The 71,216-nt window shown below is 48.8% G+C and overlaps 1 long non-coding RNA gene across 1 annotated transcript; it reads left to right on the top strand.

The window, feature by feature from the left end:
- Positions 1–36,993: 36,993 nt before the first annotated feature.
- LOC139361296 (uncharacterized) lies at positions 36,994–66,442 on the top strand. The gene is made up of 3 exons (XR_011618841.1): positions 36,994–38,843; positions 62,006–62,123; positions 65,774–66,442. It is a non-coding gene; the product is annotated as an uncharacterized lncRNA (long non-coding RNA).
- The last annotated feature ends 4,774 nt before the right edge of the window (positions 66,443–71,216 follow it).

The raw sequence follows: 71,216 nt of genomic DNA, 5'->3' as shown, positions 1-71,216 counted from the left end.
TGAACTTTCTTATAAAAATTGGTGTGAATGTTTCCCACTTATTGGAAATCACATGACTAGTTTAAGCCAAAACGTGGAATATTAATTAATTCTGTTTTCAGATCACTTTTGCATATTTATGATTGATCTGTTCTGCTGTTCTGGAAGCTCTGAAAACCACTCTGTCTTACTCTAGCTGGTGCCACGGTTGTGAGAATTCAGGGAAACAAGGTGTTTGCCAGTTTAAGTATTTTAGATCTCAAACTGCCTCTTTTCTGCATCATAAACCAGTCTTAAAGAAAGACATAGTGTGACTTGTAGTGGATTATGTCAGTTTTATTTTCTGTGGCTGAATCATCACTCTACATTGTGAATTAATGTTATTTTTCAGATCGTCTTTATAACACAGGGAGGTTTTCCAGTGTTGAGTGCAGGTTCAGTGAAAGTACTAACACTGTTACTACGGACTTAAACAGACTTGTTTTCTGAGGTGATAACCTTGGAGTCAGGCATTCAGTGTCCGCCCATCTCTTGGTTCCGAGTTCTCGGTCCCCTCCCGCTCTCCTCTCCCTGTACCCTTACTACTGTCTTACCTTCTTTTTGACTCCTAGGCCCTCGGAAGATGGTGTGTTGGGGGCAGGTGCCTGCTGTGAATCTTTGATAACTTTGGGAGAGAACTTTTTCTTTGGAGCAAGACCCCTCTCAATAAACTTTCAGTAGCCTGAGTATCATCTGTTGTGTGAACTATTTGTGGAAAATGTTCAGCATTTTTCCTTGGATTTTGACTGATCTTTCTCCACCTGCCAGTTTCTTCTCAGTTTGCCATGTCTGTACCCTCACCAACCCGTTCCAGCCTGGTTACGTGTAAAGTATTTGAAGCAGAGCTCTGCAGATGAGAGAGTGTGTGTCACCCCCCGAGTTCCCTTCCTGGCCTCTGAGTGTCGGTTGTGTTTTGTTCCGAGGGACGACTCTGAGGCTCCTGGCCCCTGTTTTGGAGTACCCCACACTAAAGTGGGTGTAAAATGAAAAATGGGTTTATGCTGTATTATTATAATTCATAGAGTAGATGATAAAAATGCTTGAATCTGAACAGCAACTGAAAATGAGGACATGGTACCAGTTTGGATGTTGGACGACTTTCTTGAAAAAAGTTTTCATCAAATTTAGAAACTGTGCGTGTGCTGTTTTCTATTTCATACTTAGAATCTGTATAGTGTGTGTTGTATGAATGTGTTGTATGAGTGTGTTGTGTTGTATGTGAGTTGCATGGGTTGTATGTGTGTTGTATGTGCATATTGTGTTGAGTTGCACTTATTGTACGTTTGAGTGTTGTGTGTTGTATGAGTGTGTTGTGCGTGTATTTGTGAGTTGCATGCTTTGTATGTTGTATGAGTGTTGTGTGTTGTATGTGTGTATGTGTATGTCGTATATGAGTTGCATGTATTGTGTGTGATGTATGAGTGTTTTGTGTTGTATGAGTGTGTTCTACATGTGTTTATGGGTTGCATGTGTTGTGTGTTGTATGAGTGTTGTGTGTTGTGAGTGAATTGTACATGTATTTGTGTTGAGTTGCGTGTGTTGTGTGCATGTTGTATGTGTTATATGTTGTATGAGTGTGTTGTACGTGCATGCTGTGTTACGCGTGAGTTGCATGTGTTGTATGAGTGTATTGTATGTGTATGTTGTGTTGTGAGTTGCATGTATTGTGTGTACGTTGTATGAGTGTTGTGTTGTATGAGTGTGTTGTACGTGAATGTTGTGTTGAGTTGCGTGTGTTGTGTGTGTTGTACGTGCATGTTGTGTTGAACGTGAGTTGCATGTGTTGTACATGAGCTGTATGAGTGTGTTGTGTGTGTATGTTGTGAGTTGCATGTATTGTATGTATGTTGTATGAGTGTTGTGTGTGCATGTTGTGTTGTGAGTTACGTGTGTTGTGTGTTGTATGAGTGTTGTGTGTTGTATGAGTGTGTTGCATGTGCGTGTTGTATGTGAGTTGTGTGTTGTGTGTGCTGTATGAGTGCATTGTACGTGCGTGTTGTGTTGTATGTAAGTTACGTGTGCTGTATGTGTGTATGAGTGTGTTGTACGCACATGTTGTGTTGTGAGTTGCATGTATTGGTTATGTGTCGTATGAGTGTGTTATAAATGCACATTGTGTTGTGAGTCACATGTATTGGGTATGTGTTGTATAGGTTGTGTGTGATTGTGTGCAGTGTGTGTTGTCAGTGTTGTATAAGCCCATTGTACATGCGTGTTGTGTTGTGTTGCATGTGAGTTGCATGTCAGTGTGTGCCATGTGAGAGGCGTGGCATCCACATGACTGCTCCTCAGTGAGTCCTGCCTTGCAGCCCCTTCAAGCTTGTATCTTCCCGAGCAGCCTAGAAGCAGCAGCCTGTTTGCCTCTGCCCCTCCCCAGTGGGCCTCAGCCAGATCCTGTGCTCAGCCCCCGGCTGGGCAGTCTGCCTCTCTTGTCTCTCTCTCTTCTCTCTCATCGTCCTCCTGCGCCTCCTCCTTCTCGGGACCTGCATCCTTCCTCTGTGCTTCCTGGAAAGCCACACCTGGGACGTTGGAGTTCAGGCTGTCCTCCAAACCGTTTGCTCCTCTCTGAAGAGTGCCCCCCTTGACTGGCCGTGAGCAGCTGGAGTGGATTGCAGGGAAGGGAGGTGGGTGTTCCTGTAGAGACGCCAGGGTCTTACCTGGGGAGAAGGGAGCCTGCACTGGGCAGGCCGCCCTCCTGAGGAAGGGGATGGGGTGGGAGGAGGCTCTCGTGGACAAGGGGCCCACCTCCTGCCCTCCTTCCCTCTATCCCAGTCTGTTGTGAGGGAGGGCGGGACCCTAGGTGATTTCTATGCAGATCTTCAATTATCCACGCTGTGAAACAAATACTTCTGTTTTTAAGATCAGAGGAAATCTCCTTTGTTTGTCTGCCTTTTATTTTATTTTATTTTATTTTATTTTATTTTATTTTATTTGAGAAGGTGTTGCCCAGGCTAGAGTGCAGTGGCGTGATCTCGGCTCACTGCAACCTCCACCTCCCAGGTTCAAGCAATTCTCCTGCTTCAGCCTCCTAAGTAGCTGGGATTACAGGTGCCCGCCACCACATCCGGGTAATTTTTGCATTTTTAGTAGAGATGGGGTTTCACCATGTTGACCAGGCTGGTCTCAAACTCGTGACCTCAAGTGATCCACCCGCCTTGGCCTTCCAAGGGGTTGGGATTACAGGCGTGAGCCACCGTGCCCGGTCTGTCTGCCTCTTAGTTAGAACCTGTGTATTTTATGTTTTATATTTCACTTTTCTGGGTCAGAACAGTAGTGTTTCTTTTTCGTAGTGTTGCTATGAATGTCCTTTACGATTAGGAGACTGGGTTGGCTGCCCACTGGAGAGTGGTATCACTGGGTCAAGGTCACCATCTGCCGCAGCAGCGTCCAGAGTGTTTAGAGTCTTTCCTGGACGTAGACACCCTTTTGTCTGACATTCAGATAAAACCAATCACCACATTCAGATAAAGAGGTCAGAGCTGGGAACCGTTAGTGCACATCCACCTCTCCCGAGAGTGTTCACGCCTCTTCCACGCGGGGCTAGGCTGCTGCTGAGCATGGTTCTGCTGGCTGTGGCTGTGGCCTCTTTCCTCAACCACAGCCATCGCAGGCCTGCCACAGTTTTTATTCTTCTAGAAGAGAATAGGCAACACAAGAGAAGCAAGGTATGTTAGATATGAAACCGTTAAAAATTATTTCCTCAAACATTGTATATATTTTTTGCCCATACCTAATTTGATAGCAATTTTAAAAAGATTAAAATGAAAAAAAAAATTCCCCTATATTAAGTCTTTGAAAGGCATCCAACTTAGTTTTCATACAATTATTCTCTCTTTGGAGTCATACTTTATTGGTTTCAGTAATGTGTAACAAATGCACCAGCATAAACAGATTTAGGAGCAAACAGCAGCTTCGTAATTATAGTTCAGCTCGCGGGGCCCAGCTGTGGGGGTGCAGCCTGCGCCTGCCTGTGCGCCAATAGGGCTGGTCACCTTGAGCATCTGGGAGTGTCTGGGTAAGTGAGGTCTGGGCAAGGCAGCATCCACACACCTGCGTAGTTCTCACTTTGTCCACGTTATCCGGCAATGCCACAAAATTATCAAGTAAGTGTTCTCCAAGCGCATATTCAGTTAGTGTTTGGAAAGTGCATAGGTACCTCATACAGCACCTTTAAGAGGAACTAGGAGCCCAGGAATGAGAGCGGGTGTGAGGCCTGTACTCTCTTTGCATAGATAAAATATGCATGTGCATATCTGACGCCAGAAAGTTAGATTGGGGCCAGAATGTGGAAGTCCTTACCTGTGCGATACTAGGGAACCACTGAGGGTTTCGGAGAGAATCGTGTCTCTGATGTGCGGCATGCCGTGGAGCCGGGGGGTGACAGGGCAGGCTCATGCAGGGCACTCGCCGTGGCCGGAGGAGGAGAGAAGGCAGCCAGTGAGCTGAGCAATTCGGTGCCTGGGTCAGGAGGGGAAGAGGGAGTACAGGAAGGCGGATGAAGCTGCGAGTCTGCACCCCGAGGTCGCCGTTGCGCTTTGCCGGAAATCAGGAGAAGCAAGTGTGGACCTGACTCAGAGATACTTAGAGACACCACTGCAAGCTGCAAGTTTGGAAATACAGGAGGAGGCTTGGGGAAAATCTGGAGCAGGGAGCATTTGGGAGCCTCTTAGGTAGAAGTGCAGGTCAAGTAGCCAGAGTGTGAGGCGTGCATGTCTGGAGAGAGGAGGCCAAAGGAAAGCCCACATTTGGAAATGGAGGAAGGGTTGGAAGACCCAGAGAAGGCCCTGCTTAGAGTCCAGAGAAGAGCTGGATGGCGCAGTTCACTAAAGCCCAGAGCTGAGAGTTTCCAGGAGAAAGTCCCAAGTGTTGCTGAAAACCAGGGGGCAGGACTCCAGTTGGAGCCTGTGAGGGGAGCCTGGCGGCCCTGATCCCTGAGAGCAGCCAGAGCCTGGGTGTCATGGTGGAAGTGGGTGGGAAGTGCAGGAAGCAGGTGGAGATGGTCCTTCAAGGCCTGGTGCTTCACACAGGTAGCCAGCTGTGGACCGAGACACAACTGGAGAGGGGCCTGAACCCAGAGCATCTCCAGGTGGAGGAGGGAGCCAGGAAGGGCAAAGGTATCCGGAAGAAAGGGGGCAGGCATGGAGCCAGGTCCCCAGGGAGGCTGCAGTCTTCTTTCTCTGTTCATGGACTGGTTGTTAGTTATTTTGAGTTCTCAAAGTCGTCCACTCGGTGCGGTCCAGAGAAAGTTCCCAGGGGTCTCACGCCGGAGCAGGCCTTGTGCTTTTCTGAACACTGTGCGTGTTGACTCAGGGTTACCGTCAATGGCTAATTCTAGCGTGTCTTTTGTTGAAGTCTGCAGAAGAGCCTCAACCAGCACCAGCTTTTGAAGAACTTAGAAAACTTGTGTTCTTCTGATTCTGGGATTTTTGCCTGAAATGCCTCGTATATTTTTGGCTAGGTGTTGTTAGCACTTGTGTTACAGCATTTGGAGCTCTGTATTTTTGTGATGTGCTAGCTGTGAGGATGTTTAAAATTAGATTCCTAGAAATCAGGTTATAGGAGCTCTCGGCCATGCTTCATGGGTTATGTTTTGACCCCTCATAGTGGACCCCGTTGCAGTGGCTATTCTTAGTATTTGTGGAACACCTGACTGGTGATGCTAGGAGAATGTGATTTGTTTTCTTTGTAAGTCTAAAGTCTAACGACCTTGTAGAGTCTTTATACCTATCTCTTATAAATCAGCTTTAATATACTTGAAAATGTCCTCATTGTGCCCTTGAAAAGCAGGCTCACATTTTAAAAGTCATCCTTTTAAAATCCTTTTCTGCAGCCTGTGCCCTTTGTCTGTTTTGTTACCTTCACTGCAACATCATGAAACAGGGACAAGGGCTAGAATCTATTTCATACACAGAGCTTGAAACAGGGACAAGGACTAGAATCTCTGTTTCATACACAGAGCTGAACTGTGCTGAGCGACCTGCTATGCTGACGTCTGTTTCTGTCATGAGAGGGAACCCAGGCCTCTTGACTTTTCCTTTTGTACATTTTCAAAAAGAATACTTTTTCCTCTCTTGGGTCCATTCCATTGTGGGATTCTCTCCTAAGGCTGTTTCTTTGCGTTCCATTTTGACAATTATGATTTATTTCTGAGATGACGAAAGGGCAGTGAAAAGGCCTGGGAAAGAGAAAGCGGGAAGAGAAGGAATTGTCTCATGATTTTAGTCAGAAGGAAATCACTCAGACAGAAACGCTATTCCAAATGGGTCAGATCCCAGGAAGTGGGATTGAATAAGTGACATGATATCGCACAACTGTTTTACATTCTTGCTGTTGCCAGGGGTAACGAAAAGAACGAGTATATTCATTCCGAGGTCAAATATATATCTTTGCTGACTCTGACTATAACTAGCAGAATTCGTTCAGTTCAAGTTTGAGAATACCTTTACAGAAGAGGGTCTTCGTGCACGTGTGCCTATTTCTATTTATATGTTCACACGTATTGGAGTATAAATGTGTGTGTGCTGTGTGTGAGACCTCATTATTTGAAACAAGAAATGTGCAGTAGAGCTTCTTAATTACGGGAAGGTACATTTGGGGGATAAACCACTTTGTTTAGAATTGAATAATGGGGTCTTTGAGGGATGTATATATGTATGTGTGTTTGCATTTATGTGTATGAAAGTGTGTATTGCATGTATATGTGTTGTGCATGTATGTGTGCCTTTGTGTGTAATGTACATGTGCATGCATGTGTATATGTGTGCATGTGTATTTGTGTTGCATGTATGTGTGTGCATGTGTTACATGTTTAGGCACGACTGCACATATGTGCAAGTAGGCATGCATGGATGCTCATGTGTATATAGTTATACATGTATATTTGTGCATGTTATGTCTACGCACTTACGTATGTATGTGTGTCAGAATGTGTATGTATATGCATGTGTGTTTGAGTGTTGTGTGTATGCTTGTGCGTGTGTGTTTGAGTGTTGTATGTTTGTGTGCGTGTGTTTGAGTGTTGTGTGTATGTGTACGCATCTGTTATGTGGTGGTATTATGTGATTATGTGAACGTGTGTGCATGTGTGAATGTATGTATTGCATATAGGTGTGCGTGTCCATGTGTGTGTGTGTGTGTGTGTGTGATATGTGTCTGTGCATGCATGCATGTGCACATTTGATTTGTGAATCCTCTCTGGGAGGGGCATGTTCCTGGAGACAGTGCATGGGATCCTCCGCTGTCCTCTCAGGGAGAGAGACATTGTGAAAGTTCGAGCCATTAGGTAAACATGCCTGATGTTCTATAAAATATATATTTAAATATACCACTGGGGTTAAATATATGTTAAATGGGTGCAAAGCTGTTATATTGCATTAAAAGTCATGTTAGTACTTCCTGGTTAAAGGCTTTGTGAATGATTTCCTGTACATGGGACATAATACACCACCCAGAATTACAGCGGGTCAATGGTATTTGCCAGGAGGTCTGGCTTATGATTGGTATTTCTAGTTGCAGACATGCAGGTTGAGCTTTGCTGGACTTAGAGGAGGGTCATTGACTCTGCCCACTGAATGATACCAGCGTCTCTGCTGCTTCCTTTTTCTGCCGGCTTCATCCAGAGCTGGGACAGCTGCTCTCAGACGCATTGTACTTTTTTCTACATAAAAATCTGCAGCATTTGTTAGCAGTCCAGTAGCAGACCGAGTGGCAGGTCCAGGGGCAGGTCCAGCGTCAGGTCCAGCATCAGGTCCAGCGGCAGGTCCAGCATCAGGTCCAGGAACAGGTCCAGCAGCAGGTCCAGCGACAGGTCCAGGGGCAGGTCCAGCAGCAGGTCCAGTGTCAGGTCCAGCGGCAGGTCCAGCCAACTTTCCACATGGCCCATGTGAAAATGTACCCTCTCCCTTCCATTTTTTAAAGCAGTATCATTAGTAGAGCCTACTGCCATTTCTCCTTGAGCTCCTCACAGTGGATGGTAAGCATTTGCTTTATTAAAGCAAAGTTCCGTGCTCTTTGTGCTAAGTCCCCTCTGCCTTTCTGTGAGAGGCTAGAATTGGGATCGACCCTCAGCTGTGCCAGAGCCTTGGTACATGTCTCAGTTCTGGAATCTACTCTGTGCTTGTTGCCTTCCATCCACCGACAGCCGTCTGTCTTCCTGTCACTCCTTCAACATGGAGTCCAGCAGTGTGCACACAGGTGAGCCTGTGTGAATGCTGGTTTTGTAGGATCTTATCGGGACCTTAGTCATCTTTTCACTAGGAAACCAGACACTGCAAAGGACTTAAAGAAAAGCCCAAAGAAGCCGTATCAGTAGAATCATAGAGACAGAATTCTACAACCATAGGAAATGGCATTGATTATCATGAAATGTGCATTTATGTGAGGCATAGTAAAACATCACATTTCTTACTGGGTAAGAGCTTGGAAAAGATTATGAAAGTATAACTGACTCTACTCTTGTATCGTAGAACATGGTAAAATGATGCAAGGTATTGTATAGAATGGAACAAACAGAATATAATTATATAGAGTAGCGCAGAATAGAACAAATAGCATAATGTTATATAGGGTAGCATAGAATAGAAGAAACAGTGTAACATTATGTAGTGTAGTATACAATAGGAAAAATCGTATTACATGGTCTAGAATAGAACAAGTGGGATAGTATTGTAGAGTATTCAGTTGAACTAATGACGTAGTATTGCATAGCATAATACAATCTAGATTAGAACACACAGCATAGTATTAATATTACGTAGTGTGGTGTGGAATAGTAGAGTCGCATGGCACAGAACAGAGAGGATAGTGTTCTGTAGCACTGATGCAGGAGTTTTGCTCTTTAGCTCAGCTGGGTCCAGGTTCTTGTCTCATGACCAGGAAGAAACAGGCACGGGGACATCGAAGAGTGAGTGCAGTGGAACTCGTTAAGCTAAAAGTTAAGCTCTCAGCGAAAAGAGGGGTCCTGAGAGCAGGTTGCTGGTCGCCCCCTTCCCAGTTGACTACAAGGGCTTTTATATAGAAGCTGATGGGGCTGGTCTCGCTGTCTAAGGAGCAAATATCTGGTGGTTCCACCCCATTCCCTCGTGTGCGTGGGGACCTTTAGTCTGCTGTGAGCATGTTTAGGAGGGCCCCCCCGTGCAAGTCCCCCTATCTGCACAAAACATGGGCTGGAGGCTCTCTGGGACCCTTCCCTTACTGTCTGCCTAAAGCAAGCTGGCTAACTCCTTTCTGTATAGAAGAAAATAGAATAGAATAGAACAGATAGTACAGCATTTTATAGTATGGAGTGAAGCTGTAGTATTCTATCATAGAGAATGGAATAGTATAGAATAGAACAAACAGATCGTACTAGTGTAGTATAGAATAGTAGCCTCAGGCAGCACGGAGCAGGGTTGTGCTCCCTATGTACAGAGTGTAACCACCAGGAGAGCGTTCTTCAGTGGGGCGTCACTGGCCCTTCATATTTCTTTGGTTCTGCGGAAATGAGGAGAGGAAGTTAATAGAGGGGGAGGAGGTTGGCTTTCTTACTTTTAAGGCGCTCATTACTTCTTGGGGATCATTTGATGGTCCCCTTTGGTAGTATTCTGTGAAGCAGTCTCTGTACTCTGTGTAGGGTGAAATGTGGGGCAGTCTGTGGACTCTGTGTAGGGTGAAATGTGGGGCAGTCTGTGGACTCTGTGTAGGGTGAAACATGAAGCAGTTGAGAAAGGATGAAGTCAGAAGTAGCTCAGCAGAGATGCACCAACTCTTACCTGGGAGACTGTGGAGCAGTCTGTGGACTCTGTGTAGGGTGAAATGAGGTGTTTTGTGTGAATTGTTGTCTCATGCCTGGCACATGGCAGAGCCTCCGTGGATCTTGCCGTCGTGAACCCTCTGATAACTTCTCTACAGTGCCGTCCACACTATAAATACCACACATTGTGGGAAGTCCAGGCCTTTTCAAAGGCTGGGTTTCATTTTAACAAAATTGTTATGCCCTGCTCATTTGGAATGGCCAGATCATCCTGCACTTCTGACTTCACCTGTCCAGCTGGGTACACCTCCCTGCGTGCTGCCAAGGTTTACGGCGGAATTCCCTGACGCCACTACCCTCACTGCCTGCACCTGAATCTGCTGTGGGGTGATTTCCTTATTGGACTTGTCTGGGGACCTCCTGAGGGGTGGATGGGTGAGGACTGGGTTATCTGGGGAAGGTGTTCATGGCATTCCTGGTTGCAGTCTGTGTCTCTGTTGGAAGAGATGCTTTTAGCACATCCGTTAATCCAGACGTGATTAGCAAGGAGTGTCTCTCCCAGGTAAGAGTTGGTGCATCTCTGCTGAGCTACTTCTGACTTCATCCTTTTTCAAGTCTGTTACAAAGAGAACTTTGGTTTCTCAAGGTTTAAGAATTGATGTCAAAGAGCAATTTAGTGTTCTTTTTGAGTCACCAGCCTTGCTGTGGATGATTCATGAGTCTTTGGTGGTTAGGGCCACAGCACAATCGGTGGGCCGTCTGTTCCCCACCCTGGTGGATACTTTCTCACCCAAAGAAATGTATTCTGTTAACATGTCTCAGTTAGAATATTTTAGTAGGAGACAGAGTTATGGCTCTTGTTTTAATTTGTAATAGATGATTACTGTAGCAGGGTCAAGGTTGAGACTTGCAGTGTAGCTCATGGAAAACATTGATTAGAAACACCCAAAATATATCACCAGCTTTGTTGCTGCAGCTCCAAGGGACTAGGAATGCATATATATTTTTTCTTTTGTTATTATTTATTGTTTTTATTTTTGAGACAGAGTCTTGCTCTGTCACCCAGGCTGGATTGCAGTGGCATAATCTCAGCTCACTGTAACCTCTGCTTCCAGGGTTCAAGAGAATCTTGTGTCTCAGCCTCCCAAGTAGCTGGGATTACATGTGCCTGCCACCATGCCCAGCTAATTTTTGTATTTTTAGTAGAGACAGGGGTCTCACCGTGTTGGCCAGGCTGGTCTTGAACTCCTGACCTCAAGGGATCTGCCAACCTTGGCCTCCCAAAGTGCTTACATTACACACATGAGCCACTGTGCCTGGCCACCATGATCATTTTAAATGTGGCACTCAATATCTGCCTTTTTTTTTTTTTTTTAAGAAGTGCAAATGTTACCTCTCACACCTCTATTCTGTTGCTGGCCTGGGCTGGCCAGCAGGGTTCCCAGGCTCGAGGCCATGTCTGAAGTGTTGTTGGACAGTGTGGATCTGTGACCCCTTGGTCTTTGGGGACGTGGGGCACCCCGAGACACCCACAGTCTTGCGAGGGCTTACGGCTCTGTGTGTGGCTGCTGTGAGGCAGCCTTCGGTGGGGAGGAAGGAGAGCAGAGCCCATCTGTCCTGGTGCGGAAAATGCCCAAGAAACCAAAGAAATGGTACAAAAAAACATCATCTGCCCTGGTGCCATTTCTGTAAAAAAAAAAAAAAAAAAAAAAAAAAAAAAAAAAAAAATTCACTCTGAATGTGGTTCTGTGCTTGAGGAGGATAGAAAATACCTGGAAAGGCACAGAAAGTGTTCTTATGGGGTCAGCGCCGGGAAGTGGGATGGGAGGCTTGGGAGTGTGTGCAAAGGAGGAAGTGGCATATTTTATTCTAGTTTATTTGGTAGAGCAAGTGATGAAAGTGAAGCTTGAGTGATCAGAGCAGCTCGGCCTGGCCATGGGTAGATCCCAGCGTGTCCCGCCTCCCGCCTGCAGCTGCAGCTCTGTTTCTCAGTCACAAATGAGACAAGTGGCCTGAGGTTGTGGGCCGAGGAGGGGCAGCTCGGTGTCCCCAGCACCTGACTGTCCAGGCTGCTCTTGGGCCAGCCTGAGGGAAGGGGCGGAGGAGAGCTGGGAGGGTGCACAGTGCGTCCTCCTCCCCCGCCCTGGGACTGAGGTAAGCCCAGGCTGCTGTCAGGATGGAGGAAGATGCCCTCAGGACGGAGGAAGAGGCCGATGGAGTTTGGTCAGCAGCCAGTGTGGTCTTTCCCACAGGGGATTCGCAGTGCCCCAACTAGCAGGAAAAAACTCTGCTTTAGTTTTTAAATTTTGCTCATTCTCTTTATCGTGCTGGTCATGGTAAGATTTGGATATTGTTGGTAGGAATCAGTGTCAATTGCGTACAGTTGACTCTTGTCCAACACAAGCTTGAGCTTTGCGGGTCAACTTATAGGTGGATTTTTTCAACCAAACTCAGGGAGAAAATACAGTGTTCTGCCACGTGAAACGCATGTCGGAGGGCTGATTCTTTGTACACGCAGAAAATACAGTGTTCCTGCCATGTGAAACGCGTGTCGGAGGGCCGACTCTTTGTACACGCAGGTTCGGCAGGTCCACCTGTGGGGCTTGAATGTGCCTGGATTTGGTGTCCATGGGGTCCTGGAACCGACTCCCTGAGTCCAGTGAGGCTGGCCCCGGGATCGACTCCTTGAGGACAGCGAGGCTGGCCCCGGGACCGGCTCCCTGAGGACAGCGAGGCTGTTTCTAGTAGCAGGTGGTTTATTTTGTGTTTTCCCCCTGGCTCCACACCCCGTTCTCAAAGACACGGCTGTCACAGGGGGACCAGCTGGGGCAGGGGAAGAGTGGAGGGCACCTGGTAGAAGTGGCCGTGGACTCTCTTAGGAACGATAACCGTGACACCTACCGTAGACGAAGATGTTGTTGGTCTGCACTCTTCTCGTGTTGGTCTGGGGCATACAGTGGCCGTGGGCTGGTGTGGTCCACAGCCCCGGTCTGGGGCATGCAGTGGCTTTGGGCTGGTGTGGTCCACAGCCCTGGGCTCCGTGGTCCCTGACCCTGAAATCCCATCCGGTCCTGTGTCACCTTGGGCCAGCTGTCTCCTGAGGGGAAGGGAACAGGGAACAGCCCTCCCCGCATGGCCTCCCCAGCACCACCCACCCCCAGGACCTCCAGTGTTGACCCTGCTGGGGGCTCCTCTCTCCTGGGGGGACCTTGTCCCAACAAGAGGACTCCATGGGCTGCAGGAGGTGTCGAGCTATTTTCTCTCCTGGAACTGGGTTGCTGGCAGCTCCCAGATGCAGGAGGAAAGGCTCAGAAGTGCCTTCATAATAAGGAGTTGTTGACGTGAACTTTGGACAGCAAACACTGCTTACATTTCCTTTTCCATTTTGATGCGTTAATGGTGTGCGGCAACACCGTGACACACGGGGATGCAGGTGATGGGTGACCCCCCCGCAAGGGGGCCATGCACCTGTTTGATAAGAAGGCATGCTTCTCTTACTGCAAATAAAAACTTTTAATGGTTTTCTGCCAGAAAGACCCTGTCCTTTATGTAGGATACATAGAGGATCATTTGGCCAGGGATTGGGGATTTGGGGTTAAACTAAAAACAAATTAATTTCATTTTGTAGCACTCTGAACCCATTTGAGTTAATTATTCATTGAGAATTTGAATAGCACACATTGTTCTGACTTCCAATTTCCCCCTAATGAACGGCATTTGCTGTAACATGACAAAACCTTTGGTCTTAGAATTACTGGGTAATGTGGAAAAAGTCAAAGTTGGTTCTCTGTTGTTTTGCTTTAAGGAAATTATATTACTTTGCAGCCACTTAGTTTTCTCCTTTCCAGTAAGAAAAATTGCTTTCTTACTACCTGAAAATTCGTGAAGGTCAAGGGGACACAGGCTGCAGTGCATTAAAAGCCACCATCAAATGTGGACGTGGACCGAGTTTTCCCCTGTTCTCTCCCACCATCAAATGTGGATGTGGACTCAGTTTCCCCCTGGTCTCGCCCATCATCAAATGTGGACTTTGACCCAGTTTCCCCGTGTTCTCGCCCATCATCAAACGTGGACGTGGACCCAGTTTCCCCCGTTCTTTCCCACCATCAAATGTGGACGTGGACCCAGCTTCCCCCTGTTCTTGCTAACCATCAAATGTGGACTTGGACACACTTTCCCTCTGTTCTTGCCCACCATCAAATGTGGACACGGATTCAGTTTCCCTCTGTTCTTGCCCACCATCAAATATAGATGTGGACCTAGTTACCTTCTGTTCTCACCCACCATCAAATGTGGGTATGGACCCAATTTCCTTCTGTTCTTGCCCACCATCAAATGTGGGCATGGACTCAGTTTCCCTCGGTTCGTGCCTACCTTGCCACCATGGCTCATTTCACAATCACTCAGGAAAGGAAGAAACATTATTTTTAATAGGCATGAAGGCAGTTGTTTTTAACCTAAGGAACAGGACATAATTCCAGCAATGGGAATGACCAGCCGAGTGGGTCTGTGTGAGGTTTGGAAGAAAAAAAGGATTTTAACTTCCCCTCTCTGTGTGTGCCCACCTCCCCCAGTTGAGAGTCACAGATTTAATTACTTTAATTTTGAGCTTAAAATAATTTGACAACCTAACAAAAACTACTACAGTCCTATAAAATTCTGCTGTGTGTTTGGTTTTTCAGTTGCTTTTCTGAATATGGTAAATGAATGCATTATGAGTTGTTATTTTAGTAATTGCTGTAAAAATTAATGTATGTTATAACCAAGTGTTATAAAGTTAATTTAGCACCAAAGTAAAGCTAAAGCTGCATTGATTTCCCAGTGTAGTTGTGCATAACAACGGCTCCATGAGGCAGGGGCTGTGACCCTGCAGTCTGGTGGAAGCAGGTGCCACCTGGCTGGTGCGTTCGCTGCCCGTCCCCTCTTGCTGCCAGGCAGCTTTGCAGTTTCCAGGCTATGCGGGAATTGAGGCCGGTGGTCAGTAAGAGACGGTGGGGAGTTGGGTGGTGCAGGTTGGCGTGGGGTGGAAGGAGGCGTGGAGAGCCTGGGGAAGCCTGGACAGCAGCTCCGGTACCTGCACAGGGGGGCAGGGTGCAGCGGCACGGGACAGTGAGTAGCTCCTGGAAACAGCCGTTGGGGTTTTTATAGATGAGTCTGTCTTCAGCTCTGCATCCCTTTCCTGCTGAGTCCGGGTGGAGGGTGGAGGCGTCGAGCGCTTGTTTCTCCAGGTGAGGGCCCATCGGACACAGCCAGTGTTTCCTGGAGTCCCCTCACCTGGGAACGTGCCCCTGCTCTTTTCAGAACAAAACAAATCTTAGTTAAACTTGACACATCACCTTTCCAGAAGGTGTTTAAGTCTGTATGCCTGTTAAGTCACCTAACTTTAAAGAGTAATGATACAATATGCTTCTTTTTTGGGGAGAAAACCGAGCTGATTTAAAAGATAAAATCAGAGGTTGGGGTCGCAGCATTTTGGAGGAGACTTGGTTTATGTCCTAGTGGGCAGCAGTGTTTCCTCAACTGTGGTGTTTGCTCTATTATTACATTACAGAGGTGACACTTCAAGCATAGGGAAATGGAAGGCAAAACAGCGCCCCCATTCAGAGATAAACGTTATCAACATATTCATGCACTTCCTTCTGCTGTTTTTGCTCTTCACTTTTTGTTTTAAGACCACGTTCGTAGGATGGATATATAATTGTTTATGGTGACTTTAAAAGCACCTTTCTTGCTAAAAAGAGTATTTTTTCAGTCTGGAAAATTTAGACAACATGTTTTGTTTAAAAATTAATTATAATACCACCGTGAAGTCATCAATGTTTTTATACATTTTCTTGGTCTCTTTATGGACTTAATAGATACAATTTAACAAATTGGAAATAACGTAATATTATGCATAAAATGTTTCTTGGCATTAGAGATGGAGCAGAGAGGAGGCACAGGGCTTCCCGCTGGCTGAGGTCCTCCCAGGGTGTGACCAGCAGCCTCCCAAGTTTAGGGTCTGCACGGAGTAAGATTTCTAAATTGCCTTACACCACAACCCCTGCAGCCACGCGTCCCTTTGATAAGGGGGTGTACTCTGATAGATTTTTCAAGACAAGAGTTTGCTGGATCTGAGGCTGTTTCAGCTGCTTCTGGAGACGGCAGCTCTGGGACGTTTGTGCCAGCTCTCCCTCAAGACCCCACGGATGCCACATCCTCATCTTTTGGAACCCAGTGTTGTAGAGGAGAAATCTGAAGCCAGTTTGATTTTTGCTTCTTGGTAGGAAACTGATGTTTTCAGGCTTTTCCCCTTTATTTCCATAATGAAGATGATGTCCCACCTCATCCAGAGGTGTGTTTGTTACCTTGTCGGGAATGTCCAGCCCTTATGTCCCCCTTCAGGCCCTCAGTCCCTTTCTCAACTTCCTCGCAATCCTCCCCATCTCATCCATCTTCACTGTAATTCTGTTATTTTTTTCATTTTTGTGCTCACTTTCCCATGCGACTTTTGTTCTTGTTTCACAGATGCCCGTGCCAAACTTTATGTCTGGGGCTCGAGGGCCGTGTTTTATTCTGTCTGCCTCTGCATGTACTTTTGAGAAGTGGGGTTGGAGGTTGCCCCCCAGGTGCTGTTTCAGCTGGGCCTGCCCAGACTCTGTGAATTGGGGACGTCGGGCAAATCCCATGTGGCTCTATGGTGGGCCGTGCCGCTGAACCGTACGTCTGAGGTTTGGGGGCCGTGTTTCATTCTGTCTGCCTCTGCATGTACTTTTGAGAAGTGAGTGTGGGGGTTGCCCCCTGGGTGTTTCAGCTGCACCTGCCCAGACTCCCTGAAGTGGGAACGTCGGGCAGAACCCGTGTGGCACTACAGTGGGCTCTGGTGCTGACAGAGCAAGAAGCCGCACTCCCAGGACGTGCTTGCAGCTGTGGGCAGGACTGGGATTGTGACAGGATCATTTCCTTCTCTAAAATACATCTCAACAGTTATCCAGAGGGTTGGCTGTAGGCTTTCAACAGCTTCACTCTTCTTAGTTACCAGGAGACAATTCACTAAACAGAGTTGCTGTCAGGGTTTAATTAGGAATTTCTGCGAGAGGCTGGTGGTACAGCTCCCTCTGCAAGCCTCCTGCAGCCTACCCGTCCCCACTCTTGGGCCCAGCCACCTGCATTGGTCTGTGGAGACTGCACATTCTCTGTTCTCCTAAGGGGCTCCTGGACTTCGGGACAGCCTTGGTAAGTTGATGTGTAACTCCCAGTCTCTTCTCTCTTTAAGTAAGTACGTTCATGGAATCCTGATCTTCGAAATTGTTTCATCTTTGTAAAACAGCCATAGTTTCCTAAGCCACCTTGTGTCTGAGTGTGAATCACTTGTTATTTTTCACTGCAGAATGAACAGAACTGGAATCATAAGATTTAGAGGGTGATGAAAAGACAGAGGTTAGCATATTCCATTTTCTCACCTTTTCCTTACACTTTTTCCTTAAATGCACCCCTCGTATGTCTGTGAAGTTCTTCCCAATTCTGTAACGTCACTCCATCCGCAAGTGGAACATTTGTGAACAGTAACAAGTATTGATGTATACACCTCTGCAACCCCGCTGGAATTAATGCTTTTTATTTATGAATGGATGGTCATCAGATGGCCAGAGGGATTCCCTGTGAATTGCGGGGATCCTCATGCCTGCTTGTGAGTGACATGCACATGGCGAGGGCTAGGGAATCTGAGTCTCTGTGATTCGAGTAGTGACATCGTTTACGCAAGGCAGGTGGATGACTCTTTGAGCTTGGCATGCTCCTGGGTGGCACAGCACAGCTGACATGGAGTGGGGCAAGGGCTTGTTCCACGAGTTTCTGTGTTTTTGTTGTTGTTGTTGTTGTTGTTGTTATTTTTTTTGAGATGGAGTCTCTCTCTGTCACTCAGGCTGGAGTGCAGTGGCGCGATCCAGGCTCACTGAAAGCTCCACCTCCCGTGTTCACACCATTCTCCTGCCTCAGCCTCCCGAGTAGCTGGGACTACAGGTGCCCACACCACGCCCTGCTAAATTTTTTGTATTTTTAGTAGAGACGAGGTTTCACAGTGTTAACCAGGATGGTCTCGATCTCCTGACATTGTGATCCACCCGCCTTGGCCTCCTGAAGTGCTGGGATTGCAGGCGTGAGCCACCGTGCCTGGCCTGTTTTTGTTTTTTTGAGACGGAGTCTTGCTCTGTCATCCAGATTGAAGTGCAGTGTCATGATCTAGGCTCACCGCAACCTCCACTCACTGCAACCTCTGCCTTTCAGTTCGAGCAATTCTCTTGCCTCAGCCCCCCTAGTAGCTGGGATTACAGGCATGTGCCACCATGCCTGGCTGATTTTTGTATTTTTAGTAGAGACAGGATTTTGCCATGTTGGTCGGCTGGTCTTAAACTGTTGGCCCCATGTGATCCACCCGCCTTGGCCTCCCAAAGTGCTGAGATTACAGGCATGGGCCACTGCACCCGGCCCTGTGTTTGACTCTTAAATCTTCTTTTTCTTTTTAATATTTCTGTTTCTGGACGGCCACTCAGTGGATATGGAGGAAGAGTTCACAGATGTCCGTATTACATTTCTTACTTAAATTAGCCTCCCTTGAACACTGCTATAGGGTACAGATGCATGAAGGGCTGAAAGGGTGGTTGCGTCCCAGTAAGTGTGAGCGTGGAGCTGGTCTGTGAGACCCCGGTGCCAGTGAAGGCACCCGTGTGAGATGGCCTGGGATGGGGGTGTTCAGAGCCCTGACCGTGGCACACACCCTTCAGCTTTGATGTTTCAGGCCATTGCTCTGGTCATCAGTGAGCAGAAGGTCTAACAGCAGTGATATTTATCACTAGCTGTGTTGGCCAATGTGTTAGGAGGGTGAACCTGTTTGACTTAAGCTGTTTGACGGGTTTGCATTTAAATAGACAACTGGTGACCTGGTGCCTGGACGCTTGCTCTGTGACTTGCCCTACGTGGCTTCTCCCTCTGGTATGCGTTAGATGAGATGGGCGTGTTTAGGGTGGTGTGGCCCTAGACTAGAAATGCAAACCCTGCCTCACCCCAGATCTGCCCCACCCCAGTGTCTTTTGGAGGTGGAGGCCCAGCATCCTTCACCTGCCCTCCAGGGTGATGCTGAGGATGCTGAGGTTTCAGAGCGCTGCTTTGTTGGCACTCCAGCAAGTCCTGCTTAAAGAGGCCAGGATCTGAAATGGCAGGTTACCAAATTGTATAGCAGAAAAATAGAAACGTTTCCTTAGAATGGGCGTAGGAAGAAAAATGATTTCCTTCACCATATCTGGAAAAGATTTCAAATTAGCAGGCACTATTTGGAATTATTAGTGGTCTCCTGTATTTCTTATCCTTTTTTTTGTTTTTTCTTTTTTCTTTATTTTGATACAGGGTCTCATCCTGATGCCCAGGCTGGAGTGCAGTGGTGCAATCTTGGCTCCCTGCAACCTCTGCCTCCTGGACTCAGGTGATCGTCTCACCTCAGCCCCCTGAGTATCTGGGACCACAGGCACGATACCATACCTGGCTATTTTTTTTTTTTTTTTTTTTGTAGAGACGAGTCTTGCTATGTTGCCCAGGGTGGTCTCAAATTCAAGCATTTGTCCTGCCTCAGTCTCCCAAAATGCTTCTGTACCCCTGACCCAACAAGGAAGGACAAGAGGCGTGAGCCACACTCCTGGCCTCCTGTCTTTCCTTGTTGGAGCAGGGATGTAGAAGCACTTGCCGCAGCTGACTTGAGTATATCTCGTTTTGCTTTGTTTTCGTCACGGGTAACCTGGCAGTGCTGTGCACCAGTGCTGCTGGCCAGTTGTTTTTTCGATGGACTGGCAGAAAATCAAACTGAGACCCGGGTTCCTTTCTCCCCGGGTACTGACCAGGTGGGAGAGGAAGGACGTTATCTGAGTATCAACTTCATGAGGGCTGGTGGGGAAACGTCAACTTTAAGGTGCCTGGGATCTAAGGCATGGAACCCAGAGTGCAGCGGAACATAGGGGATGTAGCCTTGGGAGCAGAGACGTGCGGGCCAGTGCCCTCGTTCCTGGCAGGTTCTGAGTGCAAGAAAAGGTTAGTGACCCAGCCGAAGTCACGGAGCAACCTGCCAAGACCTGCCTGGATGTGTGGCTGGCATCTGTGCTGGCCCCAAAACTGCCCATTTGGGGATTCCTTGCAGTTTCAGACCCATCTAGGGGTCCGGAGAGGGTCCCAACCATGACCTCAAAGAACGAGGTGTTGCCTTGAGATCCTCCAAGGTGAGGGTAGGAATTTTTTTTTTTTTTTCAATTAGCAATAATTTGTTGTGAATGATCTTGGACCTATTTTCCACTTCTTTGTATAGGAAGAGAGACAGAATAAAAAGTCTCAATGTGCCAGATGCCATGTAATGAAGTCGTGGGGTTAACATTGTTGATTATTATGTAACATCACGTTAAGTGGAACATATTCACACGTGTCCACAGCGTGTGCGTGTGCCCAGTCCGATGAGCACGTTGGGTTGGGGTCGCTGCTGGTTCATGCAGCCCCTCTGGGTGGTGCTTTCTCTGTGACTTGCCCAACACCGTTGCTGCTGCCTCTGTTGGAGTTCAGCCTTGACCGGCCTTGCTGCCACCAGGTTCTCGGGGCCTGTGCACCCTCTTCCCCGCGCGCACCCTCTACCCCGCGTGCACCTTCTTCCTGGGGCACACCCTCGTCTCCGCGAGCACCCTCGTCCTCCGTCCTGCCCACCCGGGGTCTGCTGTGTGTTTCTACTCAGCCCATGCCTGCCTCTTGCTGTGAGCTCAGTTTATTGAGGTGCGGTGAGAAACCAACAGAGGGGAGCAGTGTCCCAGCTTGTCAGGGCAGGAGGGAGCCTTGGGCATCTCTTCCCCAACTCTGGCGACCCACCCTTCGCGATATAGTGCTGGGGAGAGAGGTGAGTTCTAAAGGTAAGACGGCCGTGATTTCCTGAGTCTTAATTACCTAACACTGGGTCATCTGCCATGTCGCCTCATCGAACGGCACCTCTAGAGACAAAGCAAAGCCTCTGGTGGCCGTGGGCGGGGTGGCCATGCCTGTCTGTGGGTTCTGTAGAACCTACCCAAAGCCCCTCCAGCCGTGGGGATGTTCAGGCACTTGCCGCCTGTAGGAAGTGTGCGTTAGCCACGTGGTAGATGCGGACGCCTGGAGGGATAGGCACAGGCCCACAGGCGTGGTGAGTGTGGGAGATTTAGCCACGTGGGGACGTGTGGCGGGATAGGCACAGGACCACAGGCGTGGCGGGTGTGAGAGAAAGTGCACAGAGTGCCCAGCAGATGGCGTGTGGTCAGCGGAAGCCGTGAACACAGGCCGGGCTCGGGAGACACATTTGGAAATACACTTTAAGCAACATCAATGGATAATGCTGCGATTTGGTTTCCTCCCGTGGTCCAAAACATGTTCTAGAGATGCCGCTGCTTTGTGTGTACCTGAGACAAGGGTCTAAATGTATTAGGGCCTTGATGTAATCTGTAAGACAGGTACAAAATGCCTATTTCAACGAGGCACTGAACAAGAAAGCGTGCTCTATTCAGTGCAATGAGAATGCTTCATTGTCATAAGCAAAGTAAAATGCCTCCAAGGCGAGCTTGCCATGTGTTTAATGACCTTGGACACGAGCCTCCTCAACCTGCCAGAAAGTGCTTCCAGCGTGGCTTCATGCAGTGGTTTCATGCAGTGGCTTCAGTGGAGAATGCATATGTGGCTGATACTGAGAGCTGCGCAGCACCCTCCTGACCTGACGCATGCCCATGTGTGGACCGTGAGCCGGGCAGCACCCTCCCGACCTGATGCATCCCCACGTGTGGGCCATGAGCCGGGCATCCTGACCTGACAGGTCCGCATGTGTGGACCATGAGCCGGGCAGCACCCTCTTGACCTGACGGGTCTCCTTGTGCCCATTGTGGGACCTCCGTCAGTCAAACAAGTGACACATGTCAAACTGAATGCAGGGAAGAGGGTCCAGGATTGCACGCAGGCTCCATGTCTCATCCTTCTGAGGCCTTCTGGGAAGCCAGGAGGGCAGTGGGGTCTTTTGCGTGTTTCCTCCTGGTGGCTATGAATTTGTACCAATGGCTTTTTGCAAAAGGGCCCGGAGGCGGAATCAGACCCTGTCTTAGAAAGGATGACGTCTTCACGGGCACCTCTTTCCGCCACTCTAGTGCTCCTGTGATTTTTCAATATGTGCACCCTGCAGACTTCAGCCTGTTGGTGTCTTGGGGGAATAGATACCAGGATTGTTCCAATGTGTGCAAACCTGAAACAGGAATTTCTCTGCATTAAGTTGGTCACCAAAATGGGAGGTAAGGGGAGAGGGGAAGGAACTTCTTGGCCTCATCAGCCCTTTTCTTGAAACTCACAGTCAAACTTTGTCAAATTCTAGATGATGGTGCTTTAGTCGATGCATTTATGTATGTTATGTCTTGTTTTCTGAGTATGGTGCTTCGAGAATTTAAATATTAAGGTGAAATTGCCATGCACGGTTGAATTGGCACCATAATCTGACTCTCTGTAAAGCCTTTTGGTTTTCTGTTAGAGTGACTTACCATTTTTTGAGTTAACTGAAACAAACTCTGCTGTCAGCACGAAGGAACCACTGTATAGTTAGGACATCCAATTAAATAGAATTCTCCTAAATAGAGCGTGCTCTTTTCATAAATTTTAAAAATTCATCTATTCATCAAACACATATTGAGTACTTATCACCCTGGTTGCTAGTCACTGTTCATATACATTTTTAAGGAATTACTTCCACCTAGCTCTGAAATAACATTGTATTTAGAATTTAGCCCAGAGGTGATTAAGCATGAACTTTTCTCAGCAGTCTTGTTTTCATTTTTACTTGATAACATGTTCTCAGACTCGGTGCCCAGCTGACGTTACTGTGCATTGCCCCAGGCACACACCTGGCCGGCGCTGTGTCTCTGGGGCTTTAGAGCAGGAAGGAAGGGCTGCCAGGTGTCTGGCCCTTCCATGTTTCCCTGGGGGAAGGATTAGGCCTTGGGCAGGAGTCTTGGCTTGTCTTACTGGATTAGCTGGTGTCATTCAGTCAGCTCTGCCTTGGTGTTAAGCTCTGGACTGACTCTGACCTCTGAATGGCAGAGGAGAGGATGGCGTTTTAGAATCAGTCATGCAGACCGGGGCACCCAGCAGGTCTCGGATAAAAAGTGGTGGCAATTGATCACTTCCCTTTTTGGGAGAACTGTGTGGATTGACTCAGACCTCTTTCTTTTGATTTTATCTTGAGACTTTGCAGAAGCAAAAATGCCTTTAAAAAAAATTAAATGATGGGCTTTTGTAATGTTTGTGTCTCCCCAAGATTCACAAGTTGGAATCCTCACCCGCGAGGAGATAGTGCTAGGAGGGGGAGCTTTGGGCGGTGAGGAGGTCGTGAGGGTCTCATAAATGGGATTTGTGCCCTCAAAAAAGGGACTACAGAGAGCTCCCTCGCTCCTTCCATGGTGTGCGGACCCAGTGAGAAGCGCCGTCTATGAACCAGGAAGCCCTCACCAGGCAAACCTGTCAGGCCTTGACTATGGACTTCCCAGCCTGAGACTGAGACTGAGAGCTGTGAGAAATGAACTTGTGTCATTTGCCAGCCCCTGCCCAGCCTGTGGTGTGTTGTTAGAGCAGCCTGGGTGAACGAAGGCAGGTCGTGAATTTTCTGTCATGCTTTCTGGCTTCAGATACTTGCTAGGGAGATGTCACCATCTTACCCAGGTGGAAGTGTCTGGAATCAGACGTTCCGTTATGATTTGACCTTGTTCTTGCCCCACGCCTGTGCCGTTCACACCTCCAGGTGTCTCGGCTGCCCGCGGCCCCTCCAGACGTTTCTGATTCGGGGTGTGGTGCTGGTCGCGGCCGTGCCGTCAGTGACCAGGAGTAGGAGCTCGCGCCCCTCGTGAAGCAGCAGCCTCACCCGGAAGCTGCCGAGAAGCATTTGACAGAAGGTGATCGCGCCTCGAGACTGAAACTTCCTGTTTACAGGGAATGGAGGTGCATAGTAGGGAATTTAATGATGGCCCTAGAAACAGATGCCTCTGGGGTAGGGGATATTCTGCAGGACAATGCAATGATCTTCTCGAAAAGTGAAGATCACAGATAAAAGGGGTGCGAGGCTGTCCCTGACTAAGACGGGGAAGGAGAGTCACTCAGCACAGTGTGTGGCCCGGATAGAAAAGACGTTTTCGGAACGATTGTGCTACCTGAACATAACCTGGACAACGATGCTCTGAAATCATTCTTGTCTGCCGATGATGGTACTGCGGCTGCAGAGGGGCCTTTATTCCTAGGGAACGTGTGCCTGAGGACTCGGTGAGGCAGCAGGAACCTCTCACCTTCAAGTGGCTCCAGAGAAGAAACAAATCTGTCTCTCTGTCTGATCTACAGAGAGAGTGAGAAAGCAAATCTAACGAAATGTTAGCAGTTGTTGGAGCTCCACGTGGAGAAAACTTGACCACTCGTTGTACTGTTCTTCCACTTTTTAAATATGTTTGAACATTTTCATAATGAAAATGTGGGAAAGTAAAAATAAATCTGGAAATTAGAACGGAAGTGAGCCCAGCCAAGTGCTCTTGGGTTCAGCCGGGAAGAGCCAACGGTCCGTTGGTGTTCTCTCGACTCGTCGTGGGGATTTCCTCCTCCTGGGTTCACCACCTAGTTTTCCTTGTGATAGTTATTTTATACATAGCTATGAGCATAGGTGATACTGAAAACACACGTTTAGTGTGGTTTGTCATTAAGAATTTGGAGAACTGGCTAAATAAACCACTTGTACAGAGTTGAGATGAGCACTACCTGCCTCAGCGTCTGTGGCAACAGCTTCATTTGGGTGCAGAGCTTGGCAGAGGTTTGAGTGACTCTGTCTCGATGGTCCTCTGTCAGAGGACAAGGTTAAGCATCACCACCGAGGGCCCTGTTGAGCCTCTGGGCTGGAAGTAACCTCCCCCGGGCTGGTGAGGCAGCCTCTGAGGGCCTTTCCTGACAAAGCCCTTCACTGAGCTGCAGTTTGGCCATCTCTGCCCTCACCTCCCCGACTGCAGGGCCTCGAGGTCTCACCACCTCCAGCCTGAGCACCCAGAGCCCAGGGGCAATTTCCCACCTTCCCTGGGGGCTCAGGATTCTGGCTCCCGGGGCAGTGCCCGCAGCTGGGCCCCTCCTCCTGGGCTGGGGGTAAGGCTGGTCATGGCCTCCTGCTATGTCCCACTGACCACTTCACCGCAGCTGCAGCCCTCACTGGGTGGCCCCTCCTGCTTCTGTTGGATGAGGAGATGCAGGCCTTCACCGAGGCTTCCTGGCCTCGCCCCTGCTGGCCCCAAGGCTGTGCCGCTTCCCCGTTCCCAGCCCCTGGTCTCTGTACAGTGTCTGTCCAGGATGTCTGTCCATCTGTCCTTGACATTCTGTCCAGAAGCAGCCACTGTCATCTTAGTTTGTGAGGGGCGAGCAGAGCCCAGGTGCGGTCGATGTGGAGATGCTCATGCACTTCAGTGTGCAGGGAAGTGAGTTCCTTCATATCTACAGCCTCTGCACAGCCAGCTGGGAGCTCACCCCATTCACAGGTGGATGTGCCTTGTTTTTTGGCCCAATCACCGGCATTAACTCAGAAGAATCACAGTTCCCTGCTTTTCTGTCTTTCGTGACCGTCCACCTCCCTCCTCTGCCTGGGGCTGAATGGTGGGGTCTGTCGTGGGTTCGTGGGACCCTCTGTTCTTGTGCGGCCACCAGGAACTGTTATCCGGGCTGATTCCACAGGAGGAGTTTGGGGTGAGCTCCTGAGCGAGAGTTGGGAAGACTGACGTCTGTGTAAACCTTGCTTGTTCATGGTTATTCCTCTCAGTCTTCTAAAATTGTGAAAAATTGGGGACCATTTTGAAATATGGATTTAGGTATGGATTGGTGAGGAGAGAACGTTGATCTAATTGGGTTTACGTTGTGTGTGATAATTTTACACTATCCTTGGGAAAAACTGAAGATGTTGACAGGGTCATGAGAATCGTTTCTTTCTTTCTTTCTTTCTTTTCTTTTTTTTTTTTTTTTTTTTTTTTGAGATGGAGTCTCACTCTTGTTGCCCAGGCTGGAGTGCAATGGTGCAATCTCGGCTCACTGCAAACTCTGCCTCCTGGGTTCAAACAATTCTCCTGCCTCAGTCCCCCAGTAGCTGAGATTATGGCGCTCACCACCACGTCCAGCTAATTTTTTGTATTTTTGGCAGAGATGGGGTTTTGCTCTTAAGGGCATTGTTCATTAAGTATTAATTGGTGGCCTGCCGTTGAACTAATGTTAGTGTAGTGCTGACATCATCAGCCATGGCAGAAACTTACTTGGCATCCCTGGAAAAGAGGGCAGGGAAGCATAGTGCCCTGACACCACCTCATTCTCCAGTGCTACTTCCAACTCTGAGCTGATGGTCATTATGAGTGGATCTGTCCTGGACAATTAGTTTAGTGCAGCTGCCTTGGACAGTCAGGTTAAAAGTAACAAACCGCCACAAAACTCAGCTAATAAAATGTGAGGAGAGACATGGGGCACCAGGAAGGGGTGAGGCCTGTCTCCCTGTGTGCCATCTGTGTGGAGCCTCAGTACCTAGGGGACAGCGTTTACACAGAGCCCCAGGTTTTTATTAGCATTTCCCTGAATAAAATGTCACTGGTGAGCTGCGGACTGGGAGGCTTCTTCTGATGATTAGGTTTCGTAATGTGGGATCATCAGTAGGCAAGGTGGGCCTGAGGGCCATAGGATCTGGAGACTGTCCAGGGCTGCTTTCTGGGGATGACAGGCTTGTCCCTTCAGCAGTCAAGACACCAAAGAGAGTCTTTCTGAGAATAAAAGAGAGAAGCTTTTAAGGAAAAAAGCAGTTTCTCTCTCTGTTTGGGAGTTGAGTGCATTTTCCTACATTTACTCGGAGATGTTCCTTGGTTCCCACCATGTGCCATCGCCCCGCTATGGGGTAGGGTCACCCCACCTCGTACCTAACCCAGGAAAACTCCTTTGTAGTTATTTCAGAGGCTGTGTGCATTTCTCTTGCCTCAACGGGTAGAGTGAGTTTTTCTTCCTACTGTTTTTAGTCAGTTTTCTTAATCTAGCCTGTTACTGGGATAAGTTCCAGAGACGAGCAGTTTTAAAAACAATCTTTGTACGTTGCGTAGAGAGCAGTCCACCTGTAACCAGTTTGTTCCTGGAGGTACCGCAGCGGCCTTGGTTACGCGAGGGCCCCGTGGCTCAGGATGGGCCGAGGAAGGAGTGCGTGAGCAGTGGGCACTGGCCGGAGGCAGGGGAGGCGTGGCCACCTGTGGCTCGAACTCCCCCCATCCACTCTACCGCACCGCTGGGACGTGAACATTCTCGCCCTGGACGTTTTGTCTGAATGTTCAGTGCCCAGGCTCTTGGGTACACAGGCGGCCCCGGGTTTTATTTCAAAAGGGTGTCACGAACAGTGAAGTAACCCACGTGCCTAAGCTTTGATTGACATGAAGGAATGTAGAGGCTGCTGAAATCCTGGTCATTTTAGAACAAAGTATTTTATTAACAGTTTTCTAAAAGAAAGAAATCATTAAAAAATTGATCCCTGTTGAGGTAGAAGGATCTCGTCCTCATGCTCCTCGGTTCCTTCCAGAATCAGCTTCCAGTTCAGCTGCAGAACAGGTTCTGGTGGTGGCTGGAGCAGCCCAGGCACGTGCCGTCCGGTCTAAGTTCACACTGGTGTCCGTGTGGTCTCCAGTTATGGTGCGGGCCGTGGGGTCTGAGTTCACACCATTGCCCATGTGGTCTCCAGTTACGGTGCTGGCCATGGAGTCTGAGTTCACACTGGTGCCTGCGTGGTCTTCAGTTACAGTGCTGGCCATTTGTGCCTTTCTGGGAAGTTAGAAGGAGGATCATTTCATCACGTCTCTGTCCTCCCACACCTGATCTATGCTGGGCCACCGTGAATTCTTCCTTTTAACTGTTTCTCTCATCACGGGCAACACTGGTGTTCTGTGGTCAATGTTTGCCATTTCTGAAAACGGATTCTGTGTTTCTTTATATAATCACCTGGTCTCTTTTACGAATTTCGCTTTTCTTTAAGAAAATCATCGTGCTTTTATCTCTTCAATGTCAACTCTGTTCCCTGACACAGGCTCTTACCAGCTCGAAAATTAAAAGTAATCTTTGATTATACTTAATACTTTCTAAAGTTTTCAAAAGTTTATCAGCATGTGGGTTACTGAACATTGACTGTTTATTTAATGGAAAATTAGATTCTAAGTAGAGTATTAGAGTGAAAATGATCTTTTGATTTTATTAAAATATTCAGGTAAAAATATTAAAATGCCTTCGCCAAACTTCATGCCTGTGTAGCGTGAAAACATTAAGCTGCTCTCTGCTCCCGGGAATGCATGAGTAGAGTATGTGTTTGAAAGCGTCATTCCAGTCTTAAGTTTTAGGTATTCTTAAAGGGGTTGGCTGGAGAAGTGACATTTAGCATTGAGTGAACGTTTGACAAAGATTTGTCTCGATATAAAAATAGTTAAAAACAATCTTTAGTGTTTCCTGTCAGGGTTCACCCATTAAAGAATGGTCTTGTAAAAAACTCATCGAGAGTGTCGGCGCCCAGAGGTGCTACCTTGCCCACAGTTGTGTCATCTGCTGTCACCAGGCGACACGCCCAGCGTTTAGCTGCACGTCAGATGTGGCCACGGGGCCACAGGACATCCCTGCGGACGGATGTTCTTATGCAGATTAATGAGGATGGAGACCGCTGCAGAACTGTAAGCCCCCCAGGGGCTGACGGAAGCCTGGGAATACCCGAGACACCAGAGTCGCTGCTGCCCTGGGTGGAAGGAAACCTGCCCTGGAAGATGGGAAATGCAATAAGGAGAAAGTACCAAGGTACATGATGCTGTGAAAACGGAGATGTTTTAATTAAATTAACAATTAAAATCATTTTAATTATGTGAATTATTTGAATTCATGTTAGTTCTTTTTAGGAAATTAATACTTAAAGCAAGTTTGTTTTCTGAATTGTTTGATTTAATTGAGTCAGCACAAGGGTTAGCATTGATATCTGACCCTCTTCCAGGGTTGGGGCAGAGGAGACAGGCCTCCCACCCGCTTTCCCCTGGAGCTCAGCCAGAATTTCCCATTGAGGAGCCCTCAGCTCCCTGAGAGCCAGGAGCTCTTGCGGAGAAGCCGCTGTCGGCATGCCACCCGCTTTGATGGCCCTGCTCTGCCATCCCTGCGCTCCAAGGGCCGGACCCTGCCGCTGCCTGTGCCAGACGGGTCTCAGGGAGGTGCCAGCCAGGGGTTATGCATGGCGGGGCCTGGGCATCGCTGTCCAGATTCCGTGGCTGCCGGTTTCATTCTCTCGCTGTTTGTCCCCCTAGCAAGACTCATGAGGTTCCTTGAGGACAAGACCCCCTCCTGCCACCTGGTCTGTTTCATGAACGTTCTCTGCACGAGTACAGCCCCGGGATGCAGCCCTCGGGAATCAGGGTGTCGGCCATAGTAGGGCGGGTCGCTCTGCTGGGCACCATGATGGATGTTAACCGCTGTGCTTCACTTTGGGGACGTGTTTAAGTACAAAAGTAATTTTAAAATTTCACCGTTATTTCAAGACAGCTAAGAGCCTGTTAGCACAGAATCCCTGGTCTGAATGAAATCAAACGGTTCTTATTAATTATTCATGATGCCACGAATATGTAGCCTTATTTTTTATAATTGCCAGTCTGTATAATTAACCTTTCATTTGGTTAAAGTACTTAACACTAAGTAGAGCTGTAATTTCAACTGTTTATAAAGCATATGGAAGAATGTTTAAATGTTTAATTAGAACCACTTTTTTAAGTTTCATAGAGAATTTTTTTTCTTGTCAACAAGGGTCTTTAATTATTTAAACCAAAAGAGAAAAACAGACCAGAAAAGAAAAACAACTAGTAAAGCTCGGAACTGCGAAGGTGGCATCATTCCGTTAGTCTCGGATTTTGCTTCCTGGGTTTGTGACGTGGTCAGAGTCCTTGTCTTTGATTTCCTAACACAAGTTGTTAAAGTTGGAAGTGAGTGTGAAATTGAGTTAGTCTAGCTTTATTCTTTCACGGATGAGAAGTGAATTATCTTCAGCAAGGTGGGTGCAGGCGTGGTCCCCGGGGGTCACTGTGGTGAACAGGCCACCCTTGTGGGGAGCCAAGTTCGTCATCACTGGGGCAGAGCCCAGGACACTTCCCCAGCTGGCCAGCCTCTTCCTAGAACCTCACACATTGCAAAGGATGGAGTCCAGATCTATACCGTGAAGAAACGAGGGTGGTTACAGAAAGCACCACGATCTCAGCTGAGTGGCTCTGAGCACCCCAACGTTGGGGCACCTCAGCATCCTGTGTGGCTCAGGCTGTGCCCAGCAGGGAGGCCGGCCCGATCGAGCTGCGGTCTCCACCCTGAGAGTGAGGGCTCCTTCCCCCAGCGCGAGTTAAAGCATCATGTGTCCACCTGTGCAGTGGCTGGTCCCAGTGGCCCTGGAGGGCTGAAACCCTGGGTCCCGCCACTGGTCCGGGGCATCCGTTTCCCCTTCCTGCAGTTCCTGTGTCTGTGTGTCCAGGGGGCTCCGATCCCTGTCTTAGGACCATGGCTGAGGGGTCAAGTTCACCCGCTTTGGAGCTGGCCCGGATCTTGGTTCTGTGGATCCTCGCTGTGTGGCTCTGGAGCAGTTCTGTCCTCAGGAGATGGATCCTCACAGCCGCCTCTTGGGGCCATGAGGAGAATTAATAGGACGACCCCCGGGTAGCTGCTCAAAGCCCTGTGCGGGGCCAGCCCTGTGTCTCCACCAGTTCCTTTGCTCTGTGCTCCCCCCCACTGTCACATCGCCAGCCTTTGTTTCCTTTTCCTTGGACCCAGACAGCGAATGCTCCGCTGGTCTTGGCAGCCCCTTCTCTAGTCTATCCTCAAATCACTTCCTGACGGACAGCCATGACTAGCCATCGGCGTGACCAAAACCCCACAAAATAGAACCCAACTTTCCTATTAAGCTGTACAGAGCTGTCCCAGCCCCACTTCCCACAGGCTGGCCTCATTCACCATGGGATCCGTGGTTCTCACCTGGGGCTGGGGGTGCCCCTGGCATCTGGTGGGGAGTGTCAGGGATGTCCCTCCAGGCCCAGTACAGTCCCCCAGCCAGTGGCCGGCAGACAGCAGCACCCAACCTGATGTCCCTGTGGCTTCTGGTTCCCCGAGGCTGGCTGTGCTTTGCTGCCTCTACATGCTCTCAGACGTGTGCCCTCTCTCCACCTTCACTGGTTAGCAGTGTTCCATCCATTAGAGCTCAAAGCACTGCCTCCCGGCAATGCAGCCCCTTCTCCTGGCCTACCGTCTGCCTGTGCCCCACGGTCTGTACCGTGTCCTCACGGACCGATCAGAGCGAGGCTCCCAGGGATGGAAAGGTTCCTGCTTGTGTCTGCTTGTGTCTCTGTCCCGCCTTCTCTGGACCCGGCACCGTGGCCTTTGCCGACAGAGGTCTTGGGTTGATTGTCAGCGAAGCAGACAATCTATATGGCTCTAAATGGCTGTGAACATGCTTGATTGGGTTATTTTAAAAATAGTTGTATATGTAAACATTTGAGTGTGACACAGGTGGATTTTTGGGCTAATGGTCTTGTTCTTCAGGGAGTAACCACAGGCCCATGCACAAGGACCATTTCCAGCTGATTTATGGAACGCTGTTCTACCTGGTTAATTTTCAACGTTATCTCAGCCTGAGAGGTAGGTCAGCATGTGACGAAGTTCACTGGTTTGAATCCTAATCTGCTCCTTAGGAGCTGCACCTTCCATGCCTTCGTTTCTTCCTTGGTTAGGTAGGGAAGGTATGAGCTACCTCAGAGTTGTGAGTGAGGCCTGCATCGAGTGACCGCATTAAAGTGACAAGGACTGCACCCGGAGTGTTGATATTTAAAGACCTTTAAACATCGCGATGCTGCATTTTCGTACCCAGGTAAAACAGCAAAGTTCTTTCAGATGCAGACACAGACCCTCGGTGAGGTGGGGGGCTGATGGCAGGAGGTGGACCACCGACCCTGTAACGAGGGCGTGGTCTGTTCGAGGCTGAACGAAGTGCACATCATTGCATGTACCACGGAGGTCCCTCTCGTGAAGTCCTGGAAGGGTCCATGTGGCTAAGCCATGTGGTCTGTCCATGATGTCCGGCAGGAGCAGAGCTTTCGGGTGCAGCCTTGCTCTTGTGCGCACAGCCCTCAACGGTCTCAAAAGTCTGAGGCTTAAAGCAGGCTTGGGGTTTCCTTACACCTCCTGGACATCTAATTTGCCTGGCAAACATGTTTTTCTTGGGTGTAAAGGTGAAGGAGTGGGTGATTCTGGTGAAAGTGTACTAATTACTGCACTTCTGGGTCAGTGGCGCTTGGTTGAAGACACTATCTGCCCTGGATGGACATCTCTGGGATGGTGAGAACCGGTGGCTGGATGTCGCGGGGTTGCCAAGAAGATGCCAATTTTTTCCTTTTTCCTGAGTAACAACACCCTACTTTGTTTAGGGAAGCAGCACACCCAGCTGAAAATCCAATTCTCTTGTACGGCGGAGCGGCTGGTGACACAGGTCCAGATGCTGGGATGCTGATGGGGGGTCCTGGAGTGGGAGGTGTCAGGAGGCTTTCCTGACCCACAGCAGCCCTGGGCCCTTGTCCGGCCTTCTTGCCCGGGGCAGGACACCTGGAGGGAAAGCAGCTTCGGGGGCCCGAGGGCCAGAAGGCAGAGTCCTGGCGTGTGAGGCAGGCCTGGGCCAGGCTCCTCGGAGGATGTCACAGACCTGCTGCCCATGCAGGGACCACCCACCTCTGAGCCCCACGCAGATTTTCCTCCATAGCCGAGTGAAATCCTGATACAGCGAGTGAGGCAGTCAGAGGCACCTTTTGTGGAAGGAGGACAAAGCTGGAGAGAAAGAGGTTTTCCTAAAGGCACAAGGCGCTGATTCTGCGTTAGGGATAATTCCTAGGAGTGTGGTTGCTGGTGGGTGGAAAACTGTAGCCAGAGAATAAGTGGGAATGGCACTTGCTGGTATTTAACTGATTCGTTCACGAATGGTCCGAACCGTTCCAGTGAAAAGAATATTTCGGACACAGAAGTTTTCATCCTGCCTGACAATGAGCATGACCGTGGGCTGTTCCATCCTTCCTGGGCGACAGTGAGAGGGTCTCAGGCCCTTCCGGCCCTGTGCTGGCATTTCCCCAGGGTGTGTGCCCCATCCTGAATAGGCTGGAATGCCTCTGGGTGCAGCTGAGCCTCTTGAAAAGGGAAGAGACATGTGATGTGCTCTGGCTGAACAGGAAAACGAGGGAGGATAGGGAGAGGGGCCTGGAGGTGAGGAGGATGGTGAGCAACACTGGGGACAGAGGAAGTAGGGTAACACCAGGGACAGGGGGACGGAGGGTAACGCCGGGGACAGGGGATGGAGGGTAACACCACTTCTCCAGGTGCCTTTGGGGGATGCTGCCGCCTCTCGCACCCCAGAGTGAAGTCAACAGGATTCTGTCCCGAGGAGCCCCAGAGCCTGGCAGCTGGGATTGTCGCAGTATGAACCACTGTTCACTAGCTCTGCACCCTGGGACAGGCTCCCTGGTGTTTCCACCCTGGTTTCCCATCTGGACAGTGGGACCCTGAGTGTCCCCGTCCCAGCTGCGCCCAGAGCCCTGGACTCCAGCGTGTCGTCGGCACTCATTAGCGTTTCTTTTGTTGTGGTCCGTGGACGAAGTGGCTCTCTCTTTGTGTGTTCACAGCCCTCCTGCTCACTTTACCTTCTGGGAACACTTTTTACATAGCTTCGTATGTGGGGAGGACTCGAGTGATTAATGGAATGTTTCATCAGGTGCAGTTCTTCTGTTTCTCAGTTTTGACACAACATTTGGTGAAATTTCCAGGGACTCCTGTGGTCAGCCTCACGGTTTCACTCTGTCGCTTTCTAATGCAGTATTCTTTGGGAGTCTTTTCAATTAAGCACCATCATTTAAAAATAAGTTTTATAATATGCAGTTTCAGGTTAATTCTTTACCTTTGTGTCTCAGGCAGTAGCTACCTACCTGTGAGTAGTCACAAAGGTTCATGCAGTTTTCTCTAGCTGTCCCTAGCTCGTAGCTCAGCAGGTCCCTTCAGATGAGTCAGCCAGCTGTGTACCTGCATGTTCAGGATACTTGTCAGGGGCCTTCCTCAGAGCAAGACCGACGCTCACCTCATCCTTGGGACTTTGGAGCCCGCCCTGGAGAGACTCCAGCCACGTCCAAAGGGGCCGTCCGGGTGCCACAGGCTGGTGGGAGTGACTTCTGAGCCACTCCAGACCACACTTTGTGTTCCTACACCCCACAAAGCCACTTAAAGTGCCATGTTCTGGTGCTGTGTGCCTCACCAGTGTGCCACACAAGCCTGCACGGGGATCTGAGCGGGCGCTGCCTTCCTCAGGCTATGCTGGAGTTTTGGGGCAACTGGAGCACTCCTGGCTGTGATTCTTGCCACTCTCTGGGCTTCCCTAGAGGGTCTCACCTGCAGCGTGAGGACCACATCGGCAGCCACTGAGGAGTCGTCAGGTGCAGCGTTGGTCCCACTCAGTCCTTCTTGACTTTGGTGAGAGAGTAGACAGCAAAACTTCAGCTGGGAGCCCCAGGCCTTCTCTGCTTGGGGCCCTGGGACTGACATAGCACAGATCCTGCCATCCACGTGCTGGGGGCCCCGCCGTGCGGCTCCCTCCTCTGGTCAGGGGCTGCACCCTTGGGCTGTGCAACTCCTGGTTCTCACACTCAGGGGCCCAGGGAGGGTGGTGGATGAAGAGAGAAGGAGAAGGGTGGCAGTTTGAGCCCAATTGTGTTGGCTTCATCTTCCGCCTCTTGTCCCTAAGTACATTGGCAAACTTTTCCAGGTGAAAACTCAGAAGGGATTTTTAATGACTGGAATCTGTGAATTCCATGGAAGCCACGTCTGTCCACCTCTTTCACCTACCTCATTTCTCCCCGTTGGGGCTGATTTTGGCAGCGTTCATAGGGGCAGGGACGGAAGGGGTGGGGGCCAGCCGTCGGCCCTGTGTCCCTCCCTTCCTCCCCTCAGCGCCACAGCATTTCGGTGTCATCCCCTTCCGTGCACGCGTCCTCATGAAAACCAAGTGCGGCTGGAGGGAGATGCCTGCGCCCACTCCCGTGACCTTCCCGGCCAGCCTGGCTGCAGCGGCCCCTCGGCAGGCATCTTTCTGGTGCTGCCTCCGTGCCCCTCCCATCACCTGATGCTCGTGTTCCTGAATCTTCACGCCTGTGCTCTGTGCAGCCACCTCACGGGCTCCCTGGGAAGGAAGACAGTGTCTCACGCCGGTCAGAATGCTCTTCTCTGTCCACTGAATAGTCCAACACAGAATCATTCCTCTGTGATTATTTGTGCTTTGTTATGTAGAACTGGAATAAAGAAAAAGTGAATTTAGACATTACAGCCATCAGGTTGAAGCTTAGTAATTGCATTAGGGAATTAAATGGAAACATTTGAGCTTCTCGAGTTCTAATTCCACATCTTCGTATCCCCATCACCCCATACCCAGTGTCTAACAGAGCTCTTGGTCTAGGAGTTTCTTGATAAATGCTTACTGAATTGAACTGGACTGAGCTTAACATTCCCACCCAGAGTTAGAAGCCAGTCCCTGAATAAATTGCATTTAGAATATGAGTTTGACGTTACTGTGGTAAGGGGTATCCTACACATCATAATTCCTAGTCAATATCGGGTATTTAGTCAAATAGACTCAAGTATAGAGAAGCATAGGCCCATCTGGCAAAAGGGCAAGGCACGCTGCTTTAGGTCCAGGTCCCCAATATCAACTATGAAAATAAAACGTCAACTCCAATGACAGCCCTGTCCTCAGCTGGTCACTGTTTATGCTAACAATTATAAACAGCTTGAACTTGCTGTCCTGAGAGGCAACACACCCTCCATTCTCTCTGCAGTGTAGCTGCCTTGGTGGATGGAACATGCCCCTCCTCCCTCCCTCTCCCTATCCCTCCCTCCCCCCTCCTCTCTCCCTCCCTCTCCCCTCCTCTCTCCCTCCTTCCCCCCTCCTTCTTCCTATCTTCTCTCACCTTTCTCCCCCCACCTTCTCTCCTGGACAAGGGGCAGAAGAAAGGAGACCTCCGGAATCTTCTGCTTCATCCAAGCAGCTTGGGGGCAGCATCAACAGCTGCAATTTGGCTGCCCCAGCAGGTGCCTCAGGGCAGCCTTTCTAATGGGAATCCTGGAATCATGTCTTTCCTTAATGTGTCCTAAAGGCTGGAGGACATGAAGTGAAACAATGCTCCATGCTCAGTCCTGTGATTTTGTGTAATTATTGGACTTACTTTGAAATTAAACTAAATGATACCCAAGGTAGAGCATGAAAAAAAAGAAAAAACAGGCTATGGTGTTTGAAAAACAAACAAAACCGTTTGGTTTGTTGGTTTGTTCTTAGACCTTCACAGGCTCCTAGGTCACACGTTTCAGTTTCTTAGTAAGTGGCATTCTCTGCAGAAGCTGTGTCAGTCTGTTTGATGATGTCAGCCACAGCAGAAAGAAGCACTCCGTAGGCCCCGTGCTCAGCACCTTGGCGTGAGCTCCTGCCATCTTCTGTTCATGCTCATCACAGCTCTGTGCAGTGGGCATCCTCCTGATCCCTGTGGGAGGATGGAGGATGGAGGCGGAAGGGTGAGTGATGGCAGGATCACATGAGGGGTCTCTCCCGAGGTAGGGAGGGGAACTGGCCCAGGACCTTAGTGCCCATCGCATCCTTCTTCCTCCTCCTCTGCCTCTCTGTGACTGTTTGACTCAGGCTGCAGGGACAGACATGAGTATGTGCAGAACCTGTGTGCATCCCTGGGAATGTGTACTCATATTGGCAGGGAGGGATGTGAGTGTGTACAGAGCGTGTGTGCACACCTTGGCGGTGTATGCCGGCGTTGGCAGGGACAGATGTGAGCGCGTATGGAATGTGTGTGCACACCTTGGGGATGTGTGCTGGCATTGGCAGGGACAGATGTGTACAGAGCGTGTGTGCACACCTCGGGGTGTATGCTGTTGTTGGCATGGACAGACGTGAGCGTGTACAGACCGTGTGTGCACACCTGGGGGTGTGTGCTGGTGTTGATAGGGACAGATGTGTACAGAGCGTGTGTGCACACCTGGGGGTGTGTGCTTATGATGTTTTGTAACCGGCAAATACGTGGCCTGTTGCATCGGGCGGCCCTGCGCCCATGCTGAGCCCGTCATTGGCCCTCGGGTTGGGGTCTCCATCTGCCCAGACAGCACTCGAGTGGCTTGAGGTTTCAGATTCTTCCTCTACGGATACTTGGGCCTCCTCAGGACCAAACATCAGAACCAGCCAACTGCAAACTACAAGAACGTTCAAATGCATCTTCAGTAGGAAAAACAAAAGCAATTGGAAAAATTTTCCAACGTGACCCCGTGGTTAAGCCGTTAGATACTCCAGCCAACAGATTGAGTCACTTTAAAATTCACACCAATTAAAATGGTTGTGAGAGTTGCAGAGCTTTACCGCTAAACCTTGAAATAATTGAAGCATTCTGCTCCACTTGCTTACAAACTAGAGTTGGGGATACCTTTCAGTCCAAAGTAGCAACCTTCTAAATCCAGCTTAGATGCGAGGCTCCCACTGACACAGGAAGAGACAGTGGCCCTTGATTATTCTCCTGTGTTCAGATACTGTGTCATTTCTTTTTTTCTTTTTTTTTTTTTTTTTTTTTTTTTTTGTATCCTGATCATCACTTCTGCTTTTCCAATTCAAACTAAAGGGAGTTTAGTTCTGTTTTGGAGAAGCTGTGGTTAGTGGTTTCTTTTCATGGTTTGCTTAATCTCTTAAGTCTGGTGCTTACATTACCCAAATAGACTTTTCTTTAGTACGACAGTGCCATAACCCAGGGCTTCTCCCTCCATATCTTCTCCCCAGGAGGCTCCCTAGGAATGGGTGCTGGAGATCCAGCCCCTCTCCATGTGCCGTTTTCTTTGAGTCCAAGGTAGCTTTGGCTCAGAGAAGAAAAGAGGCCTCCGGGTTAGGTGCCTCTGACTGCTTGCTTGTGAAATGTTTAATGATAAGGCGACTTCCAAACTAATTTACACATTGATAGTTGTAGCTTGAAGTATCACCGCAGTCATAAGAACAAGAAACACTCCCATAAAGTAGATAAGCAGAAAAAAGCCATAGAAGTTTAATAAAGCGCAAATAAAATGGTGTTGTAAGAATGTCCAGTGGGAAATGCTCTCAGTCCAGCCAGATCCAGCTGTGGCGTCAGTCCAGCTGTGGCGTCCTCCTGTAAAAACATTCAGCCACGTGTGGCCCTGATCGCAATCACTACTCTGAATTGTGATCCAGAATGTTGTTGGGGGCCGATGCCGGGACTGTTCCAGCAGTTGAGTCTGATTGGGCGTCACGGTGGTGATGTGCTTAGCGCGGCCAGCTGGGCTGAGTGGTGGCCACCCGTGCACTCGCCACGTGCAGCCGTTATTCTGGTGATGGGGTTGCATGCGGCGCGGCTTGTCCACCTGGGCAATTAAAGTACTGGGAACCCAACCGCGGGCGGGTGCCTCCCGACATGGGAGCTGTCTTTTTTATCCAGGGCCCTGTGGCGCTGCAGACCCCTGCCGCCAGTCTGAGCTCACAAGGAGGTACCGGAGGGCTCTGCTGGGGCATGGAGGTCCCTGAGCAGGTGGTCACTTATTGCTTGTGGAGTGGTCCATGGCCTGTGAGTTTATTCTCGGGGTTTGTGTGGGCGAGGTTAACCAGTTCACAGCTGGGCACTTACCCCTTACACAGGTGACACTAGTTAAAGTGGAATCTATATTAGCTCACACGGGAGTGTGTGAGGAGCTGGGAGGGTGGGGAGGCTTGGCCCTAGCACTAGATCCCGGTCTCCTGACGTTTCTGCGTCTTCCAGTTGAGGGGCCGTCAGAGCCGCTGTGGGTCCTGAAGACAGGGGGTGCCATATGGACCAGGGGATGCAGAAGCCTCTAGAGGCTGCGGGAGGCAAGGAGACGGTGGCTTCCCCAGAGCCAGCCCTGCCGCCACTTCGACGTTAGATGGTGGGACCTGTTTTGGACTCCAGCTTCCAGAAATGTGAGAAAATAAGTCAGTGTTTAGGGCGCTAAATTTGGGGTGATTTAGTGGAGAAATAGAAAACTAGCCCACAAAGGTGCACGCATTGAAATGTGCTCTGTCCAGGTGTTCACAGTGGTGTGAGGGGGATGGCATCGGGGTTCTGGGAACTCTGCAGTTTTACTGAAGGAAGGGGGCTCGCCACGCCTTTCCTCATATAACTGAAGGTATGTATGCCTGCCACACTGCCCAGGAGACAGGGACTAGAATTCTGACTTTATTTCTTATGGGAACCAAGCCACAGTCAGAACACGGTGAGGGCCGAGACGAGCTTCCTACAGCCTGAACTGGGAAGAGGAATCGCAAGTAGTTTGTGTTTTTCTACACAGACCTGTCCTTTTCAGGTTTTGTTAAGTTTTGGAAAAAGGGAGAAGCCAGGCACACCTCGGCGAGGGACAGTGTTTCTGGAGGTGGTGCGGCTTCAGCCTGAACGTGGCCGTGTGGTTGGGAGGCTCAGAAACTGCCCTCCAAGGGCACTCATCTATTCCTTATTGCAGTAATACCTTGTTTACAGAAATCCACAGAAATTACAGTGCGGGAGGCTTCTGGTCTGGATGGGTTTGGACCGAGGTCACGGGGTGTTGTCCCAAGTGCTAATCCTGATCTGGCAGAGGCTCTGTTCCCAAACAATTATTCCACAGTTTCAGAGCCTATATCTGAGTGATAGTCTTTTAACTTTGTTGCATAAAAGGAAACAAAGTATGTCTTGAGGGTCCAAAAATCCATGTGGTAATCATGGCTGTAAACTCATACCTGGGGCTTTGGGATGGAGTGAAAACCACCGTCACCTGGCGTGGACGCTGCGTGGTATTTTTAGCGTGGCGGCCTGCTCGTGCCTTGAACTCTATCTGCAGTGTGAGCAACAGCTGTGCATTTGAGAAATGTGGACAGGTCAGCTTGCTCCTCCAGGGGCCTGCAGGCATCCGGGTGAGGGGCCTGGCATGAGGCCACATCAGTGGGAAGGAGCTTGGTTGTGTCAGCAGATCTGTCTGTCTCTACAGGCCCGCAAGCCAGCCAGAACCCAGTTTTCCTTTGGTCATCTAATGCCAGAAAAAACCTGTTTCTTAGAGATTCTCATAATTTATATTAATGAACCATTTGACCGTACCTAAAATGTTATAAATGCATGAGGCTTTACAACTTGGCAGATGTGTAACTCACATGTCGTTGTATCAAACTGTTGAAGATATTTGTTTCACTTGAAGGTTTTTAACATTTTATGTGCAAAGCAAATGCCAGTAGCATTTTGAAGGAGTATTTTGGAATTTTAAACACAGTGGGATAGTGCTGGGTCTCTGGGATACTGGTGAGGTGGACGTGACCTCAAGCTCTTGTAGCTTGCAAGCAGGATTGTTAAATTGTCACAAGTGCAGTGCTGGAAAGTCAAAGTGGATTTCTGTAAATGAGGTATTAGTGCAATAAGGAACAGATGAGTGCCCGTGGAGGGCGGTTTCTGAGCCTCCCAGACACCCCAGGAGGAAGCGGGGGACGGGGGCAGTTACCCACCAGAACCTGGACGGTGAAGCTGGGTTTGCTGGTGGCCCTGCTTGGCAGGTCATTACGTGCAATAAGAAACAGGTGAGTGCCCTTGAGAGCGGTTTCTCGGCCCCCTTCAGAACCGCAAGTGGAAGACGCTCCAAGGTGGGGGGTGGGGGTTTGGTTAATCCACAGGAGCCTGGATGGTGGAGCTGGGTTTGCTGGTGGTCCTGTGTGGCATGTCATTACATGCACTAAGGAACAGGTGACTGCCCTTGAGGGCGGTTTCTCGGCCTGCTTCGGAACTGCAAGTGGAAGACGCCCCAAAGTGAGGGGGGGCTGGTGGTCGGTTATCTAGTGGGGCCGGATTTGCTGGTGGCCGCTGCGTGGCAGGTCACTGCGTGGAGCGATGGGAGGTGAGTGGAGTGGGAATAGAGGATGCACCCTCCACAGCTACTGCTGGGAGTTGGCTGTGGTAGCAGAAGGGGCATAGAGGGATTCCCATCAGGGGCAACACGACTGGGGTCCCACGTGTGGTGGATGCCGAGGTGTGGCTATATGTAATCTCAGTCTGCACAGCCGTCCTGGTGAGTGGGTTCAGTTACCTTCCCATCTCACATTTGAGAAATCTCGGGGGCTCACATCACAGCTAGGTGGGTTGGAAGTAATGTCTCAGGCAGGACGTTGGCCCCAGAGCCCAGATCTTACCCGCCCCCGCTCTTTTCAGTCCACCAAGCTTGTAGAGAGGGTTGTGTGGTGGTGGGTGGCGGCTGAGAAACCAACACAGTAGAAGGCGGGGAGGAACTAAACCAGGCAGGAGACACAGGCAGTGCTTGGGAGGTCTGCACGGGGTGTGGGTGTGGGAGACACCTCTGGGCCAGTGAACCCCGTTCTGTGCTCCTGGCTTGCCCAACCTTGGCCCTCAGCCACATGCTGCGTGCTTTAGGTGAAATCTCAGTCGCTCGTGTGGTGCGGGCATCTTTTCTCCCTGGCTTTGCCTCTCTTTAAATCACGGAGTCTCAGTGGGGATGACGGGGCGGATGGTTGTCCGTGGAATTTGCCCTCCACCTCCCCATCCTTGTCCTGTCCTGTCTGGCCTGTTACCTGAATCTGTGTCTCTTCAGAGCCTGCAAATGAGTGGAGGCCACGACAGCCTCTCGCTGACCGACCTCTCAAACTTTTATTCATCAGAATAGTGTTAAATGCCGATTCCTAGGCACCCCCATTGGACTCTACGCCTGCCTAGCATGGGTACTTTGGGGAAGGTAGAGGATTGCTGGGCTGTTCCAGGGGGGAATTTGCATTGTTGAATGTCTATTGTGTTCCTTCCAGCACTCTACTTTCCACGCACACGTGGCATTAAACCTGGAAGACCTCTGGGTGCTGTGCTGGTGAGGAAGCCCCGGCTGGACGAGGGGCTGCTGGGGCTCGGACTTGATTCCTGGGCTGGGGGCTGGGGGCTGCGGGCTGCGGGCTTATTCTCTTCAGTGGGTCTGCTGATGGGATGCCCTGAGAAGTCCTGCTGTGCACTCAGGGGAAGGTGCAGAGACAGGCTCAGAAAAGACAGACCATGGATTTAAAAATTCCTACTGGAAAATCTTTTATGAGCAAAGTAATTTGCATCTAACTGAAGACAATCATTGCTTGAATAATTGGTTTGTTTACAAAGTTGGTCCTATGAACAGATTAAAGTTTTCATTCATGCCTTATCTATAATGTGAATAGGAGCTATTACCGCAACTTAAATTAGCTTTAAATTTCGTATCAGATTGCAGTCCAGATTACAAACGGCTGCTTGATAATCTAATTGATAAAACGGAGGAATTTAGTGCTTGGAACCCAGAGTGAAGGGAACAGAATTGCTTTGGTTTCTCAAAAGGGTGTTGACTGAGTGGTGACCTGGGGTGAAGAGAAGTGGCTAGAGTCATTACACTCGAGGAGATGATCTGCCCCCGCCTTTCTCAGCTGTCTTCTGGACAAAACAAAGGGTGATAAATGGAAAAAATTCAGCACTGAGTTCGTCTATGCCCTGAGCTTCTCATACAGTCATTAATGGGCTGTATCTGTGAAGCCTCCATACAGGCACAAAGGAATTAGGCTAGAGTAAGGCGGCCGGCGACCTCTGGCGTCTGGACCGCGTGTCACTTCCTAAAGCCCTTTTGGGTGAAATGACAGTGGCAATGTCGTTGTTCGGAGGAGTGTAATCTCACGTATGAGATGCAGATTTTAAATGATGCAGATTTTAAACACCAAAGTCAGGAAGCTTGGTGGGAGTGGCTGTCTTCCAAGTGGTTTTCTGTGCTGCCATGGATGAGGCGTGGATGTGTCATCTGTTGGTGAGATCCACTGGTGAAGGGGCTAAGCAAACCATGGAGGTCGGGGGGGTGAAGCTGCATCTCTTCTGGCATCCCAAGTAAATACCTGGGATCCCATCTCCAGCCTTTCAAAGGACACAGACGAATATAAAATGCAGATGGGAGAGTTCATAATTTGGGCATCTCTGTTCTTTTGAAATCAAAGTGCAAAGAAAAAGTTTTGCCTTGAGGTCTTAACCCATACTTGTTTTTCTCCTGAGGTTTTAAGATTTTCTTAACTGCTTTTCTCTCCCCCAATCCTTGAGGAAGTTCTATCTTCATATCTTCTTAAAAGGTATGGTTAAAAGATATGGTTAAATTCAACACTGAAATATAAAAACATGCTTTCATATTTTTCTTGAAACTGATGTATCTGACATTGGTGAAGAACTAACTGGGAGTATTGGTTTATTTTTATTTTTTTGAGACAGTCTTGCTGTGTTGCCCAGGCTGGAATGCAGTGGCACGATCTTGGCTCACTGCAGCCTCACCTCTTGGTTCACGCCATTCTCCTGCCTCAGCCTCCTGAGTAGCTGGGATTATAAGTGCCTGCCACCATGGCTGGTTCATTTTTGTATTAGTAGAGACGGGGTTTCAACATGTTGGCCAGGCTGGTCTTGAACTCCTGACCTCAGGTGATTCGCTCACCTTGGCCTCCCAAAGTGCTGGGATTACAGGCAAGAGCCACCACACTCGGCCTGGGATATTCTTGATTATAATTGTAACATATCCCTTTAATAAAAACAAAACAGAACAACAACAACAACAAAACAGCTGTCTGAAAAGTCTCGAAATTAAAGAGCTCACTTGGACAGGGATTTGGACACCAGTTGAATGGCCCAGCACACCATAGTTACATGGGCCACTCGGCCTGTTAGGTCCTTAGGGTATTTGAAGTCATATGGATATTTGCATTTCTGCCTCTGGATATCGTGTTAGTATTCGGCTAGTGTTTGAGGGCCAGGCTCAGATCCGGGAAAACAAGAGCCCCTGCCCTCACGGCACTTCTCTTCCATGTGTGTGTGTTAGGAAAATAGAAAGCATAAGATATTTTTTTCAATGAGCTGGGAAGATGGAAAAACAAGCTTAAGATGTTTACTTGTTCAGAAGAAGGGAAGTGCAAGGAACACTCAGCTTTGTTGCTGCTGAAGGAGGCCCCTGGTGGAGGCTGTTTCAGAGGTGGGGTTTCTCTGAGAAAGGTGGTAAGAGGCCAATAGGATGCCCCATCTGGTTTGCCAGAGATGGGGAAAGTTAGTATCCCCAAAACAGCTTCAGCATTCTGGCAAAGCTTTGGAAAACCAGCTACGGTGTAGGACCTTGTTGGCCGCTGGGTAGAAGGAAAACATTGCTGGTCCTGAGGACTGTACTGTTGTTCCACTGCTATAAAGAACTATCTGAGGCTGGGTAATAAGGAAAAAAAATGTTTAATCGGCATACAGTTCTGTGGGTTGTACAGGCTTCTACATCTGGGGAAACTTACAATCAGAGTGGAAGGTGAAGGGGAGGCCGGCATGTCTTCACATGGCTGGAAGGGGAGAGAGAGTGAATGGGAAGGTGCCATGCACCTCCAAACAACCAGATCTCAGGAGAACTATCATGAGGACAGCGCTTGGGGGATTGTGCTAAACCATTAGAAACCACCCCCATGAGTCAATCACCTCCCACCAGGGCTCACCTCCAACATAGGGTTAGAGTTCAGCATGAGATTTGGGTGGGGACACACAGCCACACAATGTCAGGCTTCCCATTCTTCTCCTGCACGTGCTTCGCAAATGGTTCTGTCATTGGTTTTTGTTTCTGTTGATACATAATATACGTACATATTTTCAGAGTGCATGTGATACCTTGATTCACCCCTATATTGATGAAATCTGTGTACTTGGGATGTCTTTCACTTTAAATAGTTTCTTTTCCTTGTGCTGGTTATGTTAAGTTATTCTCTCCTAGCTGTTTTGAAATACACAGTAGATGACCCACTGCCATCCCCCTGCTGATTTATCAATAGTAGGTCTCGTGTTCCCATTAGGCTGTGTGTTTGTGCACATTACCAGCCTCTGCCCATCCTGCTTATGAGTGGGCTCTGCTGGGCCCTGTTGACCACCTACTTTTGGCCTCCATGAGATCTGCTCTCAGCTCCTGCTTATGCGCCGTTTCCTTGCTTGACTCGTTTGCTTAACGTAATGTCCTCCAACTCCATCCATGCTGCCGCGGATGACAGGGCTCTCCGCTGTGTGGTGGAGTATTGCTCCTGTGTGTGTTCGGGCCACGTTCCCTTCATCCCCTGTTGGCGGGCACTCAGGTGATTCCAGACTTTGGCTACTGTGGATGGAAGCTGAGAGCAGTCACTGGCTTTATACTCGGGGGACGTGAGCCACTTTGATGTTCTCAAGCAGCCTATCCCCAAAGCCCTCCGTAGAATGCCGCATTCGTTTGTACTCATGGCTTCTTCCACTAGGATGAACAGCTGGGAAGGGGCTTTGAGTGAATGCTTGGGTTTCTGTCTTTAATTGGTACCCAGCTACACTGGCCAAGTAGGGGTCCCAGTGACCCTGGACACTACCTCACATAAGGTCCAAAGATGCAGTTAGGTTCTTTTTTTAACACGCGGTGGCTCACGCCTGTAATCCCAGCACTTTGGGAGGCCGAGGCGGGCGGATCACAAGGTCAGGAGATCGAGACCACGGTGAAACCCTGTCTCTACTAAAAATACAAAAAATTAGCCGGGCGCTGTTGTGGGCGCCTGTAGTCCCAGCTACTCGGGAGGCTGAGGCAGGAGAATGGCGTGAACCCAGGAGGCGGAGCTTGCAGTGAGCCGAGATCGCGCCACTGCACTCCAGCCTGAGCTGGGCGACAGAGCGAGACTCCGTCTCAAAAAAAAAAAAAAAAAAAAATGCTTTTGACCTGGGTAAGCTATGGCATTATCAGTTAGAGTTTTTCATATTGGAAAGGTGTATATTTTATTTTCTAAGAAGGGAAGAAATCCTCTTAAATACTCTAACCACAGATTAAATCATGTCAAGGAAAGAGGTACTATTTTGGGGGAAAATGACCCCTTCATGTCAAAGATCAAGGAGATGACTTACATTGTTTAATTGAGTTAATTATGAAATCTTAAGTGGTTTTAAGAAGATGAGCTGTGGATCCTACAAGACATGAGACTGATACTGATTTAATGTTAGTCAGCCCTGACAGAATGTGGCTAATATTTAAAGCTTGCTCCAGTATTGCTTGATAGATTGTAAGTTAATGTAAAGATCTGTTTGACGCTTTTATTTTACAAAATATTATTGAGAAAAAGTTTGACAGCCAAGGAACGGCCTTCAACCAATTTCTTCCTAATTTCTATCACCAGAAAATTTTGTCCTGTTAATTCCAGAATTTACTTTTGGAAAGTTCCCGTAAGGAGAGCAGAGGTATTGGTGGTTGAATGGTGACTTGAATTTAGGTGAAGATCGTTAAATATTTCATAGTCATGTTTGTCTTGGTGGTTTTAGCAATTTTATATTAAACTTAGAACTGTGAGTCAAACCAAATCTGTTCTTTTGCTTTTGTGATACTCCTTTGTATGACTATACTGGTAAAGAATGATAAAATGTGTATTGGGTATTTTTTCTGTGTAGATATTAGGATTTTTAGGGGAACAAATTAATCATTCTTCTAATATACACTGCTGTGTGTTGGGTCCTTTGTATATTAGTTGAATCACTCTAATGAGGACCACTTGAAAGTCTGTTTCTATAGCAGATGTTTTATATGTTGACTTGTGTTATGCAAAATCCTTCATCCTCTAAGAAGACTAAGCAATGGGTTGGAGGAGAGATTTAATCACCCATTAGGTCTATTCCGAATGCTCAGAATTGAATGCAAGTACTAATTATGTTTTTGAAGTGAGGTGTGTGTGTGGTGGACTCCTTTTTAGGTCATGGGAGGGAGGTAAAGCGAAGATGAGATTTGCTGATGAACATTTGTGCATATGCTAGTGGAGAAGTCATATGACTTGACTGCACCTGCGTACTCTGATTTTGGTTTCGTTAGTGTCCGTAGCCACAAGCCTCAACTGCCTCTGGGACCCACCCTGAGGGGCTGTGGTGAGGGTTATTACAGAGTCGTGCGTCTTAGTGAAGGGCACAAACGGCCTTGTGGGCCTACTTTGGCTTTGTTTGAACGTCTAGATTGTTAAACTAAGTTTAACATTTTGAGGATTATAAATTGTGATTCTTGTCTAAGAAGAGGTTTCTGTTGTCTCTGAAGACAGGAGACCCAATACAGATGGTCCCTGGCTCCCAATTGTTACATATCTGATTTTTTTTTTCAACCTTGTGATGGTGTGAACTAGTCACACTCAGTGCATTGTTTGGCCCAAGATGGGCTGCCTCTGGATGAACCCGTTGTAAGTTGAAACTATGATGTCAAATGCACTTTCTATTTAGGATATTTTCAGCTTACGCTGGGTTTATTGGAAGAGTTTCATCCCATGGTAAGTCAGGGAGCATATGTGCTCATAAAAGTGGAGACGATCTCATAGATACCGTGAGATATAATGTCTCTGATGTTATAGAGATACGATGAAAACAATCAAGTGGGACTTGGAAGCCTTGGAGGGACTCACATGGGCGGCTCCTGGAATGCAATCTTGAGCGCCACTGGCTTCTGGATGTGACATCTGTACCTTCTGCTTAGCCCAGTGTGTTATCGGCTGCTCTCGAGGGCAGAGAGGTCCAGCGTTCCTGTGTTTAGGTATTTGAGCTGCCTTAAGAGGCTAGGTCAATTCTCACTGGTGTCTTCAGGGCTTTAGGCCTTCTGAACAAGCAGGAGGAAGCACGACTTTGTAGAGCTTTGGAAATCTCAATGGACTTCAGGGCCATCCCCTTTGGCAGGAGAGAGCCCCACTGGAGGCGAGCAGGGTGCCGTGCGGGCCTCTGCTGGGCCCAGGCATGTACGGACGTTGTGAGGGCCACAGGACACAGATCGGTCTTGGTTCACAACTGGTGTCGATGGCCACGCAGCATTTCTGCCAGGTACATGAGTGCGGGGACTTGGGTTTTGGGGTGTGCGTCCTGGTTGCCTAGTTGCTTGGAAGACCCCCATTCAGACCCCAGCCTGAGTCACCGTGACAGGCCTCCTGCTTCACACGCCACACGGAAGCCGTGGCGTCGGTCACTGACGTCCACCAGCTGTCAGATGTGCGTGTGTATCTTCCTTGGTCTCGGGATGTGTCTTGTTTTGAGGTTATAGTAAACGTTCTTTACAAGGGGTTTTGGATTTTTTATGTTGTTTGCAAGGAGGCAGCAGGGAGTGCTTGAGCAATGAGATCCCCTTTCCAACCAATACAATTTCAGATCCCAGCAGGTAATTAAGGCAGCGGAGCTGTGGGATCACCTTTCCAACCAATGAGAATTCAGATCCCAGGAGGTAATGACGGCAGCGGGGCGGGTGGCAGAACCCTGAACTGTGGCTGTTTCTGGTGTCTTGCCCCGCGGACAGAGCGTGCTGGGGCCTCTGTGGGGTGAGTGGAGCGCATGAGCTGGGTGCTGCTGGGCCCTGGCTGGCTCCCCAGCCCGGGGTTTATGCAGGACTCGTTAGACAACTTGGAACCCAGAAAGCAGCACGAGGAGAACGGGATTGTGCCTTTCTGGATCCTTGGTGCTTCCCAGTCTCAGACACTGAGTAGGCTCTGAGGGGTCTCGCCGGGAAGACTTGCACAGTCGGCCCCCAGGATGGAGTGGGGCTGCAGCGGGTCTTGCAGGAGCTGGAAGTGGGGGTGAGTGTCTCGCAAGCGGGACCTTCAAGTGGGCCCAGCAGGATGCATCTGTGGAAATGGTGCCACCAAACGCAGGGCTGTGGCCAGCAGGACCTGAAAGGCTACAGCGGGCTGTGTTTCTGCTCTCTCTCTCGAGTCTCTGCACGGTTTTCCTTGGTTTTTGTCTGTTTGGAGGACGCTTCCCCCTTTCTTGCGCTTACCTAGCCTTCTGAGCTTCTTTGTTGAGTATGACAAAGCCCTGAGAAGGCATTTTTATCGCATAATTGTGTTATCCTGGTGGCTGGATAAATGACCTGCAAATGTGGGTGACTCAGTAGCTCTGAGGGTGTTCAATATCCAAGACAGAGGTGGGAAGGAAATGTTCAGGCAGGCATCAGAGGATCTGTTCTCTGCTTTACACTGGGGCCCTGGTTTGCTGACAGTCTTCACACTCGATCCAAAATGGGGGATAATGAAGTCTCACGGATTCGGCTTCAGCTGAGAGTTGCCTCCAGCACAGTCTTGTGTGAGTAACAGTTTCTGTGTTTGGTGCGAAGGGCGGGCGTCAGTCAGTTGATCTTATTTGTGGTGGTGCTTATGGTGGGTTTTCCGTAAGGAATGTAGACTTTATTAGCTTTGGCAAGGGAATCCTGAGTGATAAACTGGAAGAATGTCTCAGGAAATTCTGGAACCTGCAGTGAATCTGGAATCTGTATGAAATTGAGATTTGGATTCTCACGATTTCCTAATGCTACCCCGAAACCCAGTAGTTGAGACAGTCGTAGAGCTTCAGTTGTGCTGCCCCGGTTCCCCATTTTCAAAGGAACACGTTGCTTTCCTCTAGAATGTTCTGAGCTCTGAGTGCTGCCGGCAGAGTGACCAGCTCTCTGCATCAGAGGGGAAGCCAGGGCTGCGTTCACGGCGTCGCGGCAGCCGGGAGCTGACCCTGGACCTCAGGCACGTGTGATGCTGACCATTTTCTGTAAACTCCAAGGGTGTAGTGGTCTCCTTGGCCGCTTACAGTCTTCTGAAGCTTTTGATGTGTCTGCACTTTGTAGATTTTTCAGAAGTAGACAGCCTTTTCCCACACCCTTGGGCTGAGTTTCCTCAGAGGCTGGTGTGTGGGAAGCACCACACCCACATTCTGACAGGGAAGACTCTGGTGCCCAACTGAGGTCAGAGTGGAAATTTGTTCTTCCTTCCCTCCAGTCTGGTCCAGCTGCTCCCTGCTTGGCCAGAAGAAAATCATGCTTATTCAAGTCGTAGGCAAACCCCCGAAGTCAAACATTTGTCTTTTTTCTTTAATATGCCCATTTAGTTTATATGGAATGATAGCTAGAGAAATGCCTTTTAGGGGAAAATTAATTTCCTTAATTACAGAGAACTTTTTGGATAAAAATCAGGAGGCTATTTTGTCATAAGATCTAGTTAAATACTACAGTGGGAAGCTCCTTATATTTGATCTTACACTTGGGCCCTGTGTGCGTGTCCGCATGCTCGTGCTCATGACGCCAGGCGCAGATGTGAACTACAGGCACAGTACATACTTTCTGGTTGCTTCTTTGAACGTCTTATTGCTTGACCTCTCCGACTCAAATGTTGAGTTATGTTGATTCTGTTCAGAATGTTTATCCCTCTGTCTAGGGTCGAGTCGTCTTTCAGGGAGGAACCGTCTTCCTCATCTCTGTCTCCTACAGTATTGTATATTTAATAGTCAAATATTTATAGGTTACAAGGGTGACTGATCTGTTCATTAGGAGGAAAACAATGCCAATTTTCACATCATTAGAATGGACTTGTTAAATGATTGTTAGTATAATGAAGTTTCCATGGCAAAAGAGGCTTTGCAGATGTGAGTGTAACGGACAGTGAGATGGGGGAGGACCCTGGGTTGTCCAGGTGGGTCCAGTGTCTTCACATGTGCCTTTTGAGAAGGCAGTACGAGGGTCTGCCTCAGAGGAGGAGACCTGAGGACGAGATAGAGGCCAGAGGGCTGTGGGGGTGAGGGCGAGTGTGGGGCAGGGGCAGGGTCCGGAGGGGTGCAGGGCTGAGGCCGGGGCAGTGGTAGGAGGGGTGTGGGGCTGTGAGCCAAGCTGCATGGTGGCTTCTATGAATTGGGAGACTCCAGGCAGGAATACAAGCTACTGACCCCTTGACTTCAGGCCTGGGACTCCTGACTTCCAGGGCTGAGAGGAGGTTTGCATTTGTGGTAGTTTGTTGCAGCAGCAATAGGAAGCTAATGCATTGTATCTGTTCTTCACCTCCAAACCTTTGAAAAGTAACCCTGTTGTATTGGCCTTTTGTGTGCCCTAAATTCTAATGAGATGGTTTGTAGGAAATAATGGACACAAACGATGGCAGAACACAAAGTTGGACAGAAGCAGCGTCTTCTGTGGTTCTGTAGTTTGGGTCTGGGAAGTTAGATTTCGGTCAGAGTGTGTGGTCTTGTTCAGCGTATACCTGGAGTACTTGTTCAGAGCTCCTGGGGGAGTGGTCTTTAACACTGTTAGGATTAAAACTCCAAGCACATCAGGGCCAGAGTTCCTGAGTCAGTGTTAGGCGACCTTTGAATAAGAGTTGGCATGTAGAGTCTGCCCACTTTACTAGTATGAAGCAGCAAAATCTTTTTTTTTTTTTTTTTTTTGAGATGGAGTCTCGTTCTGTCACCTAGACTGGAGTACAGTGGCGAGGCCTCGGCTCACTGCAACCTCCGCCGCCTGTGCTCAAGTGAGTCTCCTGCTTCAGCCTCCAAATTGCATGATTTATTTTCCTGTTTTATATACTTAGTATGTGAAAACTCTGCAAACTTTATTAATACAAATGACATGCCAGAACTTAGGAGAATCTGGCATTTTCCCATGCAAATTAGTAGTGATGTGGAATTCCTGGGCTGATTTGGTTTTATAAGACATGGGGCAGATTCTTTGCCTTATTTCTGTGGAACTAACAATTGTTAACCACCCAGCACTCTTACCTCCCCCAACAGCTCAGGTGAGGGGGTGTTACCCCCACTGTCGTGATGAGAGGCAGGAGACTGAGGCTTAGATGAGCAGGTGACACATTACTGTCCAGCCCCACCCACCCTGTAGTTTCCTGCCATGGCTCAGCTGTCTTCCTGCAAGAAAGGACAGACACCCTGGTGCTGGGTAGAATTCCTTGTGAACCCCTTTCCATCCTCCAGGGAGTTCTTGCTTTACAGTGGTGGCTCATGGGGAGTCCTCTGGCCCACTGAGAAAGTGACTCATGTTGTGACATTACTGTCTCTGTCCGGCTGCTGTCGATTGGGTGATTTGTAAAGAGACATTTATTGCTCACAGCTCTGGAAGCTGGAAAGTCCAAGGTCAAGGCAGTCCAAGGTCAAGGCACCTGCACATCTGGTGCCCCAGGGCCTGTGGCTCACAGACGGCAGCATCTCAACAGGTGTTGCGTGGCAGCGGTCGTCTCGTCAGAACTCACGTGGTGGAGGAGCAGGAGGGCTCCTCTAGGCCTCCCAACAAGGACACCAACCCCAGTCCTGAGAGCAGGACTTCCCAAAGGCCCCACCTCTTAATGTATCCCGTCGGAGATGGTTTCAGCATGAGGTTTTGGGGACATTCAGGCCAGAGCCATTGCTCTGCTGTGGTGTTAGGGCTGCATGGCATCATTACTGCAGCAGAGCCACAGCTTCTTATCTGCATTTGCTGCAGGAGGAAGACGCAGGTGCCTGTGCAAGTTGGGGTTCGGTGCAAGAAGTGGAGACTCTGGGAATCTTTGCAGGAGGAACTTAAGGGCTTTGAGAACTGACACCTTAGGACTGTAGTTTTCTTCAGACTGTAAAAACCTTGGTGTGTGACAATACTGAACATTGCCTGAGCCCTGTGATCCTGTAAAACAGTGATTGTTAAGACATTCCCCCTCCCCACAACTGCGCCCCCACTTTTACTGCAAGAAGCCCCTTCCCATGTGGCTTAGGCTGACTGGCGGATGACCATTTACCGAGGACAAGACCAGATACAGGCCTTCAAACCCCACTTCTCAGCCTTATAAGTGATTAGCTAAACTGCCTGTTCCCACTGATCAATCACTTCCCACCTTGAAATGGTTCTTCGTGGTGCAGTTGCGACTAGGGGGGTGGACTTGTCTTTGACTGTCGCCTTCCACGGAGGACAGTTAGGGTGGGCAGGAAAGAATTCTCTGCTACAGGTCTGCATTCCTGGCTGTTTCCAGAAGTGGGATTTCTGGTGCCCTGGAGTGTGGGAATGGATTTCTAGTGTCCCAGCTTCAGGTGGAGTTGAAATTGAGTGAGGCAACCCACCACACCCATCTGGAGCCAGGAACTAGAGCCATTTTTAAAGTGGCAGTTTCTCCATAAGATTACCCAAAAAATGCGCTCAGCACGTTTCTTTCTTTCTCATATGCATTTGGCCATCTAAAATGGGAATGGTGGTTTTTTAAAGCATGGATGTAGTTTTAAAATTTGAGTATTGTAAACCTTAATGTAGCTTCTTAAAATGTTTGCCTGATTATCTGGAGATTTACTAAACCTTTGGAGTGGTAATAATGAATTGATCTATATGACTTTGCTTTCTATGATGCAATGAAAGTACTCTAATTAAAACCTCTGCAGTTGGGTCAGCAGGCGATTGGCCAAAACAAATTCTGCTTTTTGGGTTTCTTTAACCAAGCAAGGGAGTAGAGTGTAGGCTGAAGTGGCAAATTCATTTCAGAGCACGCCAGAGCCCTCAATGATTCAGCAGCCTTCTCAGGTGAACATGTAACGTGCCGTGAGTCTTGGCAAGCCTGGCTACTGAAGTGTGCACGTGACACCACAGAGCCACACCTAGGAAGATGTGGTTTCTGTAACAAGCTTTGGAAAATCAAAGTTCAACTAAATTATCCAACTTTGTTACAGAAAAAGCTTAGACCAGATGGCCAAAGACCTGATTGTTTCATGGTTGAGACATGGTTATAAAATCGCCCTTACTTGGTGCCAATCAGTGTTGGTCCACAGTGATACTCCTCCAACCTCACTGAATAGTTTGGAGACTGATATGAGACTATGAAAATCTCCTTAAGGTGAAAAGGGCTCTGGGGCACCCGGGAATATCCGCACACCCGTGGCCATTCCCCTATAAGGTGGAGAGGACGGCTGGGTCACGCGGGAGCATCAGCACACCCGTGGCCATCCTCTTTAAGACGGAAAGGGCTGCTGGGGTGCCCCGCAATATCTGCACACCGGCGGCCATTGTGGCTGTCCCCCTTTCTGCTCAGTCACCTCTGTGTTCCCGCATTCAGGCTTTGGGACACTCATGAACAGCTCATCCCCTGGGCTGGTGAGGAAGGAGTGGGAGGTTGTTCTGAGGCTCTGTCACTGTCTGCCCTGTCATGAGCTGGGCAAGGCAGTGGCAGTGACCCTGGAGGAGTCTGGTCAGTGAGGGCTCCGGCAGGAAGTGCTGAGGCTTGAGGTGGCTCTGCCAGTCGTAACCAAATGTCTTCCCTCTTATTTCCATGATTCCTTCTAGTTCTGCACCTTGCACTGCAGAGTCTCTGTGTGTCTATAAATACACATGAGTTACGATACAGGTGTCTCTTTCCCCTCTGTCTGCGGCTGGGCCCAGGGAGTGAAGTGCAAGACCCCCTTACTGCTGGATGCCCACCAGCACGAGGCACTGCCTGCCCTGCTGACGAATGCCTACAGCGAGTCCTGGAAGCCGCCTCCTGAGCACCTGGCCTGTTGACGGTGTATACGGGAGACAACGGAGCTCCCCTTGCCCCACCCTGAGCAGAGACTGGGGAGGCGGCGGCAGCACTGCCCCCATGGTGCATCCTTGGTGCATGCAGGAAAGTCTGTTCATGCTTAAAACACAGCCCATCCTCTCAAAAGCAGGATGACAACCACATTTACTTCTGGAATCTTAAAAAAGGGCCCGTCTCTTTGAGAGAAGAACATGGCATGTATGTGTGTACCTCCTTTGTTTTTTTTTTTTTTTTGAGACAGTTTCCCTCTGTCACCCAGGCTGGAGTGCGGTGGTGAGATCTCAGCTCACTGCAAGCTCTGCCTCCCGGGTTCATGCAATTCTCCAGCCTCAGCCTCCCAAGTAGCTGGAACTACAGGCACCCGCCACCACGCCTGGCTAATTGTTTGTATTTTTAATAGAGAGGGGGTTTCACCGTGTTAGCCAGGATGGTCTCGGTTTCCTGACCTCGTGATCTGCCCACCTCGGCCTCCCAAAGTGCTGGGATTATAGGTGTGAGCCACCACGCCGGGCCGTATGTGTGTACCTCTTTACAAGTCTTGCCTGACCTTCGCATTTAAAAATTAGTGAAAAACTTAAGGATGTAACTGACAAGAACTTTATAGGTTTCTCCAAGTAAAAATTTGGAAAAGTGAAGTGAACCCATAATGTGTTTTATTTCTATGAGTCCCACACTTGGATTTTTAAATGTGGGCAAAACATCTGTATGTTCTTCAGCCTGATTTCCGTGGAATCGTGAATGAAACGTGCTGAAGTTGCCGTGCGGATTTTGTTATGTGGCGGTGACAAGTGGGGCTGGTCATTAAACAACTGGAGGAACCCTGTCCTTTCTGTGCTCCTGTTGGACACTAGGCACGTGCTTGGGTGTTTTCTGTGTGTGTGGACAAGATGACGACAGAATTTCCAGATTCACACGGTGGTATCTTCTCCCTTTTCTGTTAAAACGTGTCTGCTGCTGCTTCTACATAGACCAAGTGTTTCTTTCTCTCGCCTGTCTACATAAACGCTGTTTAACAAAAACCGTATTGTAGACTTGTGAAGCTGAATTCCACATGATCAAGCAGATAGAGATGACTGAGTATACTGTTTTGTGGAAGGAAGGTTTAAAATGATTTTTAGCTTTTTCCCTGAAATAGGGAATACTTTTAACTTTTTCCCTGAGATAGGGAATAATGAAATGGGAAAATAATTAAATTTTCCCATGTAATTGTTAGATTATATTTAATTATTAGATTATTCATGTATTGCAAGGGAAAAAGGAACTAGATCACCCCATGTACCCAAATGAAAATTTAAAGGGTATGAGCGAGTTCATTTGAACTCCTTTAATTTGTTTTTGTTTGTTTGTTTTTGACAGTCTCACTCTGTTTCTCAGGCTGGGTGCAGTAGTGCAATGACAGCTCACTGCAACCCCAACTTTCTAGGCTCAAGTGATTCTCCTGCCTCAGCCTCCCCAACTGCTGGGATTTACAGGCGTTAACCACCACACACAGCTTATCACCTCTTGGAGACTAGCTTTGAGTTTGGGCATTCACTGAACTATATTTTAGTTAATTCTCAAAGTTTGTCACTGTTTATCTTTAATTTGGTAAAAATCTACATGTATTGTAAAATGCGTTACATTTCCTTAGCATTCACGGATTCCCTGTTAGTGGGGCAGAGACACAGAAGGGCAGAAGGCGTTCGGACATCATCAGGGTTGCAGTTGAGTCCTTGCCCCGAACACACTGGAGCTCTGGGCTCTGTGGTCCCACGGGGGTCCTCTGTCCACTGAGGGGGACGGGTTACCTGGAAGGTCCCTCCAGCCTCTGCAATTTTGCCCTTTTCAGGTTAACATCTCATCATTGTCCTGGACAGCACTGCCTTTCGTTCACTGATCCACGAGTGAACAGCTGGTCAGTGGCCAGTGCTGCTTCCTTCAGCTGGGAGGTGGTGATGTGATAACACTTCCGTGGAAATTGGTTCTTGGTGTATTAAGGGTTCAGTTGTATGTTTATTTTTAATCTGCACCTCTGAATTGGTCTTTTGATTGCAAAGAGATTGCTTACTGGATTTGTTTCTGAATATTTGGTGGATAACAGGAGAACCTTGCTTATCTGTGTGTTCATTTAGTGTGTTTTTGCCAGGCATTTATATGATAGTGTTAGCCCTCAGCCCACTTTCTGTGTGTGGTGGAGTCATTGAAATCATTTATGTGAAGTCTCTCCTCTTTTAAGGCCAGAGGACGTGGGGTGGTGTCTCCCTAAACTAGGGGGAAATGGCATTGTTCTGCCCTCCTCCCTGGGAATGCTGGTGTTTCCAGGTCTCTGAACTTGGCTCCCACACTGGGAGAGTAGCTGTGGCTTCTGGAGCCCGTTTTGTGCGGGACTGACTCCTTCACTTGCTTTATTCCCCACTGCCTTTGCTGCTTTATGACGCAGGGATGAGGGAGTTGGGCCCGGGGGCCTTGCCTGTGCCTGAAGGGCCCGATGCAGAAAACTCCTCATGGGAAGGATGTTCCTTGAGGGCAGCTTTTGGAGTCTTTTCCTACTTTTAACTGAGAAGCAGCTATTCACATGGTTCTATTCTGCTGGTGTGTTTCAAAATAACTGGTGTAGAGTTGTGAAGATGTCCGAGACACCCATGATCCACTCCGGGCCAGTGCAGGACATTGAGCTCAGAATCCTTCAGACCATTCAGATGCCAAAGATTCTTGCTTGGTTATTCTCAAACTTATGAGAATCTAAAACGCGAGCCACGGTATGGATTTTCTCTTGAGCCCCCATGACTTTGCCTTGTATTTTGGGCATGAATGACTTCATCAAGGGGAAAGAATTTGAGGAAGGAGCCTCTGAGGCTAGAAGGGGGGTGGGAAGGGGCAGGGGGAAGAGGAGGGAAAAGGAGCTATAGAGGGAGGAGCCAGGCTGGGGCTGGGGCGTCTCCCCATGATGCTCCCCCACCCCTGGCGCGAGGCCCCAGAGACTGACTGATTTTCCCACAGGAAATGTGTATGATTGCATGTCTGTTTTGTGGGCTGGCCATTTGGATTGAGGGAATGTCTGTGTTGTGATTCCTTATTGATTCGAAGGTTGGAAAGGTTTGTGCTCAATACAGGGGTCTCTTGGTGCGATGGGAAAATGTGATCGCAGCCGCATTCGGGGTGGGGAGAGCCCTCGAGGCCCTCAGTGGTGGCCGGCGTCAGCCTTCGCTTCCCTGGGTGAGCTGCCCTCAGGGTGGGAAGGGAGGTCCTCGGTGGTGGCCGCTGTTGGCCTTCGCCTCCCTGGGTGAGGGCTGCTCCATCCCCGGCTCTCCGACTCCTTGCCTGGCACCTTCCTCGTTGGAGGCCGTGATCCATCAACTTTGTCCACGCGTGTCCTGCAGACTAATGCTGACTGGAGGTTCAGGAGTGGTCAGAAGAGGCCAGAGGAGGCCCTCGTGATGCGAAGCTAAACGTTTAATGATGGCGCTGTTGAGTGCATGAGCCGCGTCAGCCCAAGAGTCTGGGTAAGAGGGAACCCCGCGGGGTGGAGGGAAGACTGGACAGATGGGTGCTTTCCTCGGCCCCTGGGAGCCCGGCCAGGTCCACGCTCAGACCTCCTGGTTTCTCCCATATTTCCATCAATAGCAAGGGAAGGACTCGGGGCAGAAGTAGTTCAAGGGCCTCTAAAGACTTATGTAATTGTTAATAGGCCTACTTTTATGCTTTCTTATGTATTAAGAGCAAATCATGATACAAACTCATTTCTGTTTGAAGAAATCTTTACTGCTCTCATTTTTGTGGCAAGCAACATTGATTCTTTGCTTAGTGAGCGTTAGTGCCCTCCTGCCCAGTGCTGCTGCCTGGCGTGTCCTCGCACACACCTCTGTCCATTGGTCTCCATTCACCTTTCCGCCTAGAATTGTAGGAGGGGCGCTGGGATCTTAGGGCTAGAAAAAAATTCTGAAGACCACTTTTAGGGGCGGCTTTTAGTCAGGGCTTCCAGAGAGACAGCCAGCCGGGTGTGCGTGTGTCTCCAGGGCGAGGCTTGCTGCAGGGGCTACAGAGTCCAAGAAGCCCCAGGACCCACAGGCTGCAAGCTAGAGTCCTGGGAGGGTGTGGCTTGAAGACTTGAGAAGCGGAGGGTGCAGATCCCACCGGGGTCTGAGGAGCTGAGACCCAGAAGCACGGGCTACAGAAGACGGATGTCACTGGCCCATCAGCCAGACAGGTGGAGTGAACCCAGTTTTCCCCGCCTTGCTGTTTTACTCGGGCCCTGGGGGGATAGGGTGGTGCCCCCCACACCGGCGAGGATGGGTCTCCACTCAGTCCAGAGGCAAACATGCATCTCACACAGAAATAATGCAGAACCAGCCATCTGGGCACCCCGGGCACGCTCAGGTTGATGCACAAAACCAACGCCGCGCGTGGCCCTGACATCTGCGTGTTCGCATCACTCCACACACATTGCTCAGTCATCGCCTCGGTGAGTTTGTAAGCTCGTTGTGTGGTTCTGGGGCTTTTTGTCCTTGGTGATGACAGGCTCCCCACTGCCCCAGCTCAAGTATGGAAGGTGATGGCACCAACGGCTCCTTGTTTCTCAGACACTTGAGTGGGTGCTCTGTGCAGCCAGTTTCACCTGCAGCAGCATCTGTTCCCTATGCCGATTCCATTCGGAGTATGTGCCTCCCTTCTGTTGAGGGTGCAGCCTTCTTTCAGGGAAGAACTGTGTCCTGTTCGCCTATATCGCCTGTGGTGTATCTCATGGCTGAATAAGTAGCTATAGGATACCTCGGTGGCTGAATGATAGGTTCATTGGAAGGAAAACTTTATATTTTTTTTTATTTTTGGGATGGAGTTTCACACTCAACGCCCAGGCTGACGTGCAATGGCATGATCTTGGCTCATTGCAAACTCTCCCTCCCGGGTTCAAGTGATTCTCCTCCCTCAGCCTCCCAAGTAACTGGGGCTACAGGCTTCCGCCACCATGCCTGGCTAATTTTCGTATTTTCGTTAGAGAAGGGGTTTCACCATGTTGGCCAGGCTGGTCTTAAACTCTTGACCTCAGGTGATGCACCCACCTCGGCCACCCAAAGTGCTGGGATTACGGCCATGAGCCCCTGCACCCAGGAACTTAATACCGTTTTTTTTTTTTTCCTTTAAATCGTAATGGGCTTGTTAAATGCTTACGTGTTTTTTTTTTAATTTATTATTATTATACTTTAAGTTCTAGGGTACATGTGCATAACGTGCAGGTTTGTTACATATGTATACTTGTGCCTTGTTGGTGTGCTGCACCCATCAACTCGTCAGCACCCATCAACTCGTCATTTACATCGGGTATAACTCCCAATGCAATCCCTTCCCCCTCCCCCCTCCCCATGATAGGCCCCGGTGTGTGATGTTCCCCTTCCCGAGTCCAAGTGATCTCATTGTTCAGTTCCCACCTATGAGTGAGAACATGCGGTGTTTGGTTTTCTCTTCTTGTGATAGTTTGCTAAGAAGGATGGTTTCCAGCTGCATCCATGTCCCTACAAAGGACACAAACTCATCCTTTTTGATGGCTGCATAGTATTCCATGGTGTATATGTACCACATTTTCTTAATCCAGTCTGTCACTGATGGACATTTGGGTTGATTCCAAGTCTTTGCTATTGTGAATAGTGCCGCAATAAACATACGTGTGCATGTGTCTTTATAGCAGCATAATTTATAATCCTTTGGGTATATACCCAGTAATGGGATGGCTGGGTCATATGGTACATCTAGTTCTAGATCCTTGAGGAATCGCCATACTGTTTTCCATAATGGTTGAACTAGTTTACAATCCCACCAACAGTGTAAAAGTGTTCCTATTTCTCCACATCCTCTCCAGCACCTGTTGTTTCCTGACTTTTTAATGATCGCCATTCTAACTGGTGTGAGATGGTATCTCATTGTGGTTTTGATTTGCATTTCTCTGATGGCCAGTGATGATGAGCATTTTTTCATGTGTCTGTTGGCTGTATGAATGTCTTCTTTTGAGAAATGTCTGTTCATATCCTTTGCCCACTTTTTGATGGGGTTGTTTGTTTTTTTCTTGTAAATTTGTTTGAGTTCTTTGTAGGTTCTGGATATTAGCCCTTTGTCAGATGAGTAGATTGCAAAAATTTTCTCCCACTCTGTAGGTTGCCTGTTCACTCTGATGGTAGTTTCTTTTGCTGTGCAGAAGCTCTTTAGTTTAATGAGATCCCATTTGTCAATTTTGGCTTTTGCTGCCGTTGCTTTTGGTGTTTTAGACATGAAATCTTTGCCCATGCCTATGTCCTGAATGGTACTACCTAGGTTTTCCTCTAGGATTTTTATGGTATTAGGTCTAACATTTAAGTCTCTAATCCATCTTGAATTAATTTTCGTATGAAAAAACTGCTTTAAAGTTCATATGGAACCAAAAAAGAGCCCGCATCTCCAAGACAATCCTAAGTCAAAAGAACAAAGCTGGAGGCATCACGCTACCTGACTTCAAACTCTACTACAAGGCTACAGTAACCAAAACACCAGGGTACTGGTACCAAAACAGAGATATAGACCAATGGAACAGAACAGAGTCCTCAGAAATAATACCACACATCTACAGCCATCTGATCTTTGACAAACCTGAGAGAAACAAGAAATGGGGAAAGGATTCCCTATTTAATAAATGGTGCTGGGAAAATTGGCTAGCCATAAGTAGAAAGCTGAAACTGGATCCTTTCCTTACTCCTTATACGAAAATTAAATGCTTACGTTAATATTTATTTTTAAAAATGTTATCTGTGACCTTTCAGCTTTTCATAGCACTTCTCATGTGAATATTTTAAAAAGGCCCTTTAGTCGTGGGGGAGAAGGAGTTTATCCCTTTCAGCAGAGGGAGATGGAAGAACAGGCCCTGGTGGGTCTGAGCACAGGCAGTCACCCCAGCCTTGGTGCTGGCTTAGGTCTGTTCTCCGTTCACCGTAGCCGCATCCACTCTCATTGTCAGCTTAAAAATAAGCTTTTTCCTCTTTCTAATCGGAACAGTTAGTTTGTTAACCATCACATTAAGGTATCGAGAATGATGGCTTTCAGGCCTCAGATATGACACAAGTAATAAATGCAGCTGACCCTGAACAACATGGGTTTTGAGCTTCGAAGGATCACTTATGTTAATTTTTTTTCCAACCAAACCCTTATTGAAAAAACCTGGCTTTGTGGAGGGCCGACGTTTCCTACATGTGGTTCCATAGGGTGGCCGTGGGGTCCTGTGGATACGTAGATTTGGGTAAACTCGGGGCATGTTCTGGAATCCATGTCCCTGTGTATACAGAGGGACAATTGCAGCTTTTTAGAAGTTTGTGTCCTGCCTTGTCCTAAAAAGGTTCCAAGGTGGATGCAAAATTATTTCATTCCTTTGGTTTTCTTGGTGGGATATTGATGTTTATTCTTCAGTGTCTAATATCCTGAGTGAACAGAGTTACCGCTTCAGGAACAAAGCCAGTCTGGAAACACATATTGAGATATCCACCTTTTCTTCATGGTTTCACAAAAGGCCATGATCATATTTTATTCAGTTGAACTGTAGGAAACTGCCAATATTTGCTGTTTTTGGCCTACAAAATGGCAAGTTCGTACGATATTAAAAACAAAGGCTTCCTGGATGGGGAAAATAGGAATCGGTAAGAACCTGAAGTTCTCTGTCATGGCCTCTGAGTCACAGGTAAATAAACCTGCGTGAGGGGGAGTTGACTGTACAGTATTTTCCTTCTGTTTTGATACTGTCAGAAAAAGGTCAGTTCCAATGTGTTGGGTCCCTTTGCCTCAGCTTTGCTGCAGAAGGGACTTGCCATTATACCTCTTGTTCCCAGTGCCCAGGAGGCTGATGCCACATAGAAGACCTGCAGGTCGGTGGATGTGAAACAGGCATCGGACACGCTGTGCACCTTGGGACGCATCTGAGAAGTGTGTGCTTGCAGCAGATCTGAGGTGAGGGCGTATTCCATCTCCTCTCCCTTCTCTGGCTTTACAGGCCTTTGAAGTCGGTCCTGGAAAGTGAAATTAGTTAATGCTGATTTAAGCTCCAGGTCAAAGCCGGGGGGCCAAAGAGACCCGCCCTTCACTAGTGGTGTGAAGCATTGGGCCCTCCCATCAGGAGGCAGCAGGGACTCGAGAAAGCCCCACATGCCCTCCAGTTCCCTTATGTTGAAATTTTTTGTACTCGGCCATGGCGGGTCATTTTGGGAGGTGAGTAGGGGATTCACATGGGGGTGTGCAGTATTCTTAGGTGTCAGGTGCGAGAGTTGAATTTGTAGAAGCTGTGCAGATAGGAAAGGGCCTGGCAGGGAGTGCTGTTTACACGGAGCCGATTTAACGCGAGGTCTGTGCTCTGCCTGGGTCCGTGTCTGACTGCTGTCTCCCAGTCTGCAACAGGACGTTGACGTGACTTGGCGCCATCGTCCCACTCTGTGTAGATGTCTGAGGATCTGTGCGCAGCTGCTCTGTGAGAATGCGTTGTGATAATGAACTGAGAAACAGTGAACAAACCCTGAATTGGTTAGCACTGGTTCCACGGCCACTTCTGCTGTGGTTGGAGTCATTCATAATAAAGTGTGCTGGACTGCTATGCAGAGCTCTGAATTTCAGAGGCCCTTTAACTTGGCAGCTAACCAGTCGCTTCCTTCAGAAGACATTTGAGTCCCCTTTACCTACCAGGGTGACCCTGGGAGTTTGAAGATGAGTGAGACAAGCCCTCTGTGTCTTGTGGATTTTACTGTCCAGAGGGGAGACAGATGTGGATGGTGAAGGAGGCCCTATCAGAGGTCAGTGCACGTCAGTTTTGTTTCTTCAGCACTTGTTGTGTTCAGGCGGTGCCCCGGGCCATGTGCAGAGCATCTGGGGACCCTGCCCATGGCATCCCAGGCACAGCTAGCATCTGCGCCATCTTCATACTTGGCCTGAGTTTTGGGGAAGTACCGAGGATGGCTTCTGCCTTTGCTGGAGAGAGTTGGAAGTCAGGGCAGCCCTCCACAAGGAGATGATCGCCAGCTGATTCCTCAAGAAAGAGAGGTGGTCCCCACATGGGTAGAGCAGGGCAGCATGTACAGACCTGGGTGTGGGTCTGGGGCATGTGCATCTGAGTGGGTTCTGCTGGGAGACAGCAGGGGTGAGTTGTGAAGGCAGTGGGAATTTACAGGATAAATTATCACTAAGGCGATGCCTGGAAAACATAAAATTGGGACTCTCTGGGGTAAACTTGGACTTAGGGTGACCCTGGGCGTGGGTGTTTTCAGGCTCTGAAGGCAGAGATTTAGGAAATTGGGGCAGAGCTGAGCCGCAGACGAGGATGAAGACCACCCTTGGGATGTTGAATGAGACAGGGGTGGAAACCCAGTGAATGTCCTGGGGGGTCAGTCCAGCAGGCAGGCAGCAGAGGAGACCGGTGTCCTCAAAGGCCCCTTGGGCCTACCTCTCAAAGTGCTGGGATGACAGGCATGAGCCACTGCTCCCTGCTGATACTTTTAAAATTTCTAAGCTACTCTCTCTCATACCCACTCCCGTATTTTTTTAAAAAAACCAGGTTTATGGCTATATTTTTTCCAAGGGAACCAAACAGTTACCTGTTTGAAGTACAAATAACACCGTGTTTAAAAACCGAAAATGCCACTTTGCATAGAAGTTTCCAAATACCCAGTTGGTTTGAGCCTTGCATTGCAGTGTCACTACCTGCTCTTAAATTTCTACCCGATGTATAGATAGCGAGACAGGGACGGCTCGTACATCTTCAGGTTTCAGTTCTACTACCTTGGGCTATATTTTCATTTATTTTGGCACAACTGTGGGTGTGGCAAGCAATGCCAGGGTATTTATTTTGAAGCGTGTCCAATAACAGTTGGGAAGATTTTCACATTTTTAGAATTTTCATAGTAATAGTTATAATTTACAAAGAATTTAAAATTGTGTAGTCATTATTTTGCTTTTTTCTAGATGTGCCCCGAAACAGGGTTGCTAACTATCATTCTACATCACAGGATTAATAACAGTACCCTTTTGGAGCAGATGCCTGTAATCAAGGAATTCTGCCTAGTCAGTTCACTTTAAGCGTGTTTAAAAGGTTGTCTTTATCCTAGTTGGCACCTGTGGCTATAGTTTGTTTTCACTGCTGAAGAATATTCCACGATGGAAGCCGTAATTCATCTGTTTTTCATATCGGTGGACATTTGGATTATTTTGGGTGGGTGTGTATGTCTATTCAGCCTTCATTTTTTCAGGATTTTTTGTAGAAGATAATGTAACAGTGTAACATCCTCTGCTAGGGAGCCAACACGAACCCTGATTACAGCCACACAGACTCTCACACAGACTCTCAGGCCTTGTTACCAACACACAGAACCATTTTCTTAAGTTGAAACACAGTAGCAGAACCTGAAGCCATGTGAACGGTTCCTCCGATCTTACACTTGGAATTCACTTTTTATTACTATGTCTGCTAATTAGGAAGCATATCAATTATACAGAAATCTGAGAATGTAAAATTATACGTTTATAACAGAAAAAACCTTATTTAATAGCCCAGAACACATGGCTATGTTTTTCCCTCATGCCCCACCACTGTTTTCTTTGCTTGAAATGGGAAATGACACTTGAATGCGGTTTTCTAGCGACTGTTAGCCTGGCATAGTTCTTCAGAGACAGAGGATGTAAAGCACATGGAGAATTTCTGTTTGTGGAATGTGATTTCCCGGTCGCCTCATTCAGGCTGCCGCCGCCTTCCCCTCTGGCCGCCTGCATCGTGGGACGTCTGAGAAGGTCCCTGTTTCATCCTCTGGAAATTCTGAAAAGGAAGGAGAGGAGGGTGTGCAGGGTATGGTGCATTTGTGTTGGTCTTCCAGCTTTTATTTGGAGTCTCCGCTACCTTGGTTCCTGCCTTTATGTCCCTAGCTCGTGGCTTCATCCTTGTGTCTAACTCACAGGCAGACAGATGGAAAGGGAAGTTGTATTCAGCCAACAGCTTGATCTTATTCTCAAGGCTTAAATCGACTGGGTATTTGGAGACTTCTGTGCAAATGGGCATTTTTGGTTTTTAAACACCGTGTCTTATTTGTACTTGAAATGGGGTAACTGGTTCTCTTGGAAAAAATATAGGCATAAAGCTGGTTCTTAAAAAAAAAAAAAAAAAAAAAAGGGAGTGGGTGTGAGAGAGTGGCTTAGAAATTACACCAGTAATGGTCGGGAGTGGTGGCTTATGCCTGTAATTCCAGCACTTTGAGAGAAGGAGGCAGGTGGATCCCCTGAGGTTAGGAGTTCGAGACCAGACTGGTGAACATGGTGAAACCCCGTCTGTACTGAAAAGATGAAAATTAGCCGGGCATGGTGGCAGGCACCTGTAATCCCAGCTACTTGGGAGGCTGAGGCAGGAGAATCACTTGTACCCGGGAGGCAGAGGTTGCAGGGAGCCAAGATCGCACCACTGCACTCCACCCTGGGCGACAGAGCAGAAACACCATCTCAAAATAGAAAAAAACCAAAAAACTAAACAAAACAAAAACCCAAGTAATGAAAACCTGATTGCATCATCTGTGATGGAGATGGCGGATTATTTCATTTTTAGTGACAGGATGAATTGGATATGTTTGCAGTATTGATTTGACAAGGGAAATGGTGAGAACCAAATGTGCCGCCCAGCTTGGGCCTCGCCGTTGGCAGAAGACCGTGGCGGGCAACAGACTGGAGACTCGGAGACCGAGGGGAGAATTCTCATGCCTTGACGCTGGTGCAGTGTGTGCTTCTGGACTCCTGCTGGAGGGAGCTGCCCCTTTGCCTTGCAGGCTTTGGTGCAGTGGAGACCTTAGGACCTGCCCCTCCTGGCACACCTGTGGGTGTGGCGAGCAGTGCCAGGGCTGAAGCACAGGTGCTGAGCCCGGAACGTGGGACGGGAGAGGCTGCACACGCCGGCAGGCGTCTTCTCCAGCAGCCGGGGGTTTCCGCAAGGGGGCGGGGCGTTGGTTTTCCTCCTTGAATTTGGGTGGAGAGGGTGTCCTGGGGTGCTGTCTGCACTTGTGTTGCTCTGAGGTCAAGTTGTGGCCCCGAGTCCCTGTCCCTCTGCAAAGTGAGGGTTTGCCCATTTTCAGGTCAGATTTCCCTTGGGTCCGGGTCTCTAGGAGTGGGGCGCATTCCAAGGGGGCGTGAGCACGGTGGACGCGTGTGGGCCTCTTCCTCTCCCCTCAGCTCCTGGGCTGTGTGTGAAGAGCTGCCCAGCGGAATCACCCTCCTGCCTGGTGTTTCATTCACCAGAAATCGTTCTCACTGTGGACTCTTGAGTCTAATGTAATCCAGGAATGGAACGTGCTGTTGCTGGATGCCACACACAGCATCAGGAGCTTAGTTGGGGATTATATGATCTTACCCCACACCTTAAAAGTAAAGACTGTAGTTGTCAGGCGTCTGAGCCCAAGCCAAGCCATCGCGTCCCCTGTGACTTGCACGTATATACGCCCAGATGGCCTGAAGTAACTGAAGAATCACAAAAGTGCAAATGCCCTGCCTGGACTTAACTGATAACATTCTACCAGAAATAAGTGAAAATGGCCAGTCCTTGCCTTAAGCGATGGTTTTTGTGTGTGTGTGTGAAATTCTTTTTCCAGGCTCATCCTGGCTCAAAAAGCTCCCCCACTGAGCACCTTGTGACCCCCACTCCTGCCCGCCAGAGAACAACCCCCATTTGACTGTAATATTCCTTTACCTAACCAAATCCTATAAAACGGCCCCACACTTAGCTCCCTTCGCTGACTCTTTGGACTCAGCCCGCCTGCACCCAGGTTAAATAAACAGCCATGTTGTGCTCACAAAGCCTGTTTGGTGGTCTCTTCACATGGATGTGCATGACAATAGTTAAGGGGATATTGAAGTCTTTGGCAGCTCCAAGAGCTTTTTCAGTTTGTGTCGGGCCATTGTAGGCAGAAGGAAATACTTGCTTAGAGACTCTTACAGAAATGTTCGGTGCAGTGCCATTAACTCGTGGAATAAATGTGTAACTTTCCATGGCAGACCTCTGGAAAGAGATGCTCTTTGAGTGCACCCTGGCCTGCTCGCTACAAGAATCGGCCGTGTCACCCCGCTTTCCGTGGGTCTGCAGGTGTGCGTGGTCCATTGCCCTGCACTGTGGCCATGGAAGGGAAGATGATCTGGAATGCTGGCGACAGTTATCGGTGCGTGTTGATGTGTGCTGCTTTCTACAGGGGAGAACATTTCTGTTTAATAAACATCTCATCTCGATGATGACTGCAAGATATTTGAGTCTCATTCAATAGTGTTTCTGGGTTCCTTCTGTTTTTATCTGCTTTCTAGCACTAGGCAAGTGAAGACATGGAAAGTAAAAACCCATCGAACTTGTAGAGACATGGTGTTGTGGAGGAGCAGACTGTAGCCTCTGGCTCTGTTTAAAGATTGTAGTAAACCTCTTACCTGGCACGGTCAGGGTTAAATTATCTTGTTTAATCGAAATGTGTATGAGTCCAAGCTGGCGCCTGCATTGTTGATGAAATACCAGATTTTAAGGGAACATGTCAATGTGCTCTAAGATACCAACAAAGTTCCTCACTGAGGTTCGGCGCGGGTTCGGAGCAGCTGGGCCTTAGGTCACCAGGGTCGTCTCTGGGAGCAGATGCTCAGTGTGGGCATTAGTCACTTAGCCTTTCCAGAGCTGAGGAGCAGCTCTCTGTGGTGGTTTTTGGAACCTGTATTTTGAGTCAGTTTGTCCCACTTGACTCGAAGTTGCCGCGCGATTTCAGACCTTTGCCTCCACCGTGCGCTCGTTTTCTTGTCCTCTGATAACTGCCTCGGTTGCCCCGGCCTGACATTTGAGCCTCGTCGTTCATGGACACAGGCTCCGTGGTGGGGCAAAGGCCGCGACTCCGGCTTGCACAGTTCTGTGACTCTCACCATGGTTTATCACATCACTCCCGGGATCTCCCATTTAGAGGAAGAGTGTCCCTTTCCTGCAGGCCCTGTGTGGTGTGGAAACCACCCCTACCTACCTTTCTCCTGTTTGAACTGTACCGTGAAGCTATTTCTGTTCTAGTCAACCGTCAGAATTTAAGGAACAGTGATTTATGTAACTTATCACACGCTTCTGAGCAATTCTTTATGAATTTCATTCTGTTGTGAAATTATTGCAGTTTTCATGGCTATGCTGGTCTCATGTTGTGGCCCTTGAAATGAATTCCCTTCCCCATTGTGTGTTAAGGTTGTGCCTGGGAGCTGTTGAGGCCTCACCTCTGCTTTAGGGCAGTGGCTTTGCTCTCCTGACAACAGGAAGAATCTTATTTAGAGCACTTCTAATGTAGTTTTTGCTTCCAGACAGAGTTACTTTTTTTCACAGAGACAGCCAGTAAAGTCATAAATTATGCTGAGGATGCACACACACGGGTCAGCTGACAGAGTGGAGTCCAGAACAGATCCAAAGACACAAAAGCAGTTCAGTGGAATTTGAGTCTTTTCAACAAATGGTGCTGGAATTATGGGACAGCCATATGCAAAAGAGTGAAAACAGGGAGAAATTTCTGTATGAAAATTAAGGTGGATCATAGCCCTGAATGTAAAATACCAAACTACAAAACCTGCAGAACAAAGGGAAATTGTGGAGACCTAGGGTGAGAGCTCTTAGCCATACCATGATCCATAATCAAGGAAGAAAACAAGTAGGTAAGACTCATCAAAATTAAACTTCTAATATAAAAGACACCCCTAGGGAATTGAAGAGACACATTTTCGATAGATGGGGAGAAGATGTCTACGAACCATGCAGCCGGCAAAGGACTCGTATCCAGAATGCACAGGACTCCCACGGCTCATGACAGAGAACAAACCACCTGACTTAAAAGCGGAAGAGACCTGAACAGATGCTTCGCTGAGAAGGACGGGAGGATGGCCCGAAAGCATCTGAAATGACCTTCAGCGTGACTGGTTGCACCGAGATGTGCACCGAAGCCGCAGTGAATTTGTTCACACCCCTGCTGGAGCGCCTGACTAAGGTCTTCCGACAGCCCCAGGTGCTGGTGAGGACCGGCAGTCGGGACTCCTGTGCGATGCTGGGGTTCAGCACGGTGCAGACAGCTTGGCGGTTTCTTACAAAACTGAACTCACACAAACGTGGGTCCCAGTGACCCCAATCCTGGGTATTTACCCTAGAGAAACAGAATCTGATGTTTAAGAACAACTGTGCCCAGATGTTAATAGCGCTGTCTATAGTTGTCCAAAACAGGTTACAATGTGCCACAGCCATATGTGGAATAATAAATACCCAGCAGCCCCGAGGCCTGGCTGTTGATCACAGGACACCCTGGGTGCACCTCCAAGCACGATGCCCAGGAAATTGTGATTTTGCGAGTGTTTTGCCACAACGCTCGCAAAAGATAGACCCGAGTCATGGGAGGACACGGAGAGGGTGGTTGCTGAGAATGGGAGGGTATGCTTATGAGGCCCCGTGAGTGGGTTTGGGGCTGTTGGACTGTTCTGCTTGTGTGATGATGATTATGGGAATATTTGTGCCAAAATTCACAGAACTGAACACTGTCCACTTTACAGTAATTTTTAAAAAGTGGTAATATGCTCATTTTCGGTACTGTTTTTAATGGAAGATGGAGTTTGCAGATGATTTGTCAGGGCAAGCCTGTCTCAAGAGTTTGTAGACGATTCGTTAGGGGCCTATCTCAGGGCCGTTGGGTTGGGTTGGGTTGGGTTGGGTTGAGTTGGAAAAGCCTTCTCTGTTGTGGGCAGTAGTACGGGGCGTGGAAAGGATATTGCCAAGGAAACATGTAGAATCCTTTGAGGAAACGTGTATTTCTAACTTGCTATAAGATAGAATTGGAAATTGTAATGGTTTTGTTTTCTAGAGTCTTGGTAGAATAGGGAAGACAGTGTAATAAAAGCTAATTTTGAAATGAAGAATTTTAAAGATTTTCAACAGCAATTGCTCTAGGAAGTCACCCTGGAAATGTTTTTAAAGATGTTCAATAGCAATAGCTCTAGGAAGAGTCACCCTGGAGTTGCTTCTTGAGCATTGGTTTCCTGGCTGTATCTTCCAACTTTCATTTTTAAGTTTTGCTGTGAGTTGGGGATGTGTGGGAATAGCCATCCCAGCCCTGCAGGGGGGTGCATGTGCCCCGAGGCCTGAGGCACTGTTTCAACCTAGCTTGCAACATGGGGACTCTTGTCAGTGGCTGGAGTAAGAGTACCAGCCTGGCAGGCTGGGGGGAGCCCCAGGGTGGTCTGGGCACTGTCCTCCCTGCCTGCAGGATGGCAGCTGGAGGAGCTCGAAGGCTGCCTGCCTCGTGGCTGTCAGCGCAGCAGCCCCTCCTGGCCCTGGAGCAATCTTTGGGTCCATGAGTCTCTGCACCGGGACTTGCCTCCTGGGACCTCCGCCACTGTCCTGAGGGCCCTGGTGCCACTTTCCCGGTGGGACCCAAGCCTCAGGCAGCTGCGACCCCAGATTCGGTTGCTTTCCCTGCCGTCTCATTGCAGCACGAGTGCTCATCTCACTCAATGTAGAACCTCAGGTTCCTTCAAGATCCCCAGAGATGGAATCTCCCAATTTAACAAGATAGTTGGTGACAAGATTTGAGCGGCACTGATTTAACTCAGCTTCCAGAGTTTAAGTTCCCAAGACACAGTCCTGCTCCTTCCCTGGCCTCATCCTGTGTGGCTGGTGTGGATGCGGGGTTTCCGGAGGGTGGGGCTGTGGCAGGTCAGCAGCCAGGGGGATGGCTCATTATTGATCGCTCAATGCCTTGAGGATAACTAGGATTAATGACCTTTATAGGGCTGTAAGTTTGGAGTATATATATATGTGTGTGTATATATATACATATTTAAACGAGGTGGACACGGTTATCACTGCATTTTTCTGACATGAAACTTGGAGAGCAGAGGGTTTAGGAAACTCCTGAAGCCACACTGTCAGCGGGACTCGGGCGGTCTGGCCTTAGACCCTGCACTGTTTGCCCCTCACCACGCTGTCAGCAGACCCGGGTGGTCTGGCCTTAGAACTCACGCTGGTCGCCCCTCCCTGCCACGTTGTGGGGA

Source organism: Macaca nemestrina, unplaced genomic scaffold, assembly GCF_043159975.1.
Source record: "Macaca nemestrina isolate mMacNem1 unplaced genomic scaffold, mMacNem.hap1 Scaffold_143, whole genome shotgun sequence".
NCBI classification, from domain to species: domain Eukaryota; kingdom Metazoa; phylum Chordata; class Mammalia; order Primates; family Cercopithecidae; genus Macaca; species Macaca nemestrina.
The sequence above is the reverse complement of the archived record's forward strand: the minus strand, read 5'-3'. Positions and strand labels throughout refer to the sequence as shown.